Source organism: Phallusia mammillata, chromosome 6, assembly GCF_965637545.1.
Source record: "Phallusia mammillata chromosome 6, kaPhaMamm4.hap1.1, whole genome shotgun sequence".
NCBI classification, from domain to species: Eukaryota; Metazoa; Chordata; class Ascidiacea; order Phlebobranchia; family Ascidiidae; genus Phallusia; species Phallusia mammillata.
In genome coordinates, this window is record NC_137257.1 from 16,405,782 (window position 1) to 16,476,898 (window position 71,117).

At 37.1% G+C, this 71,117-nt stretch overlaps 7 protein-coding genes across 7 annotated transcripts in view; 5 read left to right on the top strand and 2 right to left on the bottom strand.

The window, feature by feature from the left end:
* The first annotated feature begins 1,660 nt into the window (after positions 1-1,660).
* Positions 1,661-14,407, top strand: LOC145234399 (uncharacterized). The gene is made up of 22 exons (XM_080099136.1): positions 1,661-1,811; positions 2,340-2,487; positions 3,183-3,306; positions 3,830-3,891; positions 6,534-6,611; positions 6,683-6,713; positions 7,435-7,551; positions 8,051-8,128; positions 8,342-8,455; positions 9,040-9,089; positions 9,416-9,575; positions 10,315-10,459; positions 10,800-10,885; positions 10,972-11,098; positions 11,363-11,476; positions 11,699-11,887; positions 12,111-12,205; positions 12,490-12,548; positions 12,634-12,758; positions 13,135-13,495; positions 13,679-13,812; positions 14,155-14,407. Exons 1-22 carry the CDS (start codon positions 1,661-1,663, stop codon positions 14,301-14,303), a joined length of 2,697 nt encoding a protein of 898 aa, XP_079955262.1. The 3' UTR covers positions 14,304-14,407.
* Positions 14,408-15,910: 1,503 nt separating this feature from the next.
* Positions 15,911-18,193, top strand: LOC145233132 (uncharacterized). Its single transcript, XM_080097791.1, has 5 exons — positions 15,911-16,594; positions 16,863-16,983; positions 17,111-17,249; positions 17,467-17,654; positions 17,748-18,193. The coding sequence occupies exons 1-5, from the start codon at positions 16,033-16,035 to the stop codon at positions 17,980-17,982; spliced, it is 1,245 nt and encodes a 414-aa protein (XP_079953917.1). The 5' UTR covers positions 15,911-16,032; the 3' UTR covers positions 17,983-18,193.
* Positions 18,194-18,486: 293 nt separating this feature from the next.
* On the top strand, positions 18,487-19,985 carry LOC145232414 (uncharacterized). Its single transcript, XM_080097026.1, has one exon. It carries the CDS (start codon positions 18,612-18,614, stop codon positions 19,692-19,694), a length of 1,083 nt encoding a protein of 360 aa, XP_079953152.1. The 5' UTR covers positions 18,487-18,611; the 3' UTR covers positions 19,695-19,985.
* A 2,099-nt stretch (positions 19,986-22,084) lies between these two features.
* LOC145232416 (V-type proton ATPase subunit F-like) lies at positions 22,085-23,622 on the bottom strand. Its single transcript, XM_080097028.1, has 3 exons — positions 23,362-23,622; positions 22,854-23,001; positions 22,085-22,432 (listed from the first exon to the last, which is right to left on the bottom strand). The coding sequence occupies exons 1-3, from the start codon at positions 23,517-23,519 to the stop codon at positions 22,379-22,381; spliced, it is 360 nt and encodes a 119-aa protein (XP_079953154.1). The 5' UTR covers positions 23,520-23,622; the 3' UTR covers positions 22,085-22,378.
* Positions 23,623-23,939: 317 nt separating this feature from the next.
* Positions 23,940-32,464, top strand: LOC145232415 (large ribosomal subunit protein uL16-like). Its single transcript, XM_080097027.1, has 6 exons — positions 23,940-24,033; positions 24,164-24,191; positions 24,979-25,176; positions 28,561-28,668; positions 30,784-30,946; positions 32,259-32,464. Exons 1-6 carry the CDS (start codon positions 23,967-23,969, stop codon positions 32,406-32,408), a joined length of 714 nt encoding a protein of 237 aa, XP_079953153.1. The 5' UTR covers positions 23,940-23,966; the 3' UTR covers positions 32,409-32,464.
* A 17,421-nt stretch (positions 32,465-49,885) lies between these two features.
* On the bottom strand, positions 49,886-64,107 carry LOC145232616 (uncharacterized). The gene is made up of 7 exons (XM_080097278.1): positions 63,789-64,107; positions 63,093-63,165; positions 60,250-61,315; positions 58,391-58,544; positions 57,309-57,359; positions 55,016-55,162; positions 49,886-51,809 (listed from the first exon to the last, which is right to left on the bottom strand). Exons 1-7 carry the CDS (start codon positions 63,870-63,872, stop codon positions 51,549-51,551), a joined length of 1,836 nt encoding a protein of 611 aa, XP_079953404.1. The 5' UTR covers positions 63,873-64,107; the 3' UTR covers positions 49,886-51,548.
* A 4,322-nt stretch (positions 64,108-68,429) lies between these two features.
* Positions 68,430-71,117, top strand: part of LOC145233462 (uncharacterized) — an 18,109-nt gene continuing 15,421 nt past the window's right edge. Inside the window, exons 1-5 of the mRNA XM_080098187.1 lie at positions 68,430-69,029; positions 69,405-69,531; positions 69,830-69,969; positions 70,525-70,611; positions 70,694-70,819. Coding sequence (XP_079954313.1) covers positions 68,895-69,029; positions 69,405-69,531; positions 69,830-69,969; positions 70,525-70,611; positions 70,694-70,819 — 615 coding nt within the window. The 5' untranslated portion in view covers positions 68,430-68,894. The remainder of the gene's footprint in view (positions 69,030-69,404; positions 69,532-69,829; positions 69,970-70,524; positions 70,612-70,693; positions 70,820-71,117) is intronic.

Sequence of the window (71,117 nt, forward strand, 5' to 3'; positions counted from 1 at the left end):
ACCCAGGGATTCGGCAACCCTGGTTCAGGGGTTCAACGAAAGCCTTTTTAAGTACAAATACTCGGCAAACGTTTTTATCGAACTTTAGGGTTATAAAATTGCTAAAAATAGATTTTTTATTCGCTAGATGGCAAAACATTGAAGGGTTGTAACTAGGTTATATTTGACTTAACAAAGAACACTGTGCGCATTATTCGTGGGCGCCAAAACAACGAATCTTTGTTGGCAGAAAAAAAAACGTATGGTCAAAAGCACATAATGAGTGAAAAAACAAGGATGTAACTTGTTGGGGTTCGACCAACGGCTGAAGTATATCATAGGGGTTCGGCCGTGATAAAAAAGTACCACTGAACTATACCTTGTATCAACTTTTTGAAACATGCGAAAAAACAGCTCATGTAGGTTCGAAAATGTATTCCATTGCCGATTACGCTACTTTCATACAGTACATAACGTCACAGTCACGTGTACGTCAACGTGCGTAAGTTTAAACCGTCTGTCGAAAAGTAAACGTACGTCACGAGTGAATCACAAATTACGCAGTGTTTTATCCTTTCTTCAAAAGAGCAAATCGAAAGATTTATGGTTTCTACACACGCCCATTCCCAACTGGTGTCTGTTTTGTGGGATCTTAGTTAACTAATGTATTCATAACACTCAAATCAATTTACACCACTCTATGCGGTTTCAAGGGCTTTAAAGTATTTTTTTCATATAAGGCGTGCTGATGTAACCCCAAAATACGTAAATCTCTGTAAACCACATCACAATGCTTATTAATTTTTGAATTATGACTTTAGCCACAAATTAAAAAAGCACGTCAAGGGCAACCCTTGCACAATGTTAAAAAAGAAATCGAAAGCGTTCGGAATTAAAACAATCATTTCGTCAATACGATATGTCACCCCTAAACATGTAGATTGTGACGACCCTAAAACAAACAAAAATCATACGCTTTAAGCCGCGCCTGTCCAAGTGGAGCCAAGCTGGCGGGCAGTTAGAAATATTGAAAGTTTACACCCGACACACGCAGCCTTATAGGAAGCTAATTGCCGAAAGGATGATCAAAAAGAGCCGCCGTGATTTAGATGCATAATGTTCGGACGTCGGAGGCGAAAACAAACATTGCGATACAAGGCAAAAGAAGTTGCAGGCGCGCGATCGCTAGTATATAATTGACGGCATGGCAAATACTCGCTTAGATTCTGAGTGGATCTTGCAAGAGAACGCTGAACAGGGCCTATATCAGATTAGACTGAAACGTAAAGTAGGAAAAAATAAGTAGAGGTAGTGTTTTATATTGATAGAGATTGTGCGTATTTTTTGACGATACAACTTAATGGCGTTTATTGATTTAGCAACACGGAATGCGACATCATGCATAAGACACAGCTTATGATAGCGGTAAAATACGCTTTAGCTACTAAGATATAGGGTTCATTATTTGTCGTTAAATACAAGCCAAATTTGTATATGATTTCCATAGGCTTTTAAATTTAAGGTAGCAAAAATGACTGCAGCAAGTTAGACCACGTCGATTCAAATTCAAAAATACTCAGATGCAAATGCTAAGTTGTAATGAAGCAAGAAGTTGAAAAAATGGTTCATTATTTTCTTTAGCTTTTAAATATTGGGCGAAGCAGCCCGACAGGAGAGTAGCATGGTATTGCAGGCTCGTTTGCCATTAGTCAAACATCAAGCCTTTTTGTTTACGAAAGATTTTGCAAGTTGGTCACCCCGTTACAGCCCCACAAACGAAACAAACTACACGACAGAGAAAACGTCGTACGGACAAGGCTTTCCAGTTCAAGGTAAAACGAAATACTGTGGCTGAAACGTAAAATAAAATGGCGGATTATTCGTTCGAATTCTTTGTAAATAAAAAAAACCTACACAGACAGACGAAAATTAGCCGCTACACAAGATTTGTTTATTTGTGAATTTTGTTTTTTTATCGTTCAATAGGAGTTTCTAGCAAAATAACGTTTTAAACGAGTTTTTTAACACTACAAGTTTTCGCATTGCACCCAAATGACCGTAGCTTTGCAAGTTACTATGTAAGGTGACTCATTACAACTATTAAGAAAAACAGTATTTCATTTTTTGCATGAAATATGTCTTGTGGTATAATGCCCTTCATCTTTCGTCCCAGAACAAAATGTAAAATATTAAAAAATCACCAGTACTAATGATGACAACAGAGATTGTCGAAACCTCTACACGATGTATTCTATAAACACTAGTACTTTGGCAGTAATGTTTATGTGTAAGTTAAAAAAAACACTTTTTCAAGTCAAGTTTATTTCCATAAGCAAAACGCATTTTTGTCTCGAATTTAGCCTGGGATCATCATCAGTCGCAAAGTATGGAAATTGTTCCAGCAGGTCGAATAGAAAATGGCGACGTGGTTCGGGTGGCAAGCAGTGGCAATCACTCAAATCGCTCAACTCCGACAAAAAGAAGAAAAATTGAGCTCACCCTGGACTGGTAAGATATGTGCCATATATTATGATAAAATGTTTGTCGCGCGTTTAACTTTTATCCACCATTGTTGTGCTCGCGTTCTCTTTGAGCTTTGAGCACTTTGAGCACCCGGCCCTTGGTTGTGTGCATTAATGGTTTTAGTTAACCAAACACAATCAACTAAATTCAAACCCATAAGAAGCTTTAACTATCGACTTTAATACTTAATAGTGGATAAAAAAATGTTTCAAAGAGGCTTTGGCATTTTACTTTGTAAACGCGTGAAAGATGCGGTGGAACGCAAGCAAAACTACACGTGAAATTAAAAAATCGCTTCTCCAAGAGTGTGTTTTAAAAATTCGAACAAATTCCAGAAAAAATGCTGATTACCTTTTATAAAAATTAATCCAATAATTTAAAATCGTGTTCTGAGCGTTAAACCTGTCATTTCTAAATGTTCCAAAAAGTAACCAAAATGGGATCTGGCCACAAATCCAACTTCGATTTGCTTAGTATTGTAACATTTTTTGCATAAATACTAAAACAAGTCTATCGATGTGCATCTATGCTACATCTATTGGAAAAATCTACAGTAATAATGCTTTCTCACTGATAAAAAATCGAATTCCCCTCACAATGTTCGAGACCGAAAGTTCTACGTTTGTTTTGTTTTTTTGTTTTTTAATGCACAACATCTCGCATTATTTTGATTCACTTAGGCTCGATGAAAACTACATGGTGTGTGAAGGAGTGTGCCTCGCAAGATGTATTCTGTACAATCACTACTTGGATTTCTGCAGGAAAAACAACATCGAGCCAGCGTGTGCCGCAACATTTGGAAAGGTAATTCTGTGGTGAAATGTAACACTTTACCTACAAACCAAAAAAACTAGCTGAAATGCAAGTTTTTTTAAAAAAAAATTTGGTTTATTTATTGTATCATAAGGAAGACAATAGACAACCTGATTTACGCCTCGCCGAATGATAAATCATTTTTGTAATTATTTTTACTGCTTAGAAGGATTTTCAGAGAATTCGCTTGTAAGATCCAGTCAATTCATATAAATGTAATGCCAATTATTTTTGTAAAATTTGCAAATAAGCAAATTACCATATACCAGTAATTTTAAAAGCACTTTAAAAAAGATAGGAACGTTTAACAAAGATACAGTCAAAAACAACATGTAAACGTCAATGATTGTAATTTTAAAAATCCTTGTAGAAAAGCGCATTTAGGGGTAAATTTTTGAATAACTTTGACATGACCTTGGAAATGTACATTACTTAAGCACGCAACCACGTGGACTTACTCACCACGTGGACCTTAATTTCTTTTGACCTTCATTAAATTATTTTTTTGATGCAGACGATCCGAAGAAAATTTCCCGATATCACAACGCGAAGATTGGGAACACGTGGTCATTCCAAGTGAGTGCAAAGTTCGGTGACAAATTAAATGCTGACTGTCGCGTGCCTTCATGGCTTCGCAGCTACCGAAGTAGAAGCAAGTTGTCATGCAATACCAATTAGAGTCACACTTCGTGGAAACAGATTCCAGCACACCAATCCAATTACTGGCGTGCGCGCGTCGGCTTAATTAAAACCTCGTTTGTGTACAACTGAAGTCGGTACCTCGAAATTGCTAAATTTACCATAAAGGTTTAAATGGAAAAGCACGGGGCATATTAATAAGTGCCGCTCTGTCAATAGGGCTTCTGTGGACTACTTTTGACCCAGCTATAAAATAAATCACACACACACACGTAATAAAAGATACGCCGTTCATTTCTAGTGTAGGGTGCTCTGGGGGGGTCTATAGTGTTGGCACTCCGAAAAAAAATAATTAAAATATTGTGCAAGTTATTTGCTTATTTTGCATATCATTTTACTTTGTTGAATAAAATAGTTTGTTTTTGAAACAAACTTGGAAGATTTATAAAATTTATACTTTTTCGTAGTACAGACAACATGTTACCACTAAGTATGGTGTAAATGTAAATCTAAATTAAAAGTTACGTAATGCCACTTATTGACTACAAGTCCACATACAAATTCAAAACACACAATGATATGTATGAGCTTAATAATAGATAAACCAAATTTCTCTCCTGCTGCGCTCGTAAAGTGAAAGTATTCTTTATCATTTAGGTCTGAGGTATTTAAGCTTGAGTTACACCCTTTTTCAGCAAAACCCCTTAATTCGATCATGAATGAAATATTGAAACAAACAGTGCAGAGTTCGGAGTCAGTGTTTAAACATGCGCGAATATGAGTTCGGCAATTACTGATTGATCTTTGTGCTGTTCCTTTGATCCGACCTGGTCCCGGGCGCGATATTTACATGCTCGTAAATAACGCACGTTGCATCAAAACAGCGATGATGAGGCACTATTTGGACGCACTTTCCAATTAATCTAAACAAATACGCGAGATACGTGCGGTCGCATTTCGTGTGGCGAAGGAGTTTGGGGAGTGATATCTTGGAACGACGAATGTGTGTTGAGTTGTAACTTATTTTTGTCGCTTAAGTTCGGTGCGAATCTCTTTAAAGGCATTGTCCCAGAACATGTATTAAAAACACGTCTTTTTAAATCAGGGGTCTCCAACTCAACGGTTGTCCCGGGCCAATTTTTCAAACTTTCTATAGGCCGCGGGCCACATGCAGTCGCCAAACACCAATCATAGAAAAATATGTGGTTACACTACTGTGGAATTAACACTCCACGCCAGATGTTTCCAAACTAGATAGTTCATGGTTCCTTAGTGGCTATAATGGCGTTATTTTCGTTGACCTTCAAGAGCTCATGACTTTACAATCTTTCTTGCGTGTTCATCAATGCCTTTTTTTTCATAAAAATCAACAAAGAAAGCAATTGTTTGCGCATAAATTCCATATCTTAGTTTTGTCTTTAATGTCACAACCCGCTCTTAGATCATTGATATGCGTAACCAATTGATAATATTTAGGTAAAATAAATCCTAAAGCTGTAGTGGTAAAAGTTTAAATTACTTTTAGCAGCTTAAGCTGTTTAATTGCTTTTATCTTTGAATTCATCGTGGACCGCGGAAAATTACGAAACGTCTGTTATGTAAATGAAATGGTTTGGAAACCACTGGCCTATAGGCATCTGAAAAAGTCAATGCGGCCAACATAAGTGTCAACAAAATGTTGGTTGGCCTTCACGGACTTAAAAGTTCCTTATCTCTAAGCTAAACAAAAATAGTGGGCACAAAAAACTTAACGGATTTTAACTTCACGCTTTGATGATCAGAATAAGATTGCATTTTTTCATCACAATAATAATAATGTATCACAAAGGGTAAATTTGGTATTTTTAACTTAGTGATACATAATTTTGAATTGTGAAATACTTGAAGGGTAAAACAAACACATCCTTTAAATTGTACAAGATAATAATTTAGTTTTTCATCTGCTAATAACGCCGCGGGACACGGAAAATTGCCTGGCGGGCCACATGTAGCCCGCGGGCCGCGTGTTGGAGACCCCTGTTTTAAATGATGTTTTCCTACTACGACTTTTAAAAGTTTTATTTTTAATTTTTAATTTTTTTTTCGTACAAGGTTTTAGTAAAACCAAGGCCTCGATGCCAAATTTTCTTTGACTTGTTAAAAAGAATGATGGTCTACCTGATTAATGACTTTGAGTTGCATCTTATTCTATTCTGTCTTTCAACATAAAATCTTCCAATGGCGTAATTCCAAATCATTCCCCTAAAAACACATAGTTTAAACAAATTTGCCTTATGTGCTGTTTAAACAACTTTGAACTTCATGTCTTCGAATTGTGGTGATTTACATTCCACATGGCAAATAGTAAACGTAAAAAGCCGACATACTTTTACTTTTGCTTGAGGTAAAACGCATAAACACTTGGAATGCGATGCATTTGACCACCTTAATAATGTGACAAAATGTTTTTTTAATATTTTTTTTCTTAAAATCGACTTTTAATCGCAGAGAACTCGGACAAAATATGTAAACAGTAGATGCAGAAAAACAGAGTGTTTGCATCAACCTTGTAACGAATTGTAAATCGTTGAACTTTACAGGTATCATTACTATGGCATTGGAATTCGAGAGAGCAGTATATATTATAACTCCGTTTTCGCCGGAAAGGGTTTAACAAGGTATGGTTAAGTTAGTTTCATGTGTTACAAATTTGTAATCATTCCCAGACAATTTTACTTTTGTCACGTAGATTTTCGCCGAAAGGAAGAAACGAGGAAACGGTAAGTTATATTATTATTATCAATGTTGTATTTGACAGGCAAACCGAGTCCAAGTTTTTTCTCAAAAACAAAATGTGTCTGGAATTTGAAAACGGGTTGATTTAAGATGATACTTCAAAATTGTATCTGATCGAACTAGAAAATTTAAATGTAGACAAAAATACATGCAATTTAGCCCAGGCGTAAGTATCAGTGGCTCAATGTACTCATACACGTCTGATGTGTCTATAAGCATATACACAAAAGGCTCCAAGTACGTTAAGAACAACTGTGAGCAACACAATATTGGTACAACTAAATGTGAGTTTATGTTGGAACTCTTTTTTTCTTTAGCACACGGGCTTTTTCAATTTGTCTCGATTTCACAAGCGCGCAACCGAAAAAGAATTTTGTTTGCCTTTCTAAATCGTTGCAATAGAGGATTAGACGTTCGTTAGGGGTATGCATGTAAATTGCAACCATGCAACTACCCTTTATATTAGTGGTTCTCAACTGGTGGTCCATGGACCACTTCTTGAACTGTCACTTCTTGAAAATCGGTGTTAAAGAGTTATGTTTTAAGCCCAAATGGTTGTTTTCTATGCATATGCATTCAATCTTGCCCCCAAAAGAAATGGTCATTATTTTTTATTTTTTATTGGACCGTTTTATTATTTTTATTGGACCGTACATGGTCCGAAACGAGTTGGGAGCCACTGCTTTATATGCTATATTTTTAAAGATGTCAGTAAAACATGGGACAAACTTCGGCGAAGATGTGGTAAAAAGTTTTGGAGAAGATTTTCCCGATATCTCTCTACTTTGTCAAGACGTTGGAAATGGATTGACTCGAGACGACGTATGATTGTTTTTGAGAAACTTTTAATAGCTTTACCTCTAATTATTTTACTAGATTGTTTCCTGAGTTTTTAGGTGGCAACTTAAACGAAATTGCTAAAATTGACAAATAAAGACTCCCACTCTTTTGTTTTAACGAACATTTTATTGTAAGATATTGGTCAATATTAAACTTAAAATTCCGAAGCTAGTTTAATGTTTTTAAATACACTCCATTTTAACAGTCTTGTATTAAAACATATTTAACCTATTTTTTTAATTCCATTTTTTTAATATGTTGGGAAAGTTTGATTTACTAAAAAAGTTATACCAGTGCCTTAAATTTACCGGAAAAAAACTCAATTCTTTTTTTGGCATAAAAACCTACAGAAAAAGGAGAAAAAGCTTTTTGGTTCAGTGTAAAAGGCTCCCTATAACACAAACTGGATATAAGCTGCTATGCACTCTTTTCTTATGTCAAACTACAAAAACGATGGACAGTACTGATATTATTTGTTCAGATACAAAGCATTGCTACGTTCTACAAATCCTTCTGCCAAACAGTGCTTGGATCGGCTGTCAGTCAACCTTTAGAGACGGTAAATCATTCAGCATAGATATTTTTAAGGTTTTTAATACACAGACTTCAAAAAACTAAACATAACATTGTTTTCGACTTTTAAAAAATCACCTTACAACAAATGTGAATCTAATATTACATAAAAACTAACACCAACTATTAAAAACCAAAACACACGACAATATGCTCAAGTCTAAATACCATTTTTTTCACGCATGCTAATTCCTTGCAGGTTCATGGACTAATATTAAGATGTTGGAACGATTTTCCGCCACAATATTTACCTTGCCTCACTGTACCTATAGTTGTGGATATTATTTGTCTTTACGATTCCCTACTATGCGAGGTAAGGTCATATTCTTAACCTTGCGTCCAGGCATGTTATTTCATAAAGCAATTTTTTTCATTTTGCTTTCGTTTTATGTAACGACCCTCTCCATCGAAATACTCAAACGTACACACTATGATTTCAATCCCATTTTAGTTGAGAAAAAGTGCCAAGTTTTGGGTTTAAGACGACTTTTAATGACATTATATTTGGAATAATAATTCACATTTTGTTGTCGGGTATAGAAACACAGAAAAAAGACAATAGCTCCACAGCCCTGAAATGTGTTTTTTTGCATAGTTTGCTTTTCACATTTGAATTACAAAAATATTGTAGAGCTACTTTAGCGATGCAAAAATGCTGTACAAATTTCAAAATATCAGCCCTCATGTAGGCTTTTCAAACATTTCAAAAAAATAAAACTGCAATAAAACAGACGATTGATTTATTGTGATATTCAACCCTGTCAGGATTTTACACACCCCAAAGGCTATTTCGATGACGTAACAAGCAAAACTCGAAATTATTCGAAAATTCTCTTTTTGCAAACATGCTCCTAGTTTGCATGCAAATAAATTAACCCAACTGATCATTTTTTGCAGACTTTAATTGACATTTTGCTGCCGACCCCATGCGAAAACTTGACCGAATTGTAAGTATCTATCAGTTGACAGTGTATTGCGATAGTTCATTAGCATCAAATAACTGTCATATTTAATAAAGGTCGCCAGCATCTCGCATAACTTTGTCTCGCAAACGTTTCATGGTGATTTAAACTGTTGGTTTATGTAGTTTAATTTGCCGTCGAAACACGCTTTATTGTGCAAGGTATTGGACATCAAAGAAATCCGCGCCCATTTATGGCGGCAGAGCGTCGCCGAACCTCACTGTGTGGACAAACAGACTGGCGGCTATTATTGTTGTCGACAACAGTTGTTTGTGGCACTTTTCAGCTCTAACTTTCTTGCCGTTTTTCAGGCAACTATTTGACGTACGCAATATTGGCAAACAGTGGGAAGACTGGGTGAAGACTTCTAGCGTCGGGATGCCAGAACTACTCGTGGGAAAGCGGGTTGACATCGCTCAACGTTTCGCACAGTCTATAGTCCGCCAGACGACATTTGTTAATTTGTCCAAAGTAAGTATATGTTTATTTGCCCGCGTGCCTACCAGCAATGACAAGAGAGTTATGGTATCGAACAACAAACCTTTATTCACCTTGTCAGTAGTAAGACGTTTGCGCGCAATTAATACCGAATTAATTGCGAAATCTGAGTTGTGTAAATTCACTGCCGCGTTTGCGTATTTGCGCAAGACTGCGAAGGTAAAAGCTTACCATGGTGCGCTTAATATATACAGCCGAAATGGAAGCCACAACTCGATAAACAAGTATACGATGTGTGTTTAATATGACATATTGCCACACCTTAAAACGTTAATTTAAACCGCTGATGAAAATGGGTAATGTTTGGCAAAATAGGGCACAGATTTGCATTGTTTTCCATGTAGTTTTGTTTCGACTCGTGTGAAAAGTTGATCCGACATGGCAAACATAAATATCACCTTATACTTTAGGTTTCCTGTAAAAAAAACCAGCAAAATTAAACTTTAAACCGCGAAGTTAAGTACATTGGAGTTATCTACAAGTTATGTCCAAATTCACCCTAAAACTAACGTCACGTGCAAGGTCAAGTTAAACAGCGCTTAGCAAAAATTTAACATGTTGATAGCATTATCTTGCGATTTAACCAACAAAAGTTAGGTTAGAACAAATTTGGTTTATTACACAAGAATGAACACAAACTACCGGCAACATTTTCACTATAAAAAGCATCAGGCAAATTACGACACCCCCAAACAGTTTTTATATATTACAGACAGTTCGTTCCGTCGTAGCAAATCCGCAACTGATTTCGGAAATGATCAGGGACTTTTCGAAAGTCGATTTGCGAAGCATTGTTGCCCAGTCGTTTTATCCGAACGTTGGGAGCGAAGAACAAGACTCAGACTTCAATTCAGAACGTAAGATTTTTAGGTCAACTTTGCAACATCAGTTATTTGAAACTCTTATATTATAACGACACACCCCAGCTAAAGTGTAAAGGAGTAATGAAATTGTTTTTGCCTGAAATGCAATCTTAAATTGTCGTCTATGTAAAACAGAACATTTCTCAAAAACAATAGTATCACATGAATAGTACCATGACAATTCTTTTCCACGTTTCGGACAAAAATTCCACACTTTTTATGTTTACCCTTATAGATTTTAGCTAGGCGATTTGATGGTTGTTTGAGGTTTTCGAGTATATAAAGATTTTACTTTGGTAATATGGATAAATTTTCCCAATTTATTTCCTTACAGATCTCTGCCAGCTAAAAGACTTGATTAACAAACAGGCGGGGGTCGATATGTTCGTCGAGTGGCTGGACACCGTTGTCGATCAAAAAGTAAGTGCCAAGTTTTTAAACAACTTTGTATAAACTCTCCGAAAGTCGACTTAGCACAAAAACTTAAAACACATGTGTGTTACCAGGTAATCAAGCCCAGCAAACAAAACGGACGATCCATGAAAAAACGAGCACACGATTTTCTGCTCAAATGGTCGTTTTTTGAAGCCAGGATTATGCACAATCTTACCATCAACAACGCTAATAGCATCAGTAAGTGAACAATTATGTTATTCGCCATCTCACGCTCAAACAAACAAGTAGTTCAGCTCCAACAAAATGAAACAGAGCAACAATTAAATTATTTTACCAAATACTTAAGATAAAAATGTTAACTAAAATCTTAGTATGGATTTGAAACCATTACAAAAGACTGACGTGTCCGTTAAAAAGGTATCAAGCTGCTGAAAGTATGTGACTGCAAATATGTCTCCATGTTTCTTGTTCTGATTTGAACAATGTAATCGAACTGTTTAGATTCTTTCCACTACCTGCGCATGATGATGGACGAATACATTTGGTTTGCCATCGAGACCCAGTTTAACAACGAGAAGAAGCAGGAGCTACGAAACATGGTTTCAAAAAACATAAGTAGGTCCAGCCTTAAAAGCATATTTACCGAACGTTGAAGGGGTCAAAGTAATAAATGATTCCTGATTAAAACACCATCAAAAGTGATCAGTGATTTTATAATGAATGTATTGCTTATATTATCAGCGAAATTGTGACCACCATTTTTGTTATCAAACATGGGGACAAAAATTTCTCGTTTTTTTTAACCTGGCATAGTCTGGTAAACTCTTCATATTGCAGAACAAACGAAAGCCCAGCCGCAAAGTGGCGCTATACAGCAAGGTTGTTCCTCCCGTGCCATGATGTCGCCCAACAGTGACTTTTCTTGTCCTGAGAGCATGGAAAATCGAACTGCTTGGGACGAACCTTTTACGTATGGCAACGTTCAAGGTGGAACCACGTTCTCCAATCTTTACGAAAATCCGATCAGTAAGATAAATGTTATGACTGGACAAACTTTACCACTTTTGTTAAAGTCCGACATGTTTGAGAACCTACTTGTCGTCTTTAAAACATACACAATAAAATCATAGATTTGTGGGTCCAAACCAAAAGCAGTCAAGCCGCATATTGTATTTTACTATTATTGTATCTCTACACTATGTTTTGCCAACTGTTTTTGGTGGTTATTAAAAAATCATATTTTCTAAAGAAATGACGGAAATTTGTGAATCTCCCTATGCACAACCGAATTCTCAGTTTTATTTTGAACCGACTGAACCATTTGTTCTCACCGATACACCGCAGGTTAGTATTAAGGCCCATTGCTCATATTTTTTTATATTACTTAAATCTTAAATTTTAGTCATTTGTAAGAAAAAATTAAGAAGCAATTTGTAAGAAAAATGCGACGCGAGTCTAATTTAACACACGTTCTTAGGAAATGGGTTTTGTCACCCCAATGCCAAACGCTCGACTATTGTATAAGTTATACATGCGTGAAGCCCGAACAGAACGAATCACGAAACCAAAAATTACCTCAACACTTCCAATTACAGTTCAACACATAACTTTTCTATTACATGTTTCAGGATCAACTAACTTACACACCACAATATTCTGACCAAGCCTACACTTCACCAAGTCGAGGGTACGTCCATCCCAACACTAACGCTTGTAACACACACATTAGTTAACATAATAAATTTTAACATTCAACTATGGTTGCATTTTAGTGGGTACGTTTATCACAACGGTTCAACATTTGCATATCTCAGCAATGCCACAACAAGGAACGGTCAACCAACATACGCATACCCAAATGTCAATCCTGACGAGGGATTTTCACCCAACCCAACTGGTAGGAAATTTTCCAGTGTATCTGTCGATTTTTTTAAATAGCAGATTATTTCTACGACTAAAAGATATTGCTCCCTTTTGATCTTTTGTATTTAAAACATGGCAGCAAAATAAGCATACATTTTATGTTGTGTAAACAATGGTTTGTTGGGCAAATATACCATACAGGCATATCCTTATCCGTATCTATATTTATATGACTCGTGCCTCAGATTTTGAAGGCTTCTGAAAAAAATTGCGATCTAAAAATGCCTTTAATTAGTCAGAGCTATGTATTCTCACGCACTGTTAGCATAAAAACCTTGGTCAAAATACTTTTACCCTTATTTACTTGAAGCAAACCACACATGCCATATTATCAGCCTATATTTTCCCAGGGTATTACAAAACAATATCCCCAAACAAACGTTCCTACTGTGCTATGACCAACGATGAAACATCACGCATCAAAAGCTGTTCTGTACCAAATACTACAGCTACAGACAGCAAACTTCTGTGTAGCCCATCTTCATTAGCACTTTTTACCTCAACACAGTCAACAACAGAGGAAATAAGCCCAAAGAAGGGGCGAAATGTCTTTGTTGCTTTAAAGGACAATAACAAAACCATGAGTATTGTGACCAGCGAGTCTCAGTCCTCACAAATAGTGTTTGATGACTTGACGCCAAACCTAGCTGAGTTTCAAGTGACAAAAGAAGACTCACAAGCCCTCACTGTATCTTCATATTCATACAGTAGGTAAGTACTATATCATAGCACCATTGCCGTGAACACCTCAACTAATTCAACAAATCACCATTTTGCACTTGTCGGATTTCCTCAAAACCTGCTTTAGTTAGATTTGACTTTTAAAGCGAAATTTAACGTAACGTACCCATGTTCCTTATAATGACCGCTCTTAACCTTCAGTTTTTTCTGTAGCACTGCTGGAACAAGTTCCCTGCACGCCGCTCCAAACAGTTTTGTCCAAACAAACTCCAGCAATATCAGCAACAATGCAAGCGAGGTTCTTCTAACACCGAATGGCTACGACTGTGCAAACCGCTCTCCTTCAGGTGCAATAACACACTGACTACAATTCTACCCGTTTAACACAATAACCACGCGCTGCAGGGTACAATGGAGTAGCACTACAAAATAGCCCACTAAATCTAAAAGTTATTGGTGGCAACATAGCACGAAAAAACTGATAGGGTTTTGAACCTAACTGCTTGAACGTGATGCAGACTGAAAAAGAACACTTCGATTGTTGCGAAACAATAAACCATTGTGCTTTTGATACATTCACATGTGTTGGTTTTATTGCAATGTTTAAATAAAAGTATGAGACAAAGGATCACTATTGGTATTTATTGGTATAACCAATCACACAATGCGCTTATGTGTTAATAATATAGGAAACCTATGCTGGTCAATGAACCCAGCTGGTCAGATGGACCCGAAAGCAGAAAAATCAGCAGTTTTATCCAAAGAAAGTAATTCAGCTGAAATCCTGGACACACAAGCCGACAACCTACCAGCAATAACGTCTATGTTGGGACCATAACAACAACGTTTATGCAATACCTTGATATGTATGCAGTTTTAAACATGCGTTTTAGTTGCTTGCCCAAAATGTGTGCTAAAATTGTGTGCTTTTTGTGTCTTGGGCGTAACAAAACAAATAAACTCAAAAGCCATACATTTTTAGTGACAACGCAAGGGGTACTGGTCCAGTTTATATCACAGTTAATCATAACAGCCTTTATTGGTCCACACACGACAACATGTAATCGCTGGTATATGGTTTGTCTTCAAAGTAATAATTGGTTACCATGCTGTACTTTCCTAGCCGGAGTTAAGTTGTGATCACATATTATCTTTTCGATATGTTGTTAGAAATCTCAAATCGCACTTTCTTCTGAGTTTAGAGATAGCGCTAAAATGATGTTTTTTTGCTTGAACTAGTTGTTGGGGACAGCTGACAGGTAGGTTATATTTTGAGTTATGGGGGTCATTCAATAAGGTCATTCAACCGAAAGAGATAATAACTGTTAACTGTTTTAGGACTTTTATAAAATTATAACCAACATATGTGACCTAACATTCACTTTAGGTTTTATTTTTGGCAAAGGAAGACAAGGTCAAACCCTAAATTTCATTGTATTAGACATAACAAGCCTGACAAAAAGTCAGCACAAACTGGCCGAAGTGTACAAAAGCAAGATCCCTGCTTACCATATATTTTTGTTTTGAAACCAGCAGTGGACCTCAAACCAGCAGTGGACCGGCTTGTTTTAATGTGGCTTAGACTAGAGTGTTCATGTGGGACAAATAATTGTTTCCGGATCATAGTTCATCAACGAACTGAAAGCAAAAGCGTTGGACAGCAGCAAATTCTCTTCTATTCAACAAATGATTTGACTTGCATACTGACAGGAAAGAATTTAATCACAGCATTTCGAATTGGTCATGAGGTTTTTTGTCAGCAACGACTGTCGAGTAACACATTTGCCGAAATGTGTTCATTTCATCAAGGTTTCTCCGAGATTGCGATGAGTTATCGAAAACAAACAAGATTTTGCAAACGCAAATTAATCAGAGGGCCATGAGTAATTACACAGAATGCAAAAAATGCATTTATTGCTCATTGGATGGTGGACACAAATCATAATGTTGATCTCGAAAACTTTAAAGTGTACATTCTAGTTTGCTTTCCGCAGACATAAACTTCTTATCCATATGAAGGAGTAGGCAGTATAATCACTTCCTAACTGGGGTCAAAATTCTTTACTGGGGTCAAAATAGTCAAGAAGGTGTAGTCGAAACTACCGTTCATCTAGTTAAGACCGTTGATAGTTAAGATTGTAAATAAAAATGCTTTAACCCTGGTATTAGGTACACTCCAGATTATTTTCCTTAAAGATAATATAAAGAGAATGCAGCTTACTTTAAAAGGAAATATGTTTTTAAGGAACACGAAAATAGCAGTTGGGAAGGTGATAAAAGTCTTGTGCGTTTAAAGCAGGTAAAGTGTTTCCGAAATTTTCTGCGAGTCTGAAGTTACCAGTCGGGCGCTTCTGATTAGGTCCACGAGCATTTTAAAGACCACTCGCATTTTTAATTTCAGCTGGAATGAGGAAAGTGTTGATAGGCAAAGTTGCAAGTCTTAAAGAAATCAGTCTTTTACTTCTCGTTGCAGAACATTTCAAGCCCATTCAACTCACTTTTGCAAAAAGTTATAAACGCTGTCTTGGCGACTGTGTAACTGCGTTTAAATTTCTGCACAAGAAAAAATGACTGACAACAAGATATATAATACTAAAGAGTCAATTATCACAGCGGCATTGGACTTACGGGTACGTGAGGTTGATAGACGAAAACCCTTTTACACAACTGCAGAAAGTGCTATTGCAACACTGGAATCTGCTGAACCATTAGATCTTTCTCTTAAGTCAACCAAAGTTTCAAGAGCCACTGATGAAAACAACAATATATGGAGTGCAGGTTGTGGTGATTCAAGGACAAGCCAACAGTCAACAAACAACCTAATTCAATATCCAACTGCAACCAGTGGGTCAAGGACATTTTGGCAAGCCTTTTTGACCATGCTTCATACAGAGATGCCAGTTTACAAAGCTAATCAAACGGCAATGGAGTTTGCTCAACGTCGCAAAGCGTTTATCGCTGCAGCAACAACTCTTTACCCTAGCTTTTTAAGATCTTGGGCCATTGGAAAGGAACAAATGTGCTTGCCACAATTAGGCAACAGTTTTGAGGTAGAACAACAAAGAAATACAATTTTAAATAGATTGACATCAAGAATGTACTGGGAGAGTAGAAATTGGAACAATAACAGTAAGTGAAAATCAAAAAGGAAACATATGGTGTGTATTTTAATAACCTGCATGTTTTGGAGTTATAACTTAGTTATGTTATTTTGGATCGGTATTTTGTACAGCATCCATTATAAGCTGGGTTAACTGAGGGTTTCATTAGATTTAGTTTAAATGGATTTAAATTTTGTATTTGTTGCTGTGGATAGCGATAGGTGTTGCACCGCACGAATAACTTCTTAATCTTAGAAGTTTATATTTTGCAACTATGTTTGTGAATATTTTAACAGCTTCTGGTGCATCAATACCCTCGAAAACAAGCTCCAGCGATAGCAGGAAAATGCCATTGACATGCCTGGAAAGAATAAAGTCAAATCGCATTGGTTCAAATACAAACTGCTTCGTAAACAGGTAAGATCCTGAAAATTTTTACTTTGTTCATACCATTGTTACAAAGTCTGGTACATTTGCGCCATAGAGTATGGAGTGATCTATGGTCCTATCCATATAACCTGGCGCTAATGTTTTGGCATTTTAGGACCACGATGCACGATGGTACAGACAGACCAAGTAGTGGATATAGGTCCTTACCATACCCCTTGCGCAAGGAAAACGGCAGGATTGTTTACGAATGCAACGTTTGTCTGAAGCGATTCGGGCAACTTTCAAACCTGAAGGTAACATGCTTTTGTGTACTAACGCATAGAAGTAAAAAGTTGTTCAGTAATACGTAACATGTCCAACCAGACACTCAAGATAAACCGACTTATGTTACATACTTTGTGAACAATTTTAAATCTCAAATGTAAACAAATAATACTACAGAGCTTATATCCATTTTCTACATGTTTCGGACAAGAACCGACTTGTAAGCTTTATGATTTCTTCTTTTAGGTCCATTTGCGGGTTCACACTGGTGAACGCCCCTTCAAGTGTCAAGTTTGTACGAAAGGTTTTACCCAACTTGCCCACCTTCAGAAGCATCACCTTGTCCACACTGGAGAAAAACCACACGAATGTGGCGTTTGTCACAAACGTTTTAGTTCCACAAGCAATTTAAAGACTCACCTGAGACTCCATAGGTATATTATTTCCTATTTTGTTATCATTCTTCTCAAAATTTGCGAATGTAAAGTGTTTTCTATGTCCAATAAAAATTAACCAAAACTTTTTAGCAACGAAAAGGCGGAAAGCAGCCTACATGAATTCCCAACTTCAAACCAGACTGAGGAGCTAATTGATAATTGCCACAGCTCCTGCCAATTAAATCGATTTCCTGAAAGACCACTACACAATCCAGTCAGCAACGGCCAACAATTCTATCACACTAAGCCGTCTAGTGAAGATTTTATGAGAAACCGTGATTTCTTTCAATCTGTATCTGGTTCGGTCTCAACAAGTTTTGAGTAAACATCGATGTGGCTGACGCTAGTAGAAAACAATGGTTCAATTCTGATTAAACATGATGGTGTGTCCAGCTTACTTATATTTGCCATTCTTTCTTTCTCATGAAGTAGGTACATTTGCAAATGTTCCAAAATTGTCAATACCAATAAAAACATCCCTGTACAATTTCTTTACTGAGTCATATTGTAAAAATAGTGCGAGTTTGGCATAGATTGTAGGCTATGGACGTCCAAGTCGAAGCAAACCATAAAATATAAAAACTAAAACACTTTTGAAACAGCAATGAAAGATGCAAAATAAATAGTTAAGATACATAATCTCTACCATAATTATAAGGATGCAGAATTTAGGATCGTTTGTAAACTAAGTATTTTCACAAACGACCCCTAAAAAAAATTAAAAAATAGCGCTTAAAAGGGAAAAAAGCAAGTGGTTGTCACGGACCTGCGTGTGCAACCTCGTTACCACATAAAGGCGTTTGTTTTGGCACAAATCTTTCATTCTTGAGAAGTAAGTTGTAGGTACTATTGGTCTTTGTGAAAGAATAAAATTAGAATTTAAAAATCAATTTTATTTTAACCAGCAGTAAATATCCTTTTGCCCAAGTATGTAGGTCTGCATTGCTGTGATATATGGCTCACAAAAGACTTGAGGCTGCAATCTTGGCAGGTCATGAAATTGGGGACTACAGTGACCTGTCAAATAAATATGGTCAAATTAGGCAAGAAAACATATCAGATCCTCTCATCAAAACACATAAAGTGTCTCTTCCACTGGACAGATGGGGAATTTACAGCATTAAATACAATCATGATGGTAAGAAATTAGCAGTTGGCTTTGGTAATGGTGGAATTTTTGTAGTTGACCACAAATCAGGGATAAAACTTCATGATGTTACACATGGACATAGAAAAGGATTGGCAGTTATGGCTCTACATTATCTCAAGGAAGAGCTAATAATTTCTGCTGGGGCAAGTGGCAAAATCAATTTGTGGGAGCAAACTCCAGCTGTTGGAAAGAGCTTGGAGCCTACAGTTTCAATAACTGAAGAAAAAAATGAGATTAACACACTTGATGTTTGCCGAGATGGCCATTTCTTTGCCACTGCTGGAAAAGACAGACATATTAGGTTGTATGATGCCAACACATTCCAGCTACACCGCACTATTGTGGCTCCTGATTACATTAATATGGATGAAGTGAGTATATACACCGGCCACACGAAACGCATATTTGCCTTGAAGTTTCATCCAGAAGACAACAATCTATTTTTGACAGCAGGCTGGGATGATTGTGTTAAGCTTTGGGACAAAAGAATACCCAGAAATGCAAAATGTTCAATCCCTGGGCCACACATTTGTGGTGCAGCTTTAGATTTAAAGGACAACCATATTCTTACAGGCTCATGGTCTGCTAAAAATTCTTTACAGCTGTGGGATTTGAGAAGTGGACTTTTGAACAAAACCTTGCCTTTTCCACATGATGAAAAATCTGAAGGTGAATTTCTCTACTGTGCAAAGTTTGCAAACCAGAACACTGTTGTAGCAGGTGGAAGTGGCACTAACAGTGCATGTATATTAAATGTAAACACTGATAGGCTACTTGGTTTAGTTCACAGCAAGAAACCAGTGCTTACTTTAGACTCTTGTAACAATGGAAAACAACTTGCTGTTGCTGGAATAGGTGGAAATCTTCAACTCACTTCTATAGTTTAGACATTTTATGTGAAAGCTTTTTTTCAAGAATTGCATATTGCAAAAACTATGTAGTAACTGACATGCTTTATAATATTTTTTGTTGCATCTAAATTTGTATTTATTGTTGTTTTTGTTTTAAATTGCTGCTGGTATGTGTTTGTTGCAAGTGCAGTTGATTATTGCATTTTTCATGAAAGAAGTATTTTTTTACCAGTACAGATTATTTTTAAAAGGATGTCTTTTGAGAAATATATGCCAGCCTACAATGGGCCAACAAGATGTTTTGCAAAATACAAAGTAAACCTCCTATTGCCATGTTGTTTTTGCTGCAAGACAACAAAGGATTTGACTGGGCTGTTTACCTGGTTAAGCAAACGCAGATTTCTCGTAAAGAGCAAGGACAGCCATTGTATCCGTTAGCTAAATAAACAGTTCACAGGCAAAGATTTATTCGAAGAAAATGTCTTTTGTGTGGGTTTTTGCCAGACCTTTGTGTTCTGAAAATGCGTAGGCCGTCACCCAGATAAACATGTAAAATGCTTTTGTCGGGCACCAGCTTCAAAGCACAGATTCAAAGATGTCGTGAAACTGCCTTTGTGACATTTTACAAACCAAACAGTCGTAAGTAAAATGGCCAAACGATTTACACAACACCATCCGATTCTGTGGACCTAAAACATCCCGACATAGTTGTTCGTGATCCCACAGCCACTTTATGCGTAAATATAGTAAAATTGCATTATGTTTCTTTTACTTTTCTACAAATCTGCTAATGGAATTACCGGGGCAATCACACCTAAAACGAACATTTAAGAGTTTAAAAACATAACGTAATCTACAACACAACATTGGTATCAACAGTATAAATTTGATGCTGCCTTCGTTTGTTTTTATTTCATAACGATACTCATAGGCGCCGAGTAGGCGGTGGCGGAGTGGCGCCGCCACCTTGGTTTTCTATCGCACGGTGGCGGCCACCGTGGATATTTTGGGTTGTTCGTGGCGGTATCGTACGAAATATCGTCAAATGAAGAAAATAAAATTAGTAACACTTTTGCTTTCAAACAAGCGTACCGGCGAAATAACCACAAAACGTGGCTTAAAACAGCAGCATACTTAGGTTAGTGCCTTGTTTATGACGCCAAACACACAATTGTCTGCCAGTGAATGTCTGGTCATTGTTGTGCACAACGCAAATGTGGTGTAATAAATGGTTATCTCAGGATATAAAACAGCAACAACTTGACGAAACATTCTTTGAACGTTGCTAAGCCAATGACAAACGTTACAGCAACGTGTGGCAATTTCCAACTAAATATTAATTTAAACATGCCGTTTTTTTTTCTAAATTATGACGAATTTTGCAATCTGTGGGAAGTTTGTTGAAGCTTTCAGTTCTTGTGATTGCACTCATTAGTGACGTCACACAAAGTGACGTCATATTTTACATTCGCCACCTTGATTTTTTGTAAAACTCGGTGCCTATGACGATACTATTACCCCTAAATGTTTGCAAACGTACTTTTTTATGTTGGAGAATAAGTGTCCTTACTTTTATACCATGGTGTTTCACTGGAAAGATAAACAAACTGGCTTGACACGAAAATTACGGGTTTCGATCACCCATACTATTTTTTAAGACCCGTAATTCAAGTAGATACACACGAACACGCAATTTGACCATCATGGCGCATATCACAAAGAGTTACGGATGGTAGACCGATCTAATGAATTTTTCATTTCAACTAAGAAGCGCGAATTTATAAAAGCCCAAAACGAAAGCACCCCATAGCCCACATCTCGCTTGACATGCGGTTACCTGCTGAATATCGGGTTAAATTGCTGATGGTTAGTCCTATTAAGGTTGGGGTAATGTTTTATTATGTTAAAAATGTCCCGCCGAAACGGGGGAAGCATTCCGCGGCCGAGGGAGACTTCCCGCAAAGGCAATTTTGATGAATGTCGGGAAATTATACCGAATCATTTTTAGGAATGGACATTTTTTTATTCATATATTATTATAAAACCTCACCCCAAGCTTAATAGCACTAACCGTCACCAATTTAGCCCGATATTCAGCGGCTTCGCGACGTCCCACCATCTTCCGCGTTTTACTGTCACGCCGCTAAACTTTTCGGTCCGATCCCAAACATTATGTAAAAACCATAAAGTATCGAATGGACCAATTAAGCCCCAAAGATCTTCTGGAAGTACGGTTATTTACACAATACATTACCCACGCACAATTATATGTGCGCAAAGTTGGTGAAATAAAAACGCTAACGTGGCAAAGTTGGAAAAATAGGAAAAAATATCCCTAACCCAAACAGCGGGGTGAAAACTCATGAGCATGTTTAATGCTGGAATCAACCCTGAAACGTTTATACAGAACAACGATCACAACACAATCTTACAAATTTCTTTTGTAATGGACTGAAAATTTATTATTGCACAAACATGTTCTATTTTCATGACAGCAAAATGCCTGTAAAATCAGATGTCAAAGGGGAACAACATTGATAAAACTGTAATTCTGACAAATATTTGACCCAAATATAATGACGATTTTTTAGGAGGTTTGGATGTACGGGTACACGTACTAACATAACATGAAAAACAAGTGTCTTTTTTGCAAAATCTCTTAGTACCATAAGGAACATCAAACTATTTGTAATTTTGTGTGGGAACATTTCATATCAAACTCATCTGAAATCTTCAGCACTGAACATTCCTTTGGCTCGTCTTAAAATAGAATCCTGAAAAGAAAAGAAGTGCACAATTCATTCTGATGACATGTACAATCACAGACAAGTTGTTTGCCAAACGAACAAAAAAAACTAGTTTATATTAAAAGCACCTGTTTTCTTTTAGTTATACTTTATATACTCATAATTTTGTTAAACAAAGGTTAAACTAGTTTTGTCAAGTAACAAACTATAATTTAAACTAGAAATTTGGTTTACACATAATAATGCCTAACTAAAATGTTTTAACATATTTGCTTCTGAAATAAAAACAAGACAACATTTAACTTAAGTTTGTCCTAGTTTTACAAAAGTCGACAAACTAATCAGTTTGTTAGCTGGCAATTGCGCTAAGTTGTTTGCCTTGATGCTTATGCCAATATAAAGGAAAACATGTGCATTTTAACTCAAACAACATTTTACAGTAGCATACCTTTGATGGATCATATGGGGCATCCTTTGATGGAATTTCAAGGATTGTTGGAATTGGATCATTATGAGCGTCAATAATATGTCGAACCACATCCGCAATAGATTGACTGATCAAAATAATTGCTATGTCCTGGCGACCTAAAAAACTCCTGAAAAGGTAGCAATGTACACCATCAGCAAATCCTTCATAATAAATATTACTTTTTTGTAAATACAATGTAGACACAAAAATGTATCGTATTATGCATTTTTATTCTTAACATATAAATGCTCAAAATGAAGTAGATAGGCTACAAAAAATGGTCAAACAGAAAACATGAAACGAACTTCTTGATTTAAATAATTGTGTTGTCTGCATGCATAGTTAGTGGTGGTTGTGTTTGATGTTGTTTTGCATCGTCAAGTCAATGTAAAATAGACTCAGAAAACAAAAGTTTTCTCACAAAATGCACATTCTAACAGGTTTACGATAACGATAGTACAAAAAGATACACAGATACACAACTTACTTTAGTTGTTCCTCTATATCAGCTGAGGGCGTATCCTTTTCAACCACCATGAAATTTGGTTGACGTTTTTTGTTTAACTCTCCAATTCCCCCAAGTAAAAATCCGGTACAAGTATCTTCATCGCCAATTATAGCCAACAATTTTCCTCGAGCTGACATTGTTTTCGTGTTATGAACAACTACAATCAAAATGTGGTTGGAGTTATTGAATATCTGTCGAAAATAGTGTAAAAAATGAAAACACAAAGCTGGAAACTGGATTGGTCATGCCTGATCAGTCAGATGTGGTCACGGGACTTGATCAGCTGATGTATTTTCACTAGCGCTCAAGCAAAGAGATTTTTAATTTTAATCGTGTTTAAATCTACCAAACAAATTTTGTGCACAAAAAATGAACGTTGATTTGTGATATAACTTGGGTAAATATTTGTAAGTCGGTAGAAAGTAATACTAAAAAAAAAACTGAATGGCGCATTTTTATTTTAGTTGGTTTTGAACTTGTCAAAATGATGGAAAAAAAATTATTAGACATAGCTTTATTTTTTATTGCACCAAATAGAATAAAATACACAAATGTTCAATATTTCATCGTCATTGCGAAATAATATGCTGAATAATGAAATCCGGGTGATCTCGTTTATAAAATGCTTAGTCATTCTTTCCAGCACGACAGGTAAGGGTTTGATGTTGTTGAATTTACAAAAAGTATATCTTCATAAATCGGTTCATTAAGAGCTTCTTAGTGATTTTATCCAGGCTGAAAAGTAAGATACTATCATATTAACAGTGTATTTTGATTGTAGGCAAGATGGGTCGTCGTCCAGCGCGTTGGTAAGTGAATTTGTAAAGTGTGAAATATGGTTTAGAAGTCAGTACAATGATGAAGAAATTTTATTTCACTGCATCCAAGTGATGATACAACTCTCTCTTTCTGAGTGCGACTTCATACCTAGAATAGTTTAATTTTGTTTGTGAAAACTAGTATAATGTTGGGCCTGAGTAAAACAGTTCTTTCATAAAGGAGCCACCAGAGTATAACAGTGGTTCCCAACTGGGGGAATTTACTTTAATTCGTACAAGTGGTTTGTAAATAGACACTTCAGCTATGGAAATATAACCTGAGAAGTTGATAAAATACCCAATTTAGTGCTTTTGTATCTACTATGTAGTGTATTGGGAGGAATAAAAATGTTTTGAACTGTGAGAAATTTGTCACTAAAGGTTGGGAATACAGTTCCTTCTCAAGAAATCTCGAAAAAATTGAGTCTTGATTCTCGAGAAATAATTTAAAAAATTTAATGTGCGTTGCCACTAAACTTTTACCTTTCCCAGGCAGTAGTCACGCTTGGTTGTGTAAGATGTATAACAGTCGCTTCAGTTTTTGCTGGTTTGCTAGCGAATCACTACTTGCAATCGCTACTAGAAGCGAAAAAATGTACAATCGGATATTTTTTTGTTAGAAAATCGACTTAAATAAAAATTTGAGATTCTCGGGAAATGAAAAAGTCAAGAAATAGAGGAACCCTAGTTGGGAACCATTTGAACATAAAATATTTTTCACTTAAACAAATACATAAATGAGTAAGTGTAATTTCATGTATTAATGCTTTTATTTCAGTTATCGCTACTGCAAGAACAAACCTTACCCAAAGTCAAGGTTTTGTCGTGGTGTTCCTGATCCGAAAATTCGTATCTATGATCTTGGACGTAAAAAGGCCAACGTACAAGATTTTCCATTATGTGTCCACATGGTGTCAGATGAACTCGAACAGCTGAGTGCTGAGGCTCTGGAAGCTGCAAGAATTTGTGCCAACAAGTAAGGAAATGTTATGCAATGAATCTTCTTAATTAAGTTCTAACTGAAGAAAAATTTTCTCAAAAATACTTTATAAATCACTTATGTCAGTAGCTCTCAAACTGTGCGTCGCAGCGAATGGTGCGTCGTTTCAATTTTCCAAGGGCAGCGCAGAAAGCTCCGTTTCATGCCTCAGTTTATCTCATAAAAATGAGGTTAACGCTTTCAGTGCGGTTGACGTATGTCTATGTCCAAAGACGTTTTGTGTAGAGTGCTGATTGACGTAAATTTACGTTAAAAGTTTTTTATCAAAAATGCAGCTGACCGTTAATGTACGTCGAGACCAAACAGCCCATGCAGCAAGTGCATTATCCGCGCATGGCGGGTATTAAACTTGATTATGTGTTGTAAATGGAGTCTTGTTTCATAACAATGTAATAAAGGCAACTTTTCCAGCAAAGGCTTGAGGTAGTTATAACGTATAATTGTTAGCAAAAGTTTGAAGTAATTATTGTGCATAAGATTTTATTGTCCATAAGTTGTAACATTATTATGGGTCCCCTTCCCTGAAGGGGACACATATTGTTTTTGTCCGTATTTTTTTTTTCTTTTTTTCTTTTTTTCTTTTTTCTTTTTTCTGTCTAACGCTGGTTTGTAACGCTCGTTTGGTCAAGAAAGAGTGCTTCAAATTTATTCAAATTTGGACATATGTTAGATATTAATCCAAACTTGGTCCACGTGAAGTTTGACCCCAAATTACCCAGCGGTTCACCCACAGGCCCCCGAAACGTAAAATTTTTAACGCTGGTTTGTAACGGTCGTTTAGTAAAGAAAGAGTGCTTCAAATTTATTCAAATTTGGACATATGTTAGATATTAATCTGAACTTGATCCACCTGAAGTTTGACCCCGAATGACCCAGCGACACACCCACAGACCCCCGAAACGTAAATGTGTCTAACGCTCGTTTGGTCAAGAAAGACACTGTAGGCAGAAGTCCCAAGAGAGTACGTTTACGAATAATAGGGCAGAGCGGGAGGGCTCAGCTTGACGTCGGACAGACGTTTTACGAGACGTCGTTTCGGTGATTAGAAATCAGCTGTTTTGCACAGCAATGCATGTCGTTTTATTAAGTTATCACTCACATTTTCAGTTTTGGCAAAGGTTTCACACATATGACGCGATTTAAACCTAATAAGCGTGCTTCGGTTTCGTATAATGTCAAGCAAAACTTTGTTAAACAAACTAAATATGAAAAAATAAACTTGACTTTTTTGCAAGATAAAAGTTTTTTTTAAATGCTCGTTGTTAGGTTGGCCGCTGCATGACCACGGGTTACTTAAGGTCAATTAGTAGGTATTACTAACACAGTTCAGAACTTTCTTTCGCCATAACGTAGCGTTTTTTGTTTTTTTTTGAATCAAATACTCAAGGCATGTATAAATTAGGTCAAACGGTGTTGTTGAACACCAAGGACGGCGTGCTATTGAAAACGGTGTCAAAAGGTCAAACAGTCGTTTGGTGTGTGCACCCTAAAGGTTACTACAGGTCAATGGTACTCGTTTTGCGAAACAAAGTTAAATGAAAAACTCGTTTTGCGAAACAAAGTTAAATGAAAAGTTATGTATACACTTGCAGCAAATCGTATTTTAATTGTCTGTAACACAACTGTTACAGCTTTCTAGAAAAAAATTGTGTTTAAAACCCGACCTTGGACGACAATATCTGGGTCAAAGCAAGAGATTAAATTGAAAGTATTTGTTTCGTTCTTTTTTAATGCTTTTGTAATTATACGACAATAATAGTGCAAAAAAATACAACAAAATTTTTCATTGTTGGGTTAACGCTTTCTAAAAATTTGTTCTTAAGAATTTAAAAATCACCGCAACATTTGTTTACCGTAAATCCGCACAAACACGCGTGTGGGGACCCATTAGTTTTTGTTTACAAAAACAATCATATGTGTAGATCAAATGATGTGTATAGTAAATTGGTAAATATCGTATAGAATATATAAAATGGAAGTATATCAGAAAGCCACCATTCTAGTTTTCATTGTAATTCGTTATTGATGCTGATAAGGCCTTGCAGCAGACAAGACAATGCAATTGTGCGCAATAATTAAAACAATTAACAAAAGCCCACATTGCGTTCAAAACAAACAAGCCCACACGTCAGATTAAATAATATGCATTGATTTTTGTTGTTGTATCAATAAACACATCTTTAATAATAAGTTTTCTCATAAACTTTTATTTGCTGGTGCGTCGCAAGTCCAGAAAACTTTTCCAAAGGGCGTTTTAAAATGGACAAACTGATAATGTTATCATAAAAAAATGTCAAACGTACTTGAGTAAAAGAATGATAATAATTGTTGGATTTGCCTTGCATTTGAAGCTATTTTTTATGGGAATTCTTGTTGTCATGATGTTTTACAGTTTGCCTGACTTTTTTGGTGTTGCTTCTTAAGATTCTTGTTCTTAAGAAATTAGAACTAATATAGTTGTTTTGTTTTTAAGCCGCCAGTCACTGTGATGAATACTTCATGTCTCTTCTCTGATATTTCATGAGTAGATAACATACCTTTGTTCTGAGTGACATGGCAGCTCCTAAAATAGTTGGTGACTATCTGCTGCTAGGATATTTCATCATGTTGTCTTCCCCTTGACCCCACATAGAATAACATATAGATCAGGGGTGTGCAACCTGCGGCCCTTAGGCCAAATGCAGCCTGTTGATTGAAGGTTATATTGCCTGTAGAGACCATTGGATTTTAAATGTACTGGCAAACGAGTCCAATTATTACGTATTTTTGAGCAGATAAATGTGTCTGGTGCTATTTTTCTGCGACCTGACAATATGTGGCTAGAATCAAAAGTGCATGATACTTCCTAGTTCAGGGGTTCCCAACCGGTTTACAATCTCGTACCACTTGGACCCTCTGTACTGCCACGCGTACCACTTCTTAAAAGACAACTAATTTGATCGAATCATATTTAATTCAGCAGAATAATATTGGCCTACCAAAGTAACAATAAAGCACCACAACTAAATTAATTTTTTGTTTACTGTTCACCGATTGGTCAACTAAACCGGATAAATAAATGATAAAGTTGTGAAACCAGGTACTCTACTCGCATACCACCTGAAAAACCTTCGCGTACCACAAGTTGGGAACCCCTGTTCTAGTTAAAGCATATTTGGTATGCAATAAGTAAAATCTCCTTGTGTTATATAAAGGTATGGCCCACACTTTAATCTTGGCCGTTGTCTTTGGCCCCACAGTGACAAAGGTTGCACACCCCTGGCCCTGACTTAGGTGAATGATTTTGTAGTTTTGTTTTTGCTTCAGCAAAAAGCTGTGTGCTGGCATTTTTTAACTCTAAAAATCGGATATATTTGCTAGATACATGGTGAAATATTGTGGTAAAGATGCTTTCCACTTGAGGATTCGTGTCCATCCTTTCCATGTTGTGAGGATCAATAAAATGTTGTCATGTGCCGGTGCTGACAGGTAAGAAGTCCTATTTACAATCACCCGTTATCATGTCTTAATAAAATATAACAAAGATGCATTTCAATGTTTTTTTCAATCAATCGCAATGTTTTCCTCAAAGTATATTTATTACATTCTCTCACATGTTGTTCAATCAGCAGTTCTCAACTCAGGTCCACGGTCTTTTTGGGGTCCATAAGGCCATTTGGGGGACCACAAAAAAGGTCGAAGTACTTCTGTAATCTTATTTGGCATTAGTTTGTGCCACTGAATTATTATGGGTCCCCTTCCCTGAAGGGGACACATATTGATTTTACTCAAATTGTTTTCTTTTTTTTTCTTCTCCCCAAAGTTTGTCCGACTCGTTTTTCCATCAAATCCTTGATGGATTTGCATGAAATTTACACAGATGGTAGATGTAGTTATGTAGATGTGCATCCCACTTTGTTTTTGTTGATAACCCCAGTATTTACCCCGCTAGCCTCCTAAAATGGGTATTTTTTCCCCAAAGTTTGTCCGACTCGTTTTTCCATCAAATGTTTGATGGATTTGGCTGAAATTTACACAGATGGTAGATGTAGTTATGTAGATGTGCATCCCACTTTGTTTTTGTTGATAACCCCAGTATTTACCCCGCTAGCCCCCTAAAATGGGTATTTTCCCCCGAAGTTTGTCAGACTCGTTTTTCTATCAAATCCTTGATGGATTTGGATGAAATTTACACAGATGGTAGATGTAGTTATGTAGATGTGCTTCCCACTTCGTTTTTGTTGATAACCCCAGTATTTACCCCGCTAGCCCCCTAAAATGGGTGAGTTTTTAAACAGTGTCAGAATTGGCTGAAATTTGGATAGCTTGTAGAGTATGCCATTTATAGATGTCGATTGGTGTGTTCAACCCTGTAGCCCCATCATTTACCCCACAAGCCCCTAAAGTGTAAAACGTATTTGTATGTTACTGGGCACCACAAACGAAAGATTTCTGTTGCTCAATAGTGTTACAAGGGCAAGCAGTTGTATGTTACTCTTTTATGACTTTGTGGATTGCTTGGTGAACATTAGTTAGGGGGTTGTTAACAGCCCTATGACATCTGAAACATTAACGGTTGTCGCTCAAAACACCTCTAGTGGTCGAAATTTTAAACATTGGCGGATTGGGCTGAAATTTTGCAGTACTATTGATTGAGTCATTGAGATTTCATATTTTTTTAGTTTGAGTGTCTGACCCCATTAGTTACCCCACTAGTCCCCTACAATGGGTCAGTTTTTTAAACAGTGTCGGGATTGGATAAAATTTGGGGTAGTATGTGGACTATGCTATTTGTAGGTTTCAGTTGATGTGTTTTACCTTTAGCCCCAACATTTACTCAACTAGCCCCCTAAAATAAATGAACTTTTAAAAAACATTCTAATTATATGAAATTTTGCAAAGTTTATTAAACATACTCAAATGTTATGTTTTTACATAGTATTATTATTTAAGCCCAGTGCCGATCACTGCGTTTACCTTACAACACCAAACTTTCACATGGTTATCTCTTGAAATGCATTATCTACAACTTTGCATGTGTGGGGACCCATGAGCTTCTGCTTGCAGAAACAACTAAGGTTATAAAAGATAGTGGATGGTATGGGACCCAATATAAAATAAGCATAGGAAATATATCAATGTTTTAAAATAGGTTATAGTGTATATGCAAGGGCAATATGTGCTAAGCCACCCTTCTAGTTTTAAATGCTGCTTAAACAGCACGCAAATAAAATTACTTCTTACTTACTTAAATAGTAGAATTGAGAATAGACTGTCTCCATTTGCTAAACAATAGCCTTTATTGCATGAAAACTAAAAAATACACGGTCGTAATGTTTTTGTCTTGTCTGTGATATTACAAGCTGTCTTTATATCATTGTTATGCACAATTTTGCATAACTAGCTAAAATCGTGCAATCAACTTTCGTTTTTCTGAAATACACATTCAGGCGTAAGGACTGCGAGCCCTCAAAATAGTGGCAACGGAACCCTTTTGAAAATAGTATGAAAAATTTTTAGAACCACTGTATTAAACTATATGGTCTATTTTGGTAAATAGTGTAGGTTTTTATCAAATAATAAATCACTTTAAATATTGCACAGACTGCAAACTGGTATGCGGGGGGCTTTTGGAAAGCCTCAAGGTCTTGTTGCCAGAGTGAAGATTGGTCAGCCCATTATGTCCATGAGGTTGAAGGATGGAGCAAAACCACATGCCATTGAGGCTCTTCGACGTGCTAAGTTTAAGTTCCCTGGCAGACAAAAGGTAGTGGTCAACAAAAATTCTTTTGCAGTCAATTTACATGAAAGTTTAAAATGTGGTGGATTTACTAGCAATGTTTTAGTCACTATGATGAATACTTCATGTCTCTTCTCTGATATTATATGAGCAGATAAAATATCACTATTCTGAGTGACTTGCAATGAAACCACACTCCTTTGGGTATTCCCCTAACCCAACTGCATTTTTTCTTTAATTATGTTTCCCCATCCCTGCAGTGGACGCATCTTGATTTCACTCAGTTTTTTTTCTTCCGTAAAGTTTGTCCATGCCGAGCGTTGCACAAACTGTCCCCAGCATTAAATTTGCGTTTTCACCCCTGCTTAAATGCGAAACTAGGGTTCAAAAAGGTTAATCCAATAACCAAATTGACTGAGGTAAATCGTGGAGAAACGCATATTTCTGGTGCCTGTACCGCTTAATACACCGCAGGTGGCGTAAGGGCCCTTGGAAAGCTACACAACGATTGTGGAATCGGGAATGTTTGTGACGTCACAATGCACCGAGCATTTACGTTAGGTCAGTGGTTCCCAACCTATGGGTCGCGACCCAAAGTTGGGTCGCCTGAACATTCTGTTGGGTCGCTTGTTTTAGTGACAAGCATCTACTTTTTGACGCCTCGTAGCGTTACTTTTATATTACCCAGGGCTTTAAATTGTTGCCCAATAATAACTTCATCACAACTTGTCGTGATAGTGGTTAAAGCTGTTTGTGACGTCATAAAGTGTTGTGTTAGCTCACAGTAGAGCGTTGTCTGGCTGATAATACCTCAATTCAGCTCCAAGTTCGGAATAAATGGAAATGTTTGGTCGTAAAAAACAACTGCGTTTGTTCGTGTTAAGGTAATTGATTTGCTAAACTGGCGTAGTAATTTTCAAAAAGCTTTCCTAACTTACAAACAAAAATACAACTAAAAAGCATGTCCATGGGTCGCGAGAAACCACAAAACTAAATTTTGGTAAGTATTTGGGTCGCGTTAAAAAAAGGTTGGGAACCACTGCGTTAGATGCTCGGTGTTCGACCGAACAGAACATTTGCAGTTTTGGCCCATCTCTACTACATTGTCATTCATGGAACCGGATTAATTGTGTAGCAAAAACAAATTCAACCTGACCCACAGTAGTGAAAAGGAATAATTTGGAGTCCCTACCGCGTTGTCCTTCAATGCATAATTATCGACTTTTCCTATCCTTCATGTAACCAGATTGGTTGTTTGGCAAAAGCAAAATCTAAACTGGCCTGCAATAGAGAAGGGGAATAGTTTGGATTTTAACATGTATTCGTTCTTCTTTTTAAGATCTACGAATCTCAAAAGTGGGGATTCACAAAATGGAACCGCGAAGATTACGAAACAATGTTGGCAGATGGTTTTCTGATACCTGATGGTGTTACTTGCCAGTACAAACCCAACAAGGGACCTCTACAGGCGTGGAAGAACAGACAATGATCTTAAACGTGACCATCAAATATCGCATCGTTCCAATAAATGATACGAATATATAACTGTGTAATGATATAAGCAGTGTTGAACAGGGTGGTCTAAACCTTGGCACGCGTGCCACATGTGCCCCGCCGGTAGCTTTTGTGCGGCCTGCGTACTCTTTCTGCATGTTATTATCAAATCAATTGTATTCATTCACAGCTAAGGTTGCCATCGACCCCAAAATAAGGCCTCAAGTGTTATTTCACATACGAAACAAACGTTTTTTTAACCAATCCTTGCATTCATACGAGTCATGACATATCACATCATATTTTTTGGCAGAAACAATCCATTAACGTCTTGTCTAGGTTTACTTTTAGCCCAGATTTGACTTCCAATTTTTGAAAAGAAGGACTAAAGTTAAAAACAAGGACATTTCAAAGAAAAGGGGCAATAAATTTATCAGTTTTATGTAGCAACCCTGGCCATAGCCCTGAATGCCTTAATAAAACACCCATCATCGAATTGCAGGTCAATACATACCTTATGTGAGCCAACAAGGCTTTTGCTCTTTTTTGACGACATAAATGGGTTGATTCTCTTTGTTGCAAACATCGGAACCTACAGGATTCAGGAACAGTTGTAACTGCTGATAGCTTTGTGGCAATTATATTTGGGTATCAAACCATGAAGTCGATTAAAACAGCAAGTTCAGTCCTTTGGCACATAATAGGTTTTCCTTATCGGCCTGCCTGAAACTTACCCTAATGTGACCCTTCATTTTTTTAGCCTTGGACCACCTTGGTGTTGAATATCAGCGTTTTTCATTGAAGTCTCGATGGTCCCAACTTCAATGGAGTAACCATGACAAAAAATAATTGGAAATGTTATCATACTCGTCTTTTAGTGTTGCTGTGAAATTTATACATTTTTTGCCAAACAAAATCATAACGGAATGGACTGTCGTTTTTAGATTACTGTCAACAAAAAGTAATTAGTTATCTTCATTTCTCATAATCATAGTTTTGAAATTAGTCAAAATATTTTCCAAAGAATATGGTTTACTGCTATCAGTATATTTTCCGGCTTGGTGTGAAGTTTAGGTCACAAATATTGACTTACTGATAAGCTGTGTTGATCTGTCATATTAATCTGCATTAAATACTCGCACCAACGTCACGAATAGGTGATAAATGCCAGCTGTTGGTTATTCCTTATCAGTCAGGCTAAGTAGACACCTTTTGATCGTAACACCTTAAATATACAACACCTTTTTGAACCTTGAAAACATTAAGCCCTCTGATACTGAATTAGGTAATTGGTTTCAGTAAAAGGTTGGTGGACTTATAGCTTGAAGCCAAAATGGGGCCAGTTATAAAGCAGAACAGGAAACATACTGAAAAATCCTACATTTCGTTAATAGCAGAAGCAATATTAAGCAGTGAAAAGGGGCGTTTAAACTTGTCTCAAATATATGGTCACTTGGAAGCCAAACACCCAGGTTTTGGGAACAAGCCAAATGGTTGGAAAAATAGTGTTAGACACAATTTGTCGTTGAACGAGTGCTTCGTCAAAGGAAGCAGATGCGAAGATGGAAAAGGGCACTATTGGACTGTATCAAATAGTTACATAGAGGCGTTCAAAGCTGGTGACTTCAAAGTACGGCAAAAATCAAGAAAAAAGCATGCCAAGAAAAGTTTGGGGTCAAGAAATATGTCCAAAACATCAGTTGGTGTGTATTATTCTTTACAAGCAGAAGCACATTTAAAGGTGCAACCAGTTGAAAACATAGTGGAACCAGCGAAGGATTTTTCTACTGGAAAGATGCATTATGTCCAAGAATTTTGTGATGCTTGTTACAGCGAAAAATTATACTTGTACACTCAACTTTTGAAAGCCCAATTTTCTCACACTAGCGCCCACTTGTAGCGAAACTGTTGTTGCAAACCTGTACGCCTGGTGTCGCTAACAAGCTATAGTATATTAACCTTGATGACACACATTAGTAAGCTGTTTATTTTTTCATGGAAAGGTTGTTCATCATTATAGGGGACTTGAAGAAACATGTTTATTAAATTAAACCCACTTTGTTTGGTTTAGGTATTTATGGCTTAAAACCAGAGGTTTCAACCAACGGAGTAAATGTGGTCGGCTGTATATGCATTAGGGGTGCAGTAAAGGAGCTTTACATTTGTTGTGAAATAAAATGTTTTGACTCATTTGATCAATATGTTTTTTACAATGCCACGCACACATGCTAGCTATACTACAAAAAAGGTCAATATAGTGGTCCTATACAACAATAAGAAGGAATTCATTTGCACTTTGTTTTGGTAGCATGTGTGCTAGGAAAACACGAATTTAAGCTTTGTATTCGAAAGCAACCAACTGAAAAACAATACCAATCAGAGATCAAATTATGACTTAATTTGGTACAGGGCTACGGTTTTTAAACTTAGATCAGGTTTAACAAACTGCATGTAAATTATTTTCCATTTTTGCATGCACATGTGAAAAGTACATTTAACTTTTTGACTCTACACTACCCGCATACATGTACTGTTTAGCAGGATGGCACTATGCGAACTCATTTGGAATTATTTACAGTATTTCACTACAAGGCGCCTTTTTAACGGTTATCTTCCGTTTCACGGCATTACAACAACGTTAAAGTATTCAAGGGCAATGGTACTTGCCACAGGAATCCCAAATATTTACCCGGAACCGATGTTGTAAACTTTAGCCGGTTTCGGTGTTTGGTGGGTGGTTGATAGTTAATTATTTTTTATTAGGGATTACGTTGACAAACTGTAAACTGCTAATTTTACGACGTTCACACAATTTTGAGTGCTTTCCTGCTTCGTTTTGAACAACGTTCTGAATGTATAATTATAGCATGAAAAAGCCTGGTTTAAATTCACGCAACGATCTTTAGAAGCCGAAATGCTACGGGTATATATTTCCTTGTGGGAAGTTGAGATGCCATTCAGATAACTAATAAGATAAAATAACCTTTAAATAGAATTAATAAAAAAGTTATTAATAATTATATTTTTGTTGCCAAATCATACTACGTCAGGTCTAAATAAAGGCCTTATACTACTCATTTGAATTTATGTTCATTATAACGTTTCGCCTAATCTCAAATGCCACAAGTAAAAACACATTTTGCTTCAAAAGGAGGTTTCACAAAAAGATTATTTACCACTGGCATTGCTTACGTGACTCACGCACATTTAGCAGGTTGGCACCGAAACCGTACGGGCCAGATGCGAAACTTTGTACCCACATTCCGGAAGTGGGAAATGCTTGTTTAAACTTTCAGAAAATTTACCCGTTTACACAGTATGCTCTAATGTTAACACCCACACAAATGCAACAGTGTGTGGAACCCACGCGTCCGACTATGCTGTTTCGCCAGCTTTTGGGCTTTGTTTTGAAATATTGCCAATGGCGTTTGAACTAAGGTGAAACTTAAAACTTGATGTGAATTTACGCTGTATAAACGAGGCGTGTGTTTCAAAGGGCCTGTAAAAAAAAAAATTTTTTTTATACATTTTCGGGAAAAACAATAAATTTTCATATGATCCGCTTTCGTTTCCAAATACACTTGAATTATGACCACAAAAATGCGCATCCCATTGAGAATGTAAGGATCAGTTCCGCTTTCGATTATATTTTAGATACAAAACCAGGCCTCATCATGTGTGGTGAACAGCCATAGCAAAAGGTTTCAGTGAATGAGTAAAAATGGGAACCTAATCGTGTTTTGTGTGCCCTTTGTGCCTTTACAAACAGCATCACGTGCAGAAACGCCTTCCAAGAAACGACCACGGCTTAAACACTTGGTGCGCTACAGAGCAAGATACTTTACCACCACTTAATTTTACTGCACAAAGCAAAGACAGAAGTTCTTGCTAAACACTCTAATTCAAAACTTAAAACTTTTTTTGTGATTTAAGCAAAATGTTAAGGAAGGTACAAAATGTGATATAAACAACCAAACAAGTGTATTCCCAAAGTCACCTCGAATTTACGGTGGCAAATATACGTAAAACATAAAAAGTCATGGATAAAACTGATTCGTTACTAGTGTATGACTTCATTTCGTAGCTGATGTCACGATTGGACTTTTGATATGTACAGTATTGATGATCGTGGCATGAAAACACGGTTAAAGATATGGTGCGTGGTACATATTCGTGTACTTGTGCCTACTACATGACCGGCTAGTTCAACCAATACCTAACCGTTTGTTGATCTCTACATATTACATGCAAATGAGTTGTAATTTACATGACAAACGTGTGGATTAAATATCAACCAACCTTTACGAAGTAACGAGCACTGTAAACATTCATTGAAAGCTTCATGACTAAAGAAATTACATGTGTTGTTTCCTTTCAACATACAACGTCGCTTTTATTTCAATTTTGCGTTGATTTGTTCCAACATAAAAAGTGACATGAATCGTATCTTATCAAAAAAGTTGTACTTTTGGTGGACACTGGATAATGCCTCAAATTAACTGGGTACAATACAATGCTCGAGTATAGTAACAACTTTTATATGTCAGTTGACTGTGTTGGGTGAGTGTTTTCTTCAAGGTATAAGCCAGCTCGTACAAATTGTAAATCATTAATTATGATTTTAAGGCGCTAATTTCCAATCGCTAAACTATTTTGGAATTCTTTATCGCCGGTAAACAATACAAGGAACATGCCTACATGCGCTTGTAAATATAACTTCACTGGCTTTTTCCATTACATCCCGTTATGGGGTAAAAGGAGTAACGATATCCTGAAAACTTTTTTTCCCAATATGTTTCAAATAACGCGACGAATTGATAATTCCAGCGCGCAAGATTATTTCCTTTTGTTTCGGAAAGTAGTTAGAAAAGACATTTGTTGTTTTTTTGCCGAAGAAAATTGTGTCTCCTGGAAAAGCATATTTTGTGATCTAAATTCAAATGCTTCTTTTTCCCTAAATTTTTCATTTCTTTCGTCTCGATTTGACATTTGAAATAGTTTTTGTCACCATATTTAACAGTACCGCTTTCTGCATACAAAGGTTGTTGAACAAAATATCTTCTATAACACTCACGTGACCAATGACGTAAGGTCCGTTACGCTACATTGAGCAACGCCATTTGGCCAAGCAAACAAACATTGATAGATATCAGGACGTTTTAACATGAATTGGCCATCACAAAAGCCTGGTCTCTCGGCGACAGTGGGCAATTTTCAAATCGCCATACAGCGGTTCTTTCTGTTGGTTTTGGGAATTATCGTATGAAAGGAGCCCGTATGGGATTTACAGCGCAGCAATAACAACTCAACAATTGATTTCCTAACGACTTCGCGAGACTCCAGGCTTTTATTTAACACTAACGTGTCTGAAAGGCAATTCGAGCAAGTTTTTGGTGCGTTTCGTACTTCAAAATTTAATAATGAAAGCACTCACTCCAAAAATTTAATAATGAAAGTTTGTGTTTGCTATAATCTTTTGTGCACGCAGTAAAAAGGTTAAGATGGAATAATTACACAGTGTGAACACAATGCCTTGTTTTCTTTGAAGGAACGTAAATACACCACACCAACTTTCATACAATGCGAACAATATATTGTAACCACACTCATTATATGTAGGAGGCCTTGTTTAGTATAATTTGAACTGCTTTCCCAAATATATTTCTGAAGCTTTTGGGTTTCTTGGCCACGCTATCGAGGATGTGTTAGTTACTGAGCGCCAATCGATCTCTACTGGAAGGATCACTTAACCAACATGAGCCTACTCCCCTAAGTACGGGACAAGAAGGACCCCAACGAAGGCCAAACACCCTTGACTAAACACCGCTCTGTTATTTATCACCTATTCAGCGAATTCGCGCCAAATTTCTGTTTACATTCGAAATGACACTGAAAGGGTCCTTCAAGAAAACAAACGTCATTAGGGTTTGGATGATTGCCCGTCCAAAGCAACTTGAAGCCGTAAACCGTAGCCGTAGTCTTGTTATAAGTTGTAGCAACACAACAATTAGTGCAAAATACCTATGAAGAGCACAAGTTTTTGAACGCCCGCTGTATGCCCGATTACTGCATGATTATAGCAACGCACTTCTAGGCACAGGAAGTTCGTTTTGGCAACCGGCTTTGAACTTGGATGCGAACACGTGCATCGCGAAAAGCAAGTCCCGTGAATTAATCAAATCTTTGGCGTCTTTTTACCGTAAACAGCATGATTTACAACTTTATAACTTACTAAAAGTCACTAAATGCTAAATAACACAACAATTTTAGTCATTATTTCTGTCAATCGGGTGCTTTTTAGCTAAATGTCCTACAAAATTTCAATTTTAGATTCGAACTCTTTAAATTTAAATCAATGTCATTGTACACATAGAATTTCATTTCGTTAACTGCTAATGGCTTAATTTTTTCGTTTTCTTTAAAAACCTTTATTCGAGGCATGGTTTGTTTTCCACGTGTCAATATCAATTACCGCGTCTGTCATGAGACTACACCGCTGCCGTGACGTCAACAGTAGAACTGCCCGCGGTCTCGCGTGGAAACGGAAATTAAAGTGACTCTCTGGTCACGCAGAATGCCACGAAGAAGAAACCTAAAAAGTCAAGTCAACTTTGCCAATCTCCGATTTCCGTGAACGCGTTGTTTTGTCCTGGTTTTATTCAGAGAGAAATATAGTGTGGCAAAATATACACGTCAATGTAATTGTAATTTCCACTTATTTTCCAGGTGATCGTATACGCAATAATAATGGACCGGTTCTTAATTTCTAACCACACTGTTTGTACTTTGCTTGTAAAATCGTCCTAAACCCACATTATGGATATCGTCTTCAATGTTTCATCCTGTGATTTTGTAGGAACTGAAAATGCCAGTTGGGCGAAATATATATTTTCCGTGCAAATCCATTGACTGATTCTGTTACTTTTTCCATTCTTAGTTATTTTTTGTCGTAAACAGTGATCGTCAATGACCATGCTGTTTGTTGAGGGTCTGCTATTGTTCAGTATAACCACTATCAGTATTATTGCGCGTTGATTTTGCACTTGTACAACGATTTTGCGTATGCGTTTTGTTTAGGTTTTAGTTTGAGATAGAAATGCTGTTTTGACGCCATGAAACCCAGGAGTTTTCGCAAAAATACATTGAAATAGATCACATGTCAAAAAGGAAAGTTTAATCAATCAGAGTCTACGCACCCTTCTGCAGGTCAAACTGCAAAGAAATATGCAGACTGTGTATTAGCATTAACAGGCAATGTCTATAATTTGTTTTATTGTAATTTTAGACAACACGGAACACAAAAAATGAAACTGAAAAAGATACGGTTGCTTTTTAAAGTCAGGTACCTGCAATTTAGTAAATTCATACATGCGGGGCAATGATACATATTGTGTTGACCACAAACAAGAATAGTCCTTTAATAGGCACTGAAACTGTAATTAAGGGCCACTGCGACCAAATTACTACGTGTTTTTACCATACATGTGATCGATGTGCAACAAAGCGTGACCACTTGTGCCATGGCCATAGAAAAAGCAATTTCGGGCAAATCACATAGGTCGAGTATTGCTTTACATTCCGTAGAGCATTGTAAAGGCAATTCACTACTATACAGAGCGGTGGAGCACAGCGAGTAGCTGGCCATTCACGGTCAAATTACCGTCCTCGCTTACTAGCAGCTAGCGTAGTGGGTCCACAACAAATACATCCTTGTGCTAGTCACATAAAAACACGGGCCCGTTTGCTGTATGCACTTCAATTTTATTTTTATGCATACTAAAGCAAATTCCAAACGAGTTTGGTGCAAAAGGATATGATAGCCACAATACATGCAAATATCTTGTACTACAATACTTTGCTGTTTAAACTGGATTTCTAGATCAACTTTTACGTGACAATAATTGTGTGAGTGTTAGATCATAAATAATATCATCACGTTTGACTGCACACGTATTATGTCAACTCCAATTGGATTTATATATGTTTACGACAGCCCAAATGCAATTTTTACTTGCAGTAAAATTAGCGGCCGATGGTTGAAACACATATTGGTTTGTGCGGTTTTTCGGGACTGTTTGTATTCACGTGTTGAGTATTGTTTAACCCCAAGGCGTACGCAGTGAGGTTTTTGACACCATAATATTACAGAAAGGCCAAACGGTTCAACACACGATGTAGGGAGAATGACATTCAGGCCACTCAAACAAAGTAATACGTCATTCAGCAACGGTAAAAAGGGCGGGAAATACTTAATCGCCGCTTGACCACTCGGCTACGATCCAAATTATGCTTCAATGGCCCTTGCCGCTTGCCACATAACACCACTGGTATCAAATTCCAATGTTTTTCCATAAATCTAGCGAATGTTCTCGGCACTGGCCGAATTCAGGAAGCACGCACGCCACGAACTAAAGACCGTGTCTCGTTGTTTGCATTGTGATGACAAAATGAATTCTGTACAAATTTACGGTGGACAGTTTTTTAAATCCAATTCTGACACCAGATCTGATACGTGGAAACATTTTTGAATGCAGAACAACGTTTTTTCAACGAAAACTGTAATGTAACGCTTTTTTTATGTTTTTCGCCCATTTTCTTCTGAATTCCACAACAGGCTAGTTTTGGTTGTAAGTTATGCTATATTTCGAATCTCCCCATTTGTCCTGATGACATGTATGACGCTCCCAATTGCTGGATGTGCAGTATAACTTGAACCGTTTCGATACGATTTTCTCCTTTAGAGCAGCACAGAATTCTTTCTTATCAATTGTTTAAGCTTGCACATAACATTCGCGTAGTAAACCATTCTAAACGCTACAGATCGCTAATCACCATATTAAAAGGCAATTTTTGCCAGTGGTGCACCACGCCTTTTCTCGAAATAACAATTTTTGACAAACTGAGTCTGTTGTTTGAAACTGGGATGAAACCAATTAGGTTGTAAAATCTTGTAAGCGTTGCTTTAGTGTAGTAAACAGTTTTAGGGGATTTTAGCCGCAGTTTCTGACAAGGTCGGGTCAAGTTTTCCTAAGTTTTTAAACCATCGGACGCGAAAATTTTTATAACATTTGGACTTTTTGCAGTTCGGTTTGGGTAGCTGATTTTTTGTTTTTATAATTTATTTGCAACTGATTGTACAGGATTGGGTAAATACGTGACATCTACACAAAATCAAGTCAAATTTTATTTGCATAGTCACTTCATCATCACAGTTCCATTGTTGAACGGATCGCATGGACACCGAAAAAACATTGGCTTTTGAGTCAAGTGTCCTGTTATTTGAATTGTTGTTGAATTCCGTTTTCTGGATATGTTCTGCCGTACACAAACAAACAATAACCACTCATGAGCAAAAAAACAGCCTTCTAAGTTCTTTTTTTTCTTGTACACGCAATTGGAACAAGTTGACGCCCCAGCAAATAAATGTACCTTGTTCCCGCCTTAATTGAACCGCCACTAGCCATTCCCACCCACATATCGTTTATGAAACGTGAAAGGTCTTTGTTCACTGATTGCCGCGAAGACGGTTTCTCATACGATAGTTCAACCAACAAACAACCATTTTGGTCGAATGCAAACACTCGGACACCGGCCATTAGGTTTAATACAGCGATTTAAAACTTCCAATCGATGTTTGTTTAGGAAACTGGGCCCTTTTCGTTATGATCGGTTCAGGCGTGTTTACTATTACACTTTTATTTGGCTAGTTTGTGTTTACCACAAGGCGAGCCCATTGGGCTGTATCAGGGAGCCAAAAACGCAATAAATGTGGTTATAAAAGCGGTCATGCAAATATTTTTTAAAACCATGCTTTCTCTCTGGCCTTAAAATAAAAGAAGTATACACCATTTGGTTTTAAAACCGTTCAACGTAGCAATTTAGTGTTAAAATATTTTGCCATTGTGAAGTGGCCCAAATAACTATTTCTAACACAGCCTAAATGACATTTTTATGTGGTCTTGATAATACTTTTAGAGCTAACTTGGCCAAACAAGTGTGACTGGACCCTAAAGGACAAGTCGTGCGTTCGTTATTGTTGACAAAACAACTCTGCAACGTATGTCATCCCTCATTAGATTGAAGTCGTCGGCATTCGAAGGCAGGCAGCAGGATATCACAGAGAGCGACGTCCTTTCTGTGTCAAAGTATCGTCGGTTGATGAATGACTGAGTGCCGCTGGACCTCAGCGTGTGGAAACTAGTCGGTGAAACCTTCATTCAGTCCATGATACTATGCTGTATTTTTGAAGCGGGAACGTTTGTTTACCAATACCAATACCACTCACTGTTATTTTTAAGGCAAAAAATGAGGCGGTTGATTGCAAATATGGCACTCATCATAAATTGACAATCTATTTATAACAGGGGTGGGCAACCTTTGTCACTGTGGGGCCAAATACAATTTCCAAAATTAGATCGCGGGCCGCACCTTTATATAACACAAGGTGATTTTACTTTGTTGCATACCAAAAATGCCTTACTACAAGTAAAATTCGCATTTGATTCTAGCAGCATATTGTCTGGTCGAAGAAAAATAGCACCGGGCGCACTAATCTGCTCAGGAAATATAATAATTGGACTCCTTTGCCAGTACATTTGAAATCAAAAAGTGTCTCTGCGGGCCGCACAACTTTGATCAATGGGCCGCAGGAGACGGGCATGCGAGCGTTTTTTGCACAATGTGCTCGAAAATGTGCAGGTCGAAATGTGCGCACATTTTTCGAAAATGTGCAGGTGCCAAAATGTGCAGGTCAAAATGTGCGCACATTTTTTGAAAATGTGCAGGTGCCAAAATGTGCAGGTCAAAATGTGCGCACATTTTTTGAAAATGTGCAGGTGCCAAAATGTGCAGGTCAAAATGTGCAGGTGCCAAAATGTGCAGGTCAAAATGTGCAGGTGCCGAAATGTGCAAGTCATAATGTGCAGGTGCCAAAATGTGCAGTCGCTCAAATGAAGTATTGATATTTAACGTCAAACTATTGTTGTGGTCATAAATTGTGCCAAAAATATTAGTTATAAGTTATGACCTATAAATTAAAATCGGATTTAAGAGAAACTTGTAAAAATGCATGTTGTGTTTGTTAGACATGGCAAAGCGTGAAATTATCTAGCATTCAGGAAATAGGAAACACTGTTTTTCAGACTAGATATGTACACGATCGTCACCTCAATCGGTTTGACTTTATTGTTTTTAATTTAAGGCCTGTTAGCTTGTAGCCTGCCCAGCTTCTATAGATTTTACAATTAGACAATAGTATACTCATATGACAGTCCAGCTATTGTTTCCGTCACGCTTGATTAACACTACACGCTTGTCGGATGCTTGCATTGAGTTTGGTGCTTTAAGAGCAAGCAAATGACAAAGCTGGGCTTGTATGGTCAGATTTATGCATCTACCCTGTATAATGTTACTACGTGGTTGTGATTGTGCTGTTGGAGAGTATTTAATGTACGTTTTATCTTTTTAGTACTTCTTTAAACGCTTTGAAGTGATTTTACCTAACATATTAAAGGGTGCATAAAGTTTATTACTAATTGATTTAAAGTCTGGTAAAAATAGAACTTTCCTAACTGGCTGTATCTTTGAACTGATGTTCAACGACTTTGGCCTCGACCAGGAACTCTGGACAGACGAAAGGTCAAGCTTGAACAAAGATCATGTTTTTTTCCAAAGTTACTCATTTTAAACTGTCAACAAAGGGTAAATTTTGTGAATCAAAAATTAAGTTTATTTGAAGAAAAATTCAAGGCACCAAAACAATTGCTAGACATCATAACCACCAAGGAAACTGGTGCAGAAAACACAAGTCAAATTGCTATGATAAGTAACAAAGAGTTAGACACAACAGAGTATTTATGAGGATATGTTTTTTCAAGGCAAAAAACTAGTTTACGGAAGTTATCAAAATTGTCAGCATGTTGTCAACCATGCGACCACAGGGCCAGCTGATTTCTTTAGTGGAGCCAAAGTCTGGAGGTCTCGCTTATCCTTTTATGAGTTACTGCAACTTTTACAAAGTGCGTAAATGCCTGACAGGATGTTTACGGCCAGCCAACAAGCTAGATTTTTACTGCATTGCAAAAGTTACACTGATCCTCACAGAGTTTCCAAAAACGACATATGTGAAATTCTAGAAGTTGCTGGACTACCATATGAGTATACTGTTATTAAACTCAAAACCAAGTCAAAGACCCAGCTGTCCAGTGATTTTTATTCAATGAAACAAATGAATTATTAGAAAGTTTTCCATCCTTTGGGTTATACTGCACAATTGACAAAAGGACTATATATGTGTCTTTGGAAGAAACTCAAATGACAACATTCAAAAAGAAAAGGACAACCACACAGTTGCCCAACTTAATGTTTGACATTTTTTATTTGTTTGAGGCTCATTTACATGACATAACTTGGTATATGGGTATTTAATTAGGTTAGTTTTGAAACCCACACAAATACTTGATGTGATGCCCTAATTTTAAGTTTGCTAAAACATTCATGTTATTGCTTCTGACTTGCTATTGTGTGGACCAGATGGCTAAAAAGACCTACTGTAGGAATATCATAATACACCAAAATATCATTAGATGCTTTTGCAAAATTTGTAATTGTTTCCTGACTAATATACAGAAACTAGATGATTGCCATTATGAACGAAAAAGGTGTATGTTTCATGTGGGATTGCAAATAAATAAACAAACTAAATCTGGCGTGAACAATTAGAGAGATAAAGAGACTGAAACAGCCAGAAAGAATATTAGGATAGGGAAAATATTTTTTTGAGACCGCTGTGGGCATTCTGTATTATATTTTTGGTAAAAAATATGTACAATGGTAACAAAACGGGTTTAGAAAAGGATAATACTGAGATGTCATGAAAAAAATGATGGATGTGCAATGCAAAAGTATAAGTTCTCACCATTTATATAGGCATCAGTTATTTACCACTGCATTTGTTTGAAACCACATTGTATTTTCAGTTATTTTTGCCCTGAAGGGTCATATTCTGTTCAGTTAAAAAACTTAATCCACTGCATTTAACAAGAAAAATAACATACCTATATAAGTTAATTGATTTGCACAGAACACTATTTAAAATAAAAATGCAGGGAAAGATATATAATAATTATGTAATTGGGACAAAAAATTGTTTGTGTGAAAGGGACAGAAAGACTTTTTTAGTATGAAAGGGAGAAATTTTGGCACCTGCACATTTTGACCTGCACATTTTGACCTGCACATTTTGACCTGCACATTTTAACCTACACATTTTGACCTGCACATTTTGGCACCTGCACATTTTGACCTGCACATTTTGACCTGCACATTTTGGCACCTGCACATTTTGACCTGCACATTTTGGCACCTGCACATTTTCGAAAAATGTGCGCACATTTCGACCTGCACATTTTGGCGCACATTGTGCAAATTCTTGCCGTAAGCCCTGTTGGGCCGCAGGTTGCCCGACCCTGATTTATAATAAAGGCTTTCAACTGCTTAAAATTGTCATAGCACGTACGCGTTGAATGATAACAGCACAAAAGTGTAGTACAGAAATCAATTTGTAGTTTAAAAGTGATAAATGGTCTGTTTTCAGTAAAAATGTGGATCTTGTGTTGTCATATATATCACATTCAGCCCTACAACATTGGACGAATTGCTTTTCACAATAATGAACATTTTGCAGCACACTGGCAAACCCTCACGGCCCACATTTGATAATAACTGCTCTATCACGTTGTTAAACTGCATTCATTTTCTTTTTTTAGGTTTACACAACATGCAGTGCACAGCAAAATACGGTACTACAAGCTTGGAATTTCCATTACCATGTAGTCTTTCGTAATGATTTAAAAATAGGTTGAAAATGCAGAAGTATAGTTAAACCAGGGGGGTTGCTTCTACCACTACACGTAGAAGATACTGTTTCATTCTCATATTACATGGACTCAAGTATGTCACAAATGTAACTTCATGTGAGTTTTGACCACATGATTTCTTATCATGGTTAGGTATGTGTGATTTTAACAAAATCGTGTCAAGCAATTGTAAAACAAGTTAGTTCTCGCAACATGTCTACATCCATTGCAAAAATAGGCGTTGCAGTGCTGTTAGAAACCACTGCTACTTCTTTGTTTGGGCGTGTTTCACAAACTGAACAGGCATTGTTTGCAAAGAACTCCAAACAATGTGCCATTACTCACTGGAATTGGCGCAACAGTTCCATATAAGGTGATAAGAAAGAGCAGTAACTTGAAACCGATTCACAGTTGAAACACACAAAAAGGTGGTTATGATTTTAATTAATAGATTCATCCGAACTCCCAGGCTAAAAATATAAATATCTCATCACGTATTTCTTACGAATATCGCGTGTTCAAACCAGTTTTAGACCGTACGTTAAGAATTTCGATTTTAAGATAACATCGAATTCAAAAGGACAGGGTAAACCTATTCGACGTGTTGTGCATTATTAAACACTTCTGATGCCCTACAAACAATATACGTTCGCGGGTAGATTAATTACGTTACCTGTCAGCTTTTAAGCCGAAACACAGGCAAGTACCGTCTATACACCGATGGATGAATCGAATTTTCCGGGGTGACACGAGGCTAATATAAACACTACGCACATGAATAGTGCATGACCCCGGCTCTAATCATATTAAGAGCACACAACTGGAAGGAAAAAATTTTTTCCTGCTGATTGAAACCACTGACAAGAGAATATAGTACATCAAAAAAACATAAAAGGGGCGAATCGGTAAATTACCCCTGAAAGGGATAGACTTTTGAGAGCAGCTATTACGGAATTGGGTGCATTATGATCAATATATTCTTAAATTTGCATTGACCCAAATTAATAAAAAAAAACTGTTATACTACGTTGTATGCATAATGAAGGATGAAACAGAGTTATAAAAGTGGTAATTAACGTATCCAAAAAATTATCCGGCGCAAATGGAGTTTTCTCTGCCTACCATAGCGCGCTACATTGTGCAACAAACGACAACCCGTCACGAAAAAAAACAGGCCACAAATTTCCGTTTTGACCTGCGGGTCGAGGTAAACCAATGTGGGCTGCACGCGTTTATTGAGGGAACGAATTACGGTAATTTTTAGTCCCAAGCCGAAATGGCGTTAATTCGTTTTTTGGCGTTAGGTCCCATACATAATTCATGCAAGCCAAAGCACGCAAGGACATAAAAACAAACCCTTAACCGAAACTTGATTTCTTACTGCTGCGGAGATCGCTTTAGTGTCAAATTTTAACTTATTTGTACACCAAAATATGCAAAATACACCAAAACATTTCCGACGAAACACTTTTAATATGTTGCATTTGCTTTTAGTTGTACTGTTTGTTAACTGTTAGGGTTTTGCGATTAGTGGGCTTAAAACCCATTGACCTTTGCTAACTATTCGTGTTACAATCTTGTAGTCTTACTTGTCAAGTTGTAGATTATTTCATATCAGTCAATAAAATGAGCGTATTTCGCCGTGATAAAAAATTGTTACCAAGTAATTGATGCATATTTACAAACAGGGGTGGTGTAATGGTACTTGGGTATTTATTTTAGAAACAAGCATAAAATTTGAACAAATATAGGACTATTCGCACATTAATGGACCCAACGTTAAAAGCTTACATTCAATAGCCTCCAGTTGTTTTTCAAATGTATTTTTAGCAATTAATGCACTCAGCGCTACACATATGTGTTCTTTTTAATCGGGAAAAGCCGCATCCATGGTTACATACTTACATAAAAAATGGTCGGGATATACCAATGTTGATATCCTTGTATTGTAAAAGACTGAATGGTTGCCAACATATTTCCAGTGATTGTATAATCGCCAATGGCCCATTTTGTTTAGTACCAAAAGTATTTTTCGTTTATTTCTAGGTATTAATTATTGCCCGTCAGTAACCATGTTAGATAAAAACATTTTTTTGACAATTATGTAAATTTTAAGCGAACTAAATCTCGCAACGTAATCCTATAAAATGGCACTGACGTGAAACAGATTTAAACAATGATAAACATTTAGTCTTACAAAATATGTACTCAACGTGTGCAAGTTGTAATGTGTTTTTAAAAACACTAACAAAAACGGTTTATACCTCGAACGCACTTACTTTCGCAAAAAAATTTGACCAGTTTGACTTGCGTAAACACACAAGAAGGAATTTCAAACAGACTTCCATAAAAGCTGCGCCCTTCACGCAAATTTGCTACAATTCAATGGCGGTCACGCTTCAAGCATTTTGAATGACAGGCAGCGTCGGCAAACCCAGCGATTACGTCACATCGATTTATAAACCATTCAAAATGCCTGAATTGTCCGTGTTCAACTCTTAACGAAGTTCATGCGTTGAATGGAGATTTTACCCAGTTGACCTTGCCAAAATGGGGCACATTGCAAATTAAGGAAATGTACCAGCTGATTCTTTAGTGTACAACTTCCTTTTTTCGCGAGTTCTGCAGTGCATAAACTTAGGTGACGACGTAATGATGTTTAAATGTAGTTAAACTTTGCGTTGTACGATCTAATAACCGTGCGTTTGTGATGCTTCAAGGCACTATTGTGGTTTGAGTTCAAGCAATGTGTAAAGCGCTGTATTTGATATCTTAGTGCCAAATCCTATTGCAAAAGGTATATTGTATACAGTGTTCCTATGAAACGTTGAAAACTGTCGCTATATGGACTGTAAAGACCCTGCAATAAACCTAAGCATTAATCCAGCCCTGTATGACTGATTAACATGCTAGGATTGAACATAATGCAGTCAGTATTTAAAGAATATTGATTTAACAGCTAAAAAATACTTGTGAGGAACCTAATAAGAGGCTTCAAAGCTGTAATTTTCTCTTTTGATCTTTGTCAAATGCGTACAACATCATTATTATTTGATAATTCCCGGGGCTGCACGGATAAAACCCACATTCAATGGACAATTAATCATTCCATTGTTAAAGCATTGTGCTCAAAACAGGCATTGTTGCAAATTTTGTGCTCTATTTAGTAAATTTAAAGCGCTAAGCATGACTCAATTTATTCTTTTTGCAACCGTTCGAAACTAAAACGCTGAATTTTCAAAGCCAAAAAAGTTAATCAATTCCATCATTAACACCCAGCCTAAATCCCTACTTTATATTACGTTTCAATTGCGTGCTGTCGTAAAGCTTAAAAAAACAAGTCTTAAAACAGGCATATACAGCCTTGGAATAGTTGTAAGGTAGACACGCTGACCAGCATGACATGTATAGCTTGCAGTCATAAAATTGATTGTTTCTGGGCCTTTACTGTTTGTGTGGCAAGTGGCAACCAAGCCATAATAGTTTTAAAGGTCATCTTTCTAGCTAAGCAGATGCCGTTGCTGAAACGTACGGGATGTGCTTAAAAGTTGCGCCAATTTTCTTGTAGCAGGCGGCTTTGCTAATTAGGACTGACGGTAAAAAACACAACACAAAAGCGACTCTTGGTTTTTTATTGCTAGTCTCCGTAAAACACTCGCAAAGAGAAAAAAGGAGTAACAGCTAAACAACAAAACGACGTTTGGCGAAATGTAGCGCCTAAAAAATACAACGTCGCCCGAAATTCGAGAGGGCAAAAAGGCATTCGAGGGAGAGCACATCGTTCGATAGATACTGAAGAGCTGGTTTTCGATCGAAAAGACTGACTGTTCATTCGCGTAAGGACACACCTTGTACATAGGGTAAACGCACAAACACAAAATATACGCAAAAACCTTCTTAAAACAGGATTCTACTTTCGCTACTACTGTATGGTGTGTGGCTATTTAACACGGTGGGGTATAGTAGTGGCTACATTTACGGGTTTCCGAACAAGCTTTTGCAAAAATACCGTTAATGGCTTGTGTTATACCTTTGTAAAGAATGAGTGCACAAAGGTCGTTGGAAACCCAATCTATGTGATCACACAATCGACTAAAAATGTTTTTTCAGCCTGTTTAGGGCAAGTTCTTGACGCGTTTTGCAAATAATGGGTTTTTAGACGATGCTCAAGCTCAAAAGTGTGTAAAAATACAAAATTGGGGAGTTTAGTCAGGGCGGGAAAAACGCAGTCAGGACTGGATTGTAAAAGTGTGCAACGCTCTTGGGGTAAGTTTTGTGCCCAAACGGGGCTTTGTATCTAAGGGGGAAGGGGTGATTGTGTATCGGCGGCGTAAATGTACACAAACTGTAGCCCTCGACATGCTATGAGACCTTATAACGTGAAAACACTAAATTTCTTCTAAAGCGCGAACAAGACAATAAACGTAAATATATATTTATATCTGTACGGCGTAAAAACGTGGAAAAACTATCCAATTGATGCAACAAAACGATTGGCTCTTGACTACACCATTATCCATTGGAACGTAAACAGAAATAAAGGTCTCCCGATCTACAATAGACGCCGAAACATGGCTTACTATAGGTCAAGGCACTGCTGTTGAAAATACAGATAAGGTAGTAGTGAAATAAGTTGAAATACGGGTTGAATCGTGCTTAACACGTGCTAAAAGGTCAAACGCCTTTGTGTTGTAAACCAAATGTGCCCGAGAACAGATTTAATATGGGATTCTAACACGCACGACTTTGCCTGTTTAAACCAGGTTTCCAAGCATACCCGTGCAGTCAAGCACACAAAACTGTGTAAACCATAACTGAGGCAACACAGTTAAATGGTGTTTAAATGGTTGATTGCGGCAAGCACGTTCAGAAACCCGCTTTAAATCTGCCAAACCGTAATGGTAAAGCGCTGTTGGCAATATAAGTACTAGTTTTCGAGTGCAAGGTTGTTGTTCAAATACATCCTACAGGCTTGTGTGTAACGAGCTGTACAGTTCAAGGCCATCTGTTGCCCGCGAGGCCTTGCCAAAATGCGCAAATTCGCCCCTGTGGAGAATCGTCAAAGCAAATTCTCCATTCAAAACGAGGTAATATAGTGAAGACCGGGTCATTGTGTCAGGGCTTGGGACTCGGCCTCCCTGAGGAAAAACTGGGAGCGTAAAAAACAGCGACACGAAACGAGGAATTAACCAAGCAACATCGGCGAACTGTAACTAAACGCCGAATAAAAAAAAATAACTAAAACCTAATTCATAAAAAAACGCGACGGTACAAAAATTTTACAACTCGTCATCCGACTCATTCTCGATCTCGTCAACGTTGAGATCATCGCAGTCCAGCATAAAACTTGCGCTGACACCGCCTGGCGCCGTGGCCAGCTCCCCTGTGTCTTCCATGTCTCCGGGGTCATCGGCCTCGCCCGGAACCTCGTCAGTGGGCGACGGAATCCGGCCCCGAACGTCCCTGATGTGAGACATACCGGGTGCGTTCGGTCCGATCGTAAACATAAACGGCGAAGACGACGGCGTGTGTTGTTCCATCTGCACGCAATTGTGACGTCATAGTTACTACGTCATCAAAGTGATTGTGACGTCATAATTACTACGTCATCAAACCGATTTTTTTTGATAGAAATTGTTACATCAGTGTACTGCGGATTGCTGGTTGCACACTAAATAGATTCATACGTCATTCGTGACATCATTGATGCCACTGCGATTCTGATTCTTGCGTCATTCGTGACATCATACAGGGTACGGGCACAAACTCTTCTTAAAGTGTCGTATGTTGCATAAAGGGCAAGTGTTGAAGAATTACTACATTTTTTTACAAAATCATGAATAGCCTTTATCTCCCTGTTAAAACGTTCAATTTCAGCCCACACAGCTTAATACAAGATCACACATCACACATAAATACATCAATTGGACCACGTTCCATACAAAACGAGCGCAACATGTTGGTTGTGGGCGGTCGTAAAGCGATTGCTGTTTATTCGAGTTGTGCAAAATACCTCAGTTCGATTTTGTGCAACGGTCTACACACATTTAATAAAACTTAACGACTTTTAAGCAACTTGATGTTACCGTTTCTAGAAAGGCCATGTGTATGCTCTTTGGAAGGACTTAATTAATTCCATATAATTGACTTTGTGATTCTTTAAGAGAAAAAAAATCTGTCAAAGCCATGTAGGCTACAAACGGCGCGATGTTCATTACGTAAAAACTAAATATAAAATCGTTCATACAATTCGGCACAAGGTATGTTTTATTCCAATACATGGACGTCAAGCGCAGACAGCTTTGAACAGACAATTGAATAAGTTTGTTTCACTTGTGTATTTAGGGGGGTGCTTCCAAAACACAGCGCACCCTGCTATTGACTACGATCGGTAGGGCGTAACGCGAAAACGTGACGTCACAAAGAGCAGCCACCCACTCAATGTGACGTCACAAATATGTTTTGTAAAAATGTAGGCTACAGGGCGATATTTTTAACATTTTCAACCTAAATTGTAGCATAATACACAAATGACATACAATGCAACCCAAACAAGCATTTTGACTCTCGAATACATTTTTTTCGCGTACCAATTCGGATGCAAAACATCGTTTCCAATCTGGCTTCACTCATCTCTAAAGGTATATATGGATAAAAAAAAAACAATTGTTGATTTATTTTTTCAATACCAGGTCAATTTATCAACATGGCTGCACAAAATTCATGTACGTTCAATACAAGAATGTTCGTATTATCGGGGCCCGTTCACCGACCTTCTAATTACGCCTACGCAATTTTATACGCTCTGGCTACACGCAAGGGGATAACAACGTCAAGTCACCACGCATGAAGACTAACAGCATACAACTGGAATGCTTTACAGATTAGGGCAAAAACATTATGGCAATGACTGTTGAATATAGAAATGTGGCATTACTAGCTTTATCGACGTTAAAAACGATTGCAAAATTTTTGGGAACTCTACCACAAGTGCCAATTCCGGGCCCATTTTCTATTATGGAAACTATATTGGTCATTAAGAACCCGTTGATATTCGTTCTTGACGTTATACATTTTTGTGTAACTTTTAATTCGTAGCACAATTTGTCGACTACGCAAAAACTAAATATTTCTCCGTACATCTGTGTAAATTAGCTTTATTTTGTTTAACAAAGGCTTCTTATATGTATTCGTGTCTGGGACTTTAACCTAAACATGTGCTAGTAGTAAAAACGGCTATTTTGAGATCGTATGCCCTTTCCATGGCATTAGGCTGCGCTAAAACAAAGGTTCTGGCAGACACAGCCACAGCATTCCCTGTTTGGTATTTCACGAATTCCTAATGAACAGTCCCTGCAGCAAATTGCAAAGTTGAAAAGTGGTGGAGCAGTATAAGTTATAGCATGAGTTGTATGAAAATTGAAACGCACGCGAAAATATGTCGGTGGTAGTGTCTATTATGGATCTATTTAAAAAATCAAACAACTTGAAAGAATATATTTTTTTGCAAAAAATAGAAACTTGGACATACAATGAATATCTGTTAATCTGGACCCATTTGGACTAAAACAATTTGTCCGGATTAACCGAAACCGGTTTAACCGAGGTTTACTACTTTACTGCATGTTCTTCGCCTGAAAAACTTTCCTAATTTCAGTAACCGTACAAGCAAAGCGACAAAAAAAAATTTTCAAGTTTTTGGCCAAATGTTTAACATTTCAAATGTAGTTTTGTAGCAAACATAAGATTTTTGATTTAGTCAAACTTAAGTTTGTAACATTTCTTTGACACTTTTATCCAGAGTGTCATCCACGTTTGTCAAACTACTACTATCATCTCCAGGAAGACGTGCAAAAACACTCTTGACAGGGCAGTAGGTAACAGGAATTATAACAACTTCCCTTGTTGAGACCTTATCCCACATAGTAGAATTAAGGGCATGTAAGGACAAGAACCACTTTGAAAAGCAGATTCGCTAGCTTAGTGACAGCGCTGGTCATTGCTTCAGTGGCTTATGTAAGGGAAACGTCAACAAAATCGCAAAAACAGCACATATTACTTAATGTAATGTTACTATGCGTAAAAAGGAAGAACTGCTAGAATCTAATCGCTGACAGGTATGTTAAAAGTCTTAATCGGTTGACCGTTGGCGCGCACTTTTGTGCGAAACGACTAACAATGGATTTTCATTACTTGTTTATAATGACCATGAGAAGTCACAAAACACTTGGAAAAGCTTTATAGCGTTGTTGTGTGTAACAAAGCTTGACCACGGTGCCAGCGTGGACCAAATGAAAACTTACTTCAAATATACTTGTATTATGGTTAACCAACGTTTACTTGAAATAAAAACATAAATTCACGCCTAAATGCTCATGGACAATAAAATTAATTGGTTTTCATACGCAAAATGTCAACCACATTGCGGCAAAACTAAAGAAAATAAGCCTTTTATTAAAACTATAAGATAATACGCTCACGCCTAAAATTGTCGTTTAGTCTTGTTGCATAAGGCAGAAACTTCAAATTTTACCTCAATCAGCCTTAACGCAAAACGCAACAAGTTCAACTCAGTCAAGTCAAAAAACGCACCAAATACTCAACCGGCATACAAGTTTCAAGAACACAACTCGACAATCGAAATGTACAGCTGTTCAGCAATTACTCTCAAAGTATTTTGACTATTTCTGCGCTGTTTCCCGAGTGGTTCGGTTTTGGCCAGGGCACAATAAAACCCAGAACTTACCGGTGTTTGGTGTGTGTCGTGGCAGCGCAGTTCTTCAGGCGAACAGTCGCTACTTTGAATGGCCGAAGGGAACACTGGATTAATGGTTGGAATTTTCGCGCCGTCGCAGTCCGTGTTCGGAGAAGGCCAGCTCCCGCTCGTTAAGAACTGTTAAAAAAACCCACAAAAACTTAAATAATATTTGAATAAAAATAGGCAAAAATGTAAATTTCCCCAGTAATATGACATCAACTGACTTTTTGATATCTCCTGAAATTGCCCATTTAACAATATATCAGTGCATTATACGCATATTTGTGTGTGCAAAAGCAATTAAAAAACTTAAAAATAATAAAAATGTACAAAAAAGTAAATGCAAATTTTCCCAATAACATGGCATAAAAAATATGTCTTCGGTTTTTTGATATGTCCCGAAATTATCTATTCCACAATGCCTCCGTACCATGTATTCCATAATACGCGTATTTCCGTGTGTGAAAGCGATTTAAAAACTAACTACCTCTTTGCGAAAAAAAAAAAAAATCTTTGCGAGCTAAATTTTCCCAATAACATGGCATTAAAAAATATGCGTACTAACTTTTTTATGTCTTCCGAAATTACCTATTCAACAATGCCTCAGTGCAATGTATTGCATGATACGCACTATTCTGTGATTGAAACAGAGCCTTTGTAAGTACTTAGTACTGTTCTTTGCAAGCATTTTTTTCTCAATAACATGGCATTAAAAATATGTCTGCTGACTTTTTGGTATCTCCCGAAATATTTCTGTGTGTAAAAGTGATTCAAGAAACGTTTTCCCCATAACATGACATTAAAAAGATGTCTGCTGACTTTTTGGTATCTCCCGAAATATTTCTGTGTGTAAAAGTGATTCAAGAAACGTTTTCCCCATAACATGGCATTAAAAAGATGTCTACTGACTTTTCATTATTATCTCCCAAAATTGCCTATCCCACAATGCCTCAGAGCAATGTACTCAATGATACGCGCCTTTTTATACGTAAAAGCAAATAATTCATTGCCATTACAAATACTCAAGTAAAATGTTGTACTTCATAACGCTATAGGCCACCCACGCAAAAGTCCACAGCAAGTGCAAAACGTTCAACGCTGATGTAACTACTAAAAAAGGGTTACTTGTTAAGACAAATTTTAAACGATTTTTGATTGATGGTGCGATGCTACGTGTTCATAATGACTCTAAAAACTGCAGATAATCCTTCAGTTCACAACCGGCTCGGGTTATACGTGGACATAGAATTACTGCGTAGAAGCAAGGATATGCGGGATCTAAAAACAGGATTTGAATGATTACATTCACTAAACGCGCGGCTGCACTGGGCTGAGTAATAGAAATTGTTTAGGGCACTTTGGGCGTAAGGTGCGATACGGATCTGTCAACTGACGGTATTGGTAACCCATGAGCTAGATAAGCTAGCCGTACCGTGTTTTTAAGTATTTTCTTGCGTTCGATACTGAACTTAAATAACTGCATGTTGAACTTGGTTTCCAAAACGCACGGTAGAGCGTTGGCGACTTTCCTAAGAAAATCATACTTGACGCAATTCGTTTTAGAGCTGCTTTAAAACGGTGTTTACCTACATAGTTTGTGGCCTACAACCACGGTAAGAAACAAACATCACACACACAGAAAAAAGGAATTTTTTTGCACCGTTTTTTTTAGTATAAATACGTTGCTATGCATGTACAGCAGTTTACAATGAACATGTTGAATATATTAGCAATTAAATATAAACGCTAAAGATTTTGTTCCTTAACTTTGTAAACCAAACCTTCAGATGCGTTTTAGCGAGTAATTTTTAGGCCTCCTTCTCGCCGAAGTATATTAGCTTCTTATGTTTTTATGGTGTTGTAAACTACCAAGAAGATTACACGTTGCATAAAGGTAATTGCTATGACCTTTGTGTTTAAAAATTGCATGTAATACACATAGTCTGTCATCTAGTAAAAAGTCTACACTTTCCGTTTCTTAGCTCTGCCTATGCAATCTTATACACCACGACAATTGGAAATAGGACTTGTGGCGCGTAAGGTATTTGCATGAAGCGAATAAAATCAAATATTCTTGGGCCTGAAATCATGTCGAGTTGATGTTATTGCCAGAGGTTATGCAAACAAAACACGGCGGAATAGACGAGAGCTTTTCAAGGCTTTGCTACCAACAAACTGACGGAGGTCCCAGAGGGATCGTAAAACATTATTATCTTTCGACAAGATGCTATTCCGTAGCAAAACAATGTTAATGTGGGTTTTTATGAAAGATTTCGCGTACCTGATTGCAAGAGTTGTGCTTTTCCTTTCCTTTGGTTCTTTTATTCATCGTCTGTTAAAAGATATATTACATTCAAAAACACGTTAAAGAACACTATAAACGGATCTGTTCATAAGTGCAATGATGAAATCAACGCCCCAGACGTTACAAGCGACATGCTTTATTGTTCAAAATTTCGGCAAAAGCTCATGTCATCATTAGTGCTATGGAGAGCCACATCAGTTACACCCGTTTATATCCACCTGTCACCGAAACGTTTGTATGTCGCTTTTAACATCTATTAGGGCCGTTATTTTCATCATTAAACGTTTAAGAATGGTTTGGAAAAAAAATTGTGACATTAATTTAATTGTCACCTACACTTTACCAAAATTTTGGTACAGTATTTTCTCATAAACTCAAGCATATGGAATATAGTTTAAAGATTGTTTACCAATTCTAACCGTTTTTGTGTGCTTAATATACCATAACAACACTACCCAATTTTTGCTATAACATACTGGACAAAGAAAAGGCTTCAAAGTCACCCAGCACATGATAGGAAGGATATGTCAATTGCAATCTGTCATTATTGTTGGAACGTTTGATAATAGCTAAACTGATACCAGTTAATGAATAGATTATAAGTCGGGAATGTTTCAAACTTGTCGGCATTTTGTTCAATAGCTTTGGAAAACATATTTGTTTTTTTTGTTATTTTAAAAAGAACAGTAGTTATCTATTATTTACATATATGCCACAACACTTCAAGTGAATCTCTCTAAACATATTTTGCTGATGTTTCAAATTTAGATAACTTCTGTAAATTTTATTACTACGTCAAGCTACTGTGTTCATTAAAGGTTAAATAAAAAAACGCTTGTCCAGAAAATATAACGGTAAAGTCAAATGGTTAATTCTAACTGTACTTCTGATCACAAGTCCATGATATAGCTCAAATGCGTTGTTAATTCAACCTAGGAACATATTTGAAATGAACCTAAATTAAAGTAAGCTATACAAGAAAACATGGGTTTAACGCAACCAGATGATCTGTTTTCTTAATTATAGAGTTGGCCGAGCCAACTTGGCTCGGTACATACCTGTTTCATTTTCGCAAAATCGAGGTTTGGTCGTTGATAGCAAAGCTTATTATGCGATCTTCGGCTTCGACTTCGGGTCCTTCTTGCGTTTAGATCAGACGGGTGTGATTGACATCGTAGCAAACCACCATAACGGGACGAAACACGCTCAAATCTGGTAAAAATACAACGTTTTACATTGATTTTAAGGTTAGATTCGCGACGATAAAATGCCTAGGTTTGGTATGAGCAAGATTAAAGCATAATATGAAACAAAATATGTTTTGACATTCAAAGACTCTTGGACAGTTTAGAAAGGCAAATGTCACTTCTGGGCGTTTTCTTCAACCACGCACAACGAACATATGTTTTGTTTGTTGAAAATAAACCAATGGTGAAAACGCACTTTCGGTACCAGGTTTTTCATTTCAGGGTTTAAAACGGGCTTGTCTAAGGTAGTTAATCAATGCAATCTACCCATATTAAACTTTTAAAAATGCTAACGGTTAGGGCTATTGGGGACAGGGTGTGGGTTGGCAATAACAATAACATTACAATTTTAATCTCAGATGCATTTCGAGCTAATATTCTCGCATGTGTTTGGTCTGGTGCAAAACATCGCATGTTTTTGCATGTTAACACGTATAACAATATTAGCCCCAACAGGTATTGGATAATGAATTCTAAAGCTATTGTTATGTACAAATTCTCACTCTGGCCCTAATAGCCCAAGCCGTCAACATTTTTTAAAGTTGTGAGTAGATTGCATTGATTAACTCATTTAAAGAAGTTTTAATAATAGATTGCATGAATTTTGTGAATGGCGTAATTTAGTAGCCCGTTCAAAGTAGCCCGTTCAGAACCGTGTAATAGGCTAGGGACATAGCCAAGGCGAGTCAATACCCACTCTCAAGCAATTTTATTCATTAAGTATGTCAGAGTCCATACTGAAAAAATACAGCGTTGCCAGAAAGTGCGTAATGCAATACTTTTAGGGGTTGAAACGGTAAAATAGGCTAATCACATGGGCAAGGCTAGGCTATATTTCATTCATTAGAGCCCATACTAGAAAATACAGCGTTACTATACCAAGTGCGTAATGCATTTCATGGCCAAAACCGTGACGAAAACACAGACTCAAGGACCGAGATGAGAAATTCGTGACATGACCCGGAGATTTAAGTAACCATCTGGCCTCTGGCACCAAGGCAAATGAGAGTCGTACTACCAACGTTATTATAAACACAGTGTTGCCAATTACGGACGCAGGACGGAGGTTCTGAAACAGGAACATCAAAAGATCGTAAAGCAACGGGCGTTGGTTGTTTACGAAAGTTGTTTTTGACCTGATAGGCAATCTATAGGATGTTATGTAAAAAAAAACGTTAATAAGGTCGATTCAACCAAACTTTGATTCGCATCAAAACCTTTTTTTAAATACTTCTCTAAAAACAACCAACAAAGCTCTCTCAAACAAGAAAGCAACGAGCTTCGGTTGTTTAGGAAAGCTGTTTCAATGCTTGTTTTAGACCTGATAGGAAATGTAATGGGTGTTTCATAAAGAAAACGTTAACAAAGTTCATTCGACCGATTTTTGATGCGCACCAAAACATTTTTCAAAACAAACTCTGAAAAGTTTTATAACAAACCAACTTGTCCGAAACGACAGTTTCGAAAATGTTGCCTGATACCCTAAATGTAAAATCTGGGAAAAACGTTTTTATTCACAAAGGGCGTGGCTCAATGGCTGAAAGCGTTGGACTGAATATACCCATTTTTCAATCATAGTACGCTAAGCCAGTTAAAGGCATTATACCGCATCAAGATGGTCTTCCAAGCATTGCCATATGGCACGGCCTTTTTCAATTTACATAACTCACCTTCTTTCGAGGTCTGGTGTCGACGACGGTGTGTAATGAATGCTTTCAGTGTGTTCAAAATCATCGGAAAACGATAAGCTACGTTTGGTGGCGGACAAGCCGGAATGTGACCAACTTCTTGAAGCAACTTCATTCGAACGCGAAGAACAAGGGGAAGTGGCGTTGCAATAGGGCGAAGACAAAGGACTAAAACTGCTGTTTGAGTGTGGAAACGAACCGCTAAGATGGTGCTGGTAAGACGACAGAAAAGTCCAAGAACCGCTTTCTTGTTTTATCACAGTGACAGATGCTGGCCGCGGGACTGGAGACGCTGGTGGAGTGAGCAAGGAGTCTCCAGTTATTGAAGTAGCACTGGAGCAGTCCAGAGAACGGGAACAGTCGCTAGAGTTGGAAAACGCTGACTGCGCACGTCGCGAATCGCTTCGTAGCTGTCGTATGGGCTTCCATACTTTAGACCTACGTGAAGAGGAAAGGCCAGTGGATTCCAGTGGGTCTAGAGCCGACATGGTCTCATCAGGCTCCGAAACTGATCGACAATGCTTTTTTATCGGAGGGATATCGCTGCCTGCTGGTAAAGGCGTTTGAAACGAACCACTCGTGAATGTTGCCTTTTTGGGTGAATGTAGTGTACAGCTTTTGCCCACAACGCTAGGGAACACTGCGTCAGTTTTCTTGCTAGTACCACCATTGAATTGAAATGGATTATCGGCGTCCACAGCGATCGAGATTTTATTGACAGCTCCACTTCTTGTGGTGTGAATCGCCGATAAAGTACTCCTAGTCGATTTTTTCCCGGCTTCGTGCAGATCAAACACAGTCACTTGGGTCGTATCCACGTTCTTAGCCTTTTGTAGCGAGTTACTAAACCTGAGGTCGCGCCGAGTCAGAACGCCTGTACGTTGTGGCGTAAATCTCTGGCATGACACGCCTACCACAGCGCCGGACGTTCCAGCGTGCGAGGCGTGTTCCCCTGATGCGCTAGTGACTGAGGTAGATACAGACTGCCCTGCTGAGGAAGGTCCGGGTGATCCACGGGAAGGAGAGGGAACCCACTGGCCTAAAGGCTCTGCGACAAAGGAAGACGGTCGTGACTAAGGGAATTTTGCTCTAAATTGCCGCCGAAATTCGGAAGCAGGCCTAAGGTTGTGTCTAAAACAGAGTTGTAAGTCGGACCGGGTTCGGGCTTCGTTGTTTTTATAAAAACGGGCTTGATTCGGGCATGACTTTACACTCTGTGTCAGTATTTTTTTCAATAAATTTAACTAGCTAAGTAACCAGTTTCTGGACCTGAACTAATGCCAAATAGCACGCCGTGTTCAAGACCAATTGTCTATTGTGTTTGTTGTCTTGTCTTTCCTGGGGCTTCAGTGCATAGGCCTGTCAATCAAACTTTCGGGCTTAAACGGGCTTCTCAGAAACGATTCGGGTTCGGGCTCCAATTTCAGGCCCGTTTACAACTCTGTTCTGAAATGCGTAAAAAACAAACCCGCGTGCCCTGTTCATAATGCATTTTTATGAATTTTAAATTTATTTTGATATTGAAAGAAAGGATAAAGGTTCTCTTAACTTGCCTTGAATTTGTTTGTCTTTTAGGAGTTGCATACAATCGTGATCAATTTTGATTGCTGTTTTCCGTAGCTTTTTGTCAAAACTTTAACAAAAAATCGGCTACAAATATATCAGACAGTACTCCCAACAACCAATATTGACGCCTAAGAAACCGTTATACTATCATAACCGGCAATTATTGGTTGGCAGTAAACCATGCGTGCTCGGGCCCGAATCCTGGGAGCTTTGTTCAAAGCCAACACAAAAACGCGCTATCTCCACTTCCATAGCTTGTAAAAACATCATTTCTGTTGATAAGAGAGTTTAAGACTCGATCAACAATTGCGAACGGGGGTATACTGTTGCAAGCCCGTAGCATCAACACGTCGAAATACTATAAAGGCCGCGGTCTCAGGGTTCTTGAGTCGGAATTCGTAACGCTAGATAACGCGCCGAATCAGGGTCACGCCTAAAAGGCCGCGACGGGTAACCCATATGGTACACTAGCGTAAAGAAAGTCGCCATGAATGAAATTAGGTGCCACCCGTTCTATTCAGTGTCGGAGCGCTTTGGACGAATGCCAACGCGCGGGGCCTGTGCCGACAGCGACCCGACTGGCCCAAGAATGCTACATAGCGCGCGGATTGATTACAACACAATCGGTGTTAGCGCAGACAATGGCCGACTTTTCGAGGCTCGACAACGCAAAATAAACAAGCGACCTGAGTTATTACGCTTCTTGTCCCTAGAGCCGTGTGTAGTATGCTATTACACGAAGAAAAACAGCAATCTGGTTCTGGTGTGAGCTTGTCTCTACGTCTCAAGCTGGTTCGAATGTCAATTGCTCTTCAATTGGCGAATTTCAACAAGGCAACAACACTCTACTTTGGTATACAGTGCACGCAACGCTAAGCAACCGTAACCTAAACGATTTGGCTTTTATCTCAAATGCACCAGCTTGAGTTTTCCCACAATCCTTGTTAAGTAGGGGTCAACAAAATCAAGATAACACCACTGAAATTCTAAGCCCTAAAAGTGTTGGTAACAAAATTTGCAAGGACAGAACGTGCATACACTTTTTTCACATTTTAAAATAAGTTGTATTAAAGTTAAAGAGATGGAGTTTGGTAGGTTTTATCAAATTGTGTAAAGATATGGCCTGCATTAACTGATGTACCAGGATGAAAATCCAATTAGATCTGCAAAATTGACATTTGATTAACAGCTGCCTAACCCACCATCACCTCATGAATAAGGTCAAACTGCAGCAGCTTACAGAACTGAGCAGGGCTTACCTTTCGGCGGCGTGTATGAAAATGAGGTAGATGGTTTGTTCATAGGCCCAGCAGGGTTGTCCGGCTTGTGATGCTAAAGACATAAAGATAGGCGTTAATGATAATCACATAATCTTTCACCTGTTTAAATTTGTTCTTTTGCTTTAAGGTACCATAAGGGTTTCTGGCTTAATGAATTGTTTTGGCAGTCTCAAGTGTCAGCGTAATAATTTGTTAATATTTTCTGAAGGTATAATTTATGTACCTTAATTTGTATGCAGAAGCTTAAAATCATAATTTCGTATAATCTTTCACACTTTTTCTCATAAATCTTTGAAGTTTTTCATTGTTGTCTTGTACAACATTGTTTTAAAGTACCATATGGGTTTCTGGCATAATGATTTTGTGACATATAAAAGTGCCAGTGTAACAACATTTTGGCATTTTCTAAAGGTATAATTGAAGCCTTCAAAGCTTGAAATCATATTTCATTCCTTGTACTGCATAAGAATGCAGACTATTTTTGTGTTTAGGAAATATTGTAACTCTAGTAATTTGGTGGCAAAATTTGGCGTAACACAAAAATGTCCGTGCCAAGGGCAAAGGGCACATGTTATGCAAGCAGTTATCGCCATCACCACAGGCTTTCAAATAGTTTTAGGTGCCCTACAAAAACGAATTGCCACACCAATAAGAGCAGACAATGATAAACTGCACCTGTTGAAACGGAGGAAAACCTCGGTCATCAATTCGAAGCTTTTCATTGATGTTAAAAGAGAGTTGAGTCACAACGGCCGACATCTTGTCGTTGTTTCTGACCCAGGACTGATGGAATTGATGGGCACTTGTTCGGAGTGGTAGTGGCTTGTGGCTTTATTAACACACAGCGCCTTTTCTACCATGGCACCACACAACCCCTTGGCTGAGTTCTTGTACTCAACGCACTTGGTGCAAAAAGCACTCGTGCGTGCTTCAAAATCAGTTAATGACAGACACCATGCTTCTAATGACCTGTAAAAGATTGTGGATTAAAAAAAATACAGTAAAATATTGTGGATTTAAATAATACTTGGCTAAACTGGATTTAGTTAATCTGAATCTTTGCCTAACCCAAACTTAGGTACAAATGATTTGTAATGTGTAAGGCTTTAACTAATTGACGTCTTCTAATTTGGGTTTTCATCTAATTCAGGCATTTTTTTGGCTAAATGGGTCCTGGTTAACCACGGTTTACTGCACCATAAGTCAACATAACTTTAGTGTAGTGTGTATTAACATCCTAGAAACATACATGGCAGTATTTTGTTCATTTTCCAGCAGTGTGACATTTTGGTGACCAAACTCAAAAAAAGAAAAGTCATACACAATAAAATGCAACATATTCTGAATTGTTAAACCTGTATTTACCTAACTGGTTTGAGTGACAAAGATCTAACTATTGCTTACAACATTGCAATTGGCAGATTCCCAATCACTGCTTGCCTACAGTTTCATGAATTGGTAGCCATAAAGTCCATCCAACAGCAGGAAAAAAACACCAAAACGTTTCAACATCATTGTTAACATGTTTTCATACCCCATTGAATGACATTGAAAAAATGTCGCAATGATTCACCTACATTCAGCTAATTACTAGCAAGCCACACATGGTCATGATCATATGGTTTACATGTACTTCAGTGTACTGTTATTCAGCAGTATCGCACCCATTTTTGTTTTTTGTTTTGTTATTATTTGTGCCTTTTGCGGCGGTTCAAAGCACCATACTGGAATGTGGGATACTACCTATTAACTAAAACCACCAAGTGCACTTACACAACATGAAAACATGAGAACAATCAAAGTAAATTTACAGTTAAGCACCAAATGACACTTCACTGACATTTGAACTGCATGCCAACAAGACATAAAATCAGCAACAGTAATGAAATCATTGTCAGAATGATAGTTTTAAAAACTTGAAATCAATTGATTGGTTGGGATAAGTGGTTTAGGAGTAGAACTAACAACACTGGGAAAACATAAAAGGAGTCTATTATTGAAATTCCTGAATTGGATCCCTCTTCTTTCTGTTTATCAATAACTAGGACATTTCAAAAGTTGGAATATATTATGGCTTGGCATATTTGATTGTTTGCCAACATTAACCATGAAAACAACATAATAGCACCACTGTAAAACAAACTGCTAGAGGCACTTATACAGTTAAGGGTGCTATACATGAAAAGTCTCAAAAGGTCAACAAGTTTCAAATAAGGTTAACTTTAGACAACATAACCCCCAAATGTTTGGGGCAAAGAGGCATATTTCCCATTCATGAAATCACTTTTACGAACATTATTGCATTTATGCCTTACTGCTTGAATATTGAAATTGACCAGGAAATGCAAATAAGTCTAATTTGGTTGGGTTGTTCAGTTGGACAAATTAACACTTCACAAAATGGCTTTGGATAACAAAAATGAAACAATGTTTTTGAGAAAATGTACAATAGAACATCAAAAAGTTTGACAAGGTGTACCGCTTTATTAATTCATTTGGGTCCATGGTTATATATATTATTGAAAGATATATTATTGAAAGTAGTAAATCATTTAATTCACAACAAATAAAAATTCACTCAGCAATCAGCATGTAATTTGCCAAACACTTTTTCCTATTCATACAAATTTAAACTGAACTTATGTTATCACAGTGCAAACTGCAAATAGCACAACGATCAGACTTGCAAGCATAACACTGGCTACAAAACGTCAGTAAATCTCACTTAGTTACAACAACCTTTATATCTTTTTGCTATACAGAAACAAACTTCACCATCACTTCAACATGCCCATTGCATTCACTTGTATTCAAGATAAAACGTAAAGGAGCATTCGCGATTCATCTGCAAAGTTTCAATTAAACTATTCTGCATGAATAGAATGACTGCACGGGTCCCTTTACATATTTTTACATGAGTCAGTCGCGTATTAAATACGGTAGGGGTAAAAGAACGTCACAACATTACGAGCTGCCCGAAGACAACCTCTCTTGAGCAGACGTACAGGCGAAAAGACTGCAACGCTCTCGGCGCAAGCAAAACACGAGAAAAAACACGTTACGCCAACGACCCATGTTAAAGGTCGAGAAAAAACAAAAATCAGTCCCTTTTGTAAAATCCTTTCGGTGAAAATATAAAGGCAATTAGGCACGATAATTAGATTACTGCTTGAATTTTTAACCGTGCTGACAACGCTTATGCGGAAACGCATTGTTTTTGTTTTTTATTTCCTGCAACATCCCATGACAAGCGAATCACATACAATCACAGTTACGGGCCCTTTATTAAAGTTTTACCCATTTTTTTCCCTGTGGAAACATATTCGACAAAATTCCAACGTAAAACAACCAAAACCACATGGCAAAGTTTTGATATGTGTCGTTGTTACGTCATGATGGGCTTTGTAGGCAACAATTAAGTACAAAACGAAAATAGGAGTGTTCGATTATTTCAACGGGTAAATGTTTGGGTGGAACACAGAAAATATAAAATGAAATTATCGCACAGAACTCATTTAGTTGCACATTGCGGAAATTGGTGCTTTTTTAAGCAAATAGGTCATAACATCGCTACCTACGTAAACATCGATTTTGAAGGACTGCGGCAAATTTATTGAACACCTTTCTGTTACTTTGATCCTCTCCAAATAAACGTTATCCTGTGAAGCTTTTCGTTTAATAATCATTACACAAATATATGCAAAATAGGTTCCCATTGTTCATAGAAATCAAAGAAAGGTGGCAACGAAACAAATTTGCCTATTTGACGGATTACCTGCGTTTTAAAAAGTCTCTTAGTGCAACTTATTGCATTTAACAGGTTTCAAGCAACAATAACACACAATGCTAATAGACAAACACAATGAAGAGAACATTGTTGCGAAAATAATTAAGTAATGGTCTGCTATGTCGATTTTTGCATTATTTCACACATCTTTCATTTGCAAAACACACTGGCATGATACCAAATGAATTAATAATGGTTTATTTTAAACATCAACATAAAATAGCGTTTCATTCATTTTAACAAATACATTTTAGAATCTCCCGAATAAAATAAACTTGTTTCTCTAGCGCCAACACCATAAACAAGTAAAATATGCCATGGAAATGCGCACCTAGTGGTTACGCAAAATAACAAATGATTGATAATTTATCCTGAGCTACACAGGTTTTCAGACATTTGACTTAATTGAAAACTAATTTTATAAATCTGTTTGCTATTATGTTTATAACATGTATTAAAATCAGAGCAAATGCTGAAAAATTGTAGAAACAGTTTTGATTTTTTAGTGTGTAATAAAATTTTAAATAATTGTTCGATTGTTCTCTGATATTGCGGATTCTGCAAAAAAGTCAAGTAAACATCATCAGCTGTTGCGGTGAAGGAATCGTGTTTTGCAAGTCGCTCAAAAAAATAAAATTAATTTTATCACTGTAAAAAGCGGGATTGTTGGCAAAATGGGTAAGTTTTTTACTGTTTGCATGATGATGTAGTGTTTTTTTGGCTTGATTTGGTATGAATATCCTTAAAAATATCATTGTAGTGAAATTCTACCAAAATATAATAACCTTAAAAAATGGTAAACCTAACATTGTTATTTTAGATCAACTTAAAGTTCTTTAATACCCCTAGAAAACATCAATTCAATAATTTTACATCTACAGTAATGTTTGTAGAAACATACATTTGATAACCATAAAACTCCACAAAAATATGTTGAGTTGAGTTGGCGTTTATTTCGCTTGGTGAAAGACAATATAGTAACACATTTGCACTAAAACAAGCTCAAAAAAATATACCCCAAAAGAGTGGCAGATGATCGGCTTAAGTGTAATCTTTATTTATGAAGCAAAACTATTAATTTAGCTATTTTAAGTATCGTCAGTTTCCATCTAAAAAGAAAAGAAGATAAAAACACATGGAAGTTAAAACGGAACAAAACCAAATAACTTTATTCATTCTGAGCAATTATTTATTTCGTTATAGACCGATATTTTTATTTCATTCCGGTCTGACCGAAATAAATTTATAACAGTATTTTTCGGTATTTCAGTCTTAACAAAAGAACATTTCATTGTGGTCTTTACAACTATTAAGGGAAAAAAAGATAGAAAGTTGCAACACACAAGAATTATTGTCAGTAGTTGTTACGTCACATAACATTTGTCAATTATGGTCAAACGGATGTAAATTGTAGGAGCTTCAATTTTATTGTAGCTTAGCCTAACGGAGCAGAATTTTCAGCAATTGTTCGTTTCAAATGTCCATAACGAAATACCTGAATAAAAGATAACGGTATTTCGTTCCGTTCCGGTATTTTGAATATTTTTTATTTCGGTATTTCGTTCCGGTATTTGAACCGAAAATTATTTATTTCGTTCCGGTATTTGAACCGAAAATTATTTATTTCGTTCCGGTATAACGTTCCAGTTCAGGATGAAACACTGGTTTATTGTTTATTGATGTACAAATAAAAGATTACACTGACACTGATCGTCTGCCACTCTTTTGGGGTATATTTTACTTATTTGATTAGTGAAGACAGATCCGTCGGTCACCACTCTGTTACACAGGCTGATTCTTGTAGTCTGCTATGACATTACACTTATACCTTAAAAACCATTTAAATTGCTTGAAAAAGATTTTATGCCCCAAACTGCCCTAAAGCCTTTGGTATTGTTGTAGAAAATTGTCAGCGGGTTTCTGTGAATGTAGCAACGAGTGGAACTGGACCAGATTTACTGGTTGCTGCCATTGGTGGCCCATTGGGTGCTGTCATGGGTTTTATTATTGGTTTGTTAGTCACAAAATGCTTTTTAATGGACATCTTAAGGCAAAGATTTAAGAAAAGATCCAGAAAAAATGCTTCCATGCACTTGGATCATATTGAAAACTTATCTTCAAATAATCAGGTATTGTAACTGTCTGGAAATATTATCAAAAGTGCAGAAAATAAGTTAAACTGAACTATAGAATTAAATATCTGATGATAGCCAGTGGTATTGGTGCACTGTCTTTGATTAGCTGGTTGTGTTTAACCTTTTTTGTAATCTGGCCAAATAGCAAAAGAAGACAACAGATGATTGAATTATGTGTATGGAAACTTAGGTTTAGCTTGTTATTAATAAATAAACATTTTTCCATTTAAGGTGGTATTTTCAATGCAAAACTTTTTACAAAATTGTAGGAGTGAAACATGTTATAATTTGTGTAGGAGTGAAACATGCATAAGTTTATACTTTTTGTCTGTAAATTGTTATTCCAACAAAGTAACATATTCCATTTAGATTGAGCAGAATAAACATGCCAGAGATACAACACTGTTTTCTGATCGACGATCACATGACACCATTTCTGTACAACATGATGAACTGCATGATGCCGAAACTATCAATGGAACTATTATGTTAAAAAGTAGAAAACATTGATTCTTATGAAAAGCAAAACTATGGATGTTGGTCATTTTTGAAACATGTTTTTTGTTCCAATACTTTTAGACCGATTTTTATGTGGTAAACTGCATTGCTGGAAATTAGCTGCAAAGATATGCATATTTATAATTTTTGTCAAAAATAAACCTTTAACACTGAATTTTAAATGTCTTGTTGGATATAAACATCCAAAACCTAATTTAAACAAAACTATTCAGTAGCAAAACCAAAAGATACTTGGCAATTTGCCTAAGTGGATTATATATTTCCATTTTTCCTAGGTAATACTACTGGACTGATTGATGTTATCATGGCAAGCACACTTGACCTAAAGCTATATGAGTTAATGAAACAAGAAGAAAGCTCTTCTTACAATATGCAGATTATTGCATGGGAACACAGACATACTTGTTTATTGCAGGTTGGTTTGTCTAATAATGGATCTGTATTTCATTTATTTACTTCTGTTAAATGATACATGCAAAACCATACTTTGATACACACAGTTTTTTTGTTTGCTTCAGAAAAGCCTGAACTTTTAAGCCACATTTAAAGTAATATCAGTGGTGCCCAACCGAGAAGGAAAACTTAAGGAAAGGAACTTATTTCAATTTTACATGTGGATTGTAAATAGACACTAATGCTCTGGTAATATAACCTGTGAAGTTCTTAAAAGTCCCAGTTTTAAATGATCTTTGTATATTAGCTACAATGTAGTATATTAGGAAGGAATGAAATTGTTTTGAATTGTTAAGGGAGGAATTCGTTGAAAAAGGTTGGGAACCGTTGGGTTCTTTCCTTTAGATAGCATCCAAAGTCTCAAGCTGTTTAAAAATAATGTGTCATCTAACAATTGGACTTGGCCTATCCTGTTCCTGTACTGTAGTTGCTTATGTTATTTATGCAATTTTTAGCAACTAGGTTTTCTTATCAGAATGTGATTCATGAATGGTAAAGTAACTTATGTTTTTATCAGACATTCAAGCTAATTTTGACACAATACTTCAAACGACAGCAAGTGACCTCAGAAGAATATACAAATACATTGACAGCTGCTGAAAAGGTAAAACTACAAAAATTGCAAATGTCATTCGAGTTTGGTTTTCTTGGATGATTGGAGAGCTCGTTGTTTTCTAATCAACCAGATGCTTGCAAAGGCAATGAGGAAATACCAACGCTCAATAAATGATGAATATAAACATTCCTTGGACCATTCTCACAAATTTGACTCCATTCCACTCAAAGAAATATTCCAAGCCACATATCAAATGGTATGTCAAGGTTAATGTGTAATACTTCATTTTTTATTTTATTCTTTTAAGCTGCATGGCCTGTAACATAAACTCGCCTTGCACATAGAGTTATTAACTTGGTATTATTTGGTCAATTTTGGTTCATAGTGACCTATTTCAAGTTTGATCTGTTGGGCATAAGACATAATTCAAGTTGAGCTTATTAATACAAATTAATATTAAATTAAGTATTTGTGCATTTTTGGTGAAAAAATGAAAAGATCAGTTTAGGAATAATGTCAACTACTGTTTTTTTTACCATCATCCTCAAGTTAAG

What these genes read in the sequence shown, in the direction of transcription:
- LOC145233132 (XM_080097791.1), top strand. Translation starts at nt 16,033, where the DNA reads ATGACTGACAACAAGATATATAATACTAAAGAGTCAATTATCACAGCG. An exon ending in TAGAAATTGGAACAATAACA is followed by an intron (nt 16,595 to 16,862) that starts GTAAGTGAAAAT and finishes ATATTTTAACAG; the next exon opens with CTTCTGGTGCATCAATACCC. An exon ending in ACAAACTGCTTCGTAAACAG is followed by an intron (nt 16,984 to 17,110) that starts GTAAGATCCTGA and finishes TTGGCATTTTAG; the next exon opens with GACCACGATGCACGATGGTA.
- LOC145234399 (XM_080099136.1), top strand. Translation starts at nt 1,661, where the DNA reads ATGGTATTGCAGGCTCGTTTGCCATTAGTCAAACATCAAGCCTTTTTG. An exon ending in ATTGAGCTCACCCTGGACTG is followed by an intron (nt 2,488 to 3,182) that starts GTAAGATATGTG and finishes TGATTCACTTAG; the next exon opens with GCTCGATGAAAACTACATGG. An exon ending in ATGGATTGACTCGAGACGAC is followed by an intron (nt 7,552 to 8,050) that starts GTATGATTGTTT and finishes TTATTTGTTCAG; the next exon opens with ATACAAAGCATTGCTACGTT.
- LOC145232416 (XM_080097028.1), bottom strand. Translation starts at nt 23,519, where the DNA reads ATGTCAGCTCGAGGAAAATTGTTGGCTATAATTGGCGATGAAGATACT. An exon ending in GATATAGAGGAACAACTAAA is followed by an intron (nt 23,002 to 23,361) that starts GTAAGTTGTGTA and finishes CTACCTTTTCAG; the next exon opens with GAGTTTTTTAGGTCGCCAGG. An exon ending in CCCCATATGATCCATCAAAG is followed by an intron (nt 22,433 to 22,853) that starts GTATGCTACTGT and finishes TTTTCTTTTCAG; the next exon opens with GATTCTATTTTAAGACGAGC.
- LOC145232415 (XM_080097027.1), top strand. Translation starts at nt 23,967, where the DNA reads ATGCTGAATAATGAAATCCGGGTGATCTCGTTTATAAAATGCTTAGTC. An exon ending in TCATGTGCCGGTGCTGACAG is followed by an intron (nt 28,669 to 30,783) that starts GTAAGAAGTCCT and finishes AATATTGCACAG; the next exon opens with ACTGCAAACTGGTATGCGGG. An exon ending in AGTTCCCTGGCAGACAAAAG is followed by an intron (nt 30,947 to 32,258) that starts GTAGTGGTCAAC and finishes CTTCTTTTTAAG; the next exon opens with ATCTACGAATCTCAAAAGTG.
- LOC145232414 (XM_080097026.1), top strand. Translation starts at nt 18,612, where the DNA reads ATGGCTCACAAAAGACTTGAGGCTGCAATCTTGGCAGGTCATGAAATT.
- LOC145232616 (XM_080097278.1), bottom strand. Translation starts at nt 63,872, where the DNA reads ATGTCGGCCGTTGTGACTCAACTCTCTTTTAACATCAATGAAAAGCTT. An exon ending in ATTTTGCGAAAATGAAACAG is followed by an intron (nt 57,360 to 58,390) that starts GTATGTACCGAG and finishes ATCTTTTAACAG; the next exon opens with ACGATGAATAAAAGAACCAA. An exon ending in AGCACAACTCTTGCAATCAG is followed by an intron (nt 55,163 to 57,308) that starts GTACGCGAAATC and finishes TTTTTTTAACAG; the next exon opens with TTCTTAACGAGCGGGAGCTG.